Source organism: Dysidea avara, chromosome 12, assembly GCF_963678975.1.
Source record: "Dysidea avara chromosome 12, odDysAvar1.4, whole genome shotgun sequence".
Lineage (NCBI taxonomy): Eukaryota > Metazoa > Porifera > Demospongiae > Dictyoceratida > Dysideidae > Dysidea > Dysidea avara.
Window position 1 is genome coordinate 18,625,729 of NC_089283.1, and position 66,764 is coordinate 18,692,492.

Here is a 66,764-nt window from a genome sequence, read left to right on the forward strand (position 1 = left end):
AACGCTATTTTGCTACGAATTATTTCTAATATCGCTCAAATACTTGAGGTAGATACGTTGTTTACAGCAAAGAAATGCGTTTACAAATGCAAGCAATATTAATTTTGCCGGTTAACTTTGCCAGAAACAAAAGATATAAGTCGCTAAATATATTCACTTACACGTACAAAGCATCCCGATTGTGAACAGCTCGCTCTTCCTGCTCAAAATTAACTTCGAACTTTCAACCACGTGTATTCGAATATTTTACCGTGAAGATTATGATTACTCTATTTAGCGAGCACTCTTATTGAAACGGACGGCGCCGTACATTGAAGCCATTTGTGGAGTTATTAACACTACCTGTAGTGAATCCAGGACGATGGCGACATTAAAGAACGATGAAAGGTAAGACCCTAGCGCAAGGATTGTATTTCTATCGGTGTAGGAAAGGTTTAATCTATAGGCAAAGCGAGCCGTTTTCATGCAAGAAGTAGGACTGTAGCTGTTGCCATCTTCCCGCTAGGCCTGGCTGAAGGCATCAGTTAGGGAATCAGTCACTTGAAAATTCGATCAGATAGAATTTTTTTTAAAATTCGTGGAAACTCATAGGATGCATTTCGTGTCGTTTTGAAGGTGAAATCGTGCTTCACTTTTGTAATACAATACTGCTGAATCGCCGAGATGGTTTTGCAAGTCTGCTTTTGGTGCGTAATTTTTTGGCGGGAAATCGTGAACCTTGACGATCCCTACCATTAAGTACTACCGTACTTAATAAATAGAAGATGATGATGATCCGAAGCATGAGTACATCATTGAGATCAACACAGTTCTGGTGGTGGATGCTAATACATTTACAGGTGATCATTAGATAGTCCTAATTTTCAGAGTATACAGTGGAACCTCTCTATTATGGACATTTTGGGACCCAGAATTTTTATCCACTTTTTGCTGTGATATAGAAGTTTTCCTCTTTCATAGGTAAAATATGTATTAACCAGACCTGTTGGGACCAAACTTTTTGTCCTTATTATGGAGGTTTTTTCTATTGTGTCCTTAATTCAGGGAGTTTAAGAGAGGTTCCACTTTATCAGCGATCGATGTGACAGCTATTTTATGAAATGTAACGAGTTACAAAAATTTGATTGCTTTCAAACAACTTGCATGCTATAGTTTCTTTGAAAACAAACTATAAAGTTTTAGACTGGAAATTGTAATTGCTAAGGGATCTTCAGCATTTTTGCAAGAGTACTGTACATATGACAGTATAGCTACTTATAGAGTAGGGGTAAATTTGCCTGTACACATAATAAATGTTAGTCCTAACATAAATGTTGGTCCTAATAATATAGTACTACAATATAACAGTATAGTGGTTGGTTGGAATGTTAAAGATGGTGAAAGCTAAGTCACATGAATGAGAAGCTGGCTGTGCAGACAAGCGGAATACTTTACACAGCAAGGCTATAGGAGTGGTGTGAGGAACCCATAGCACTTATGGGTTCCTGAAATAATTCTGTCAATAATATGGTCTAACAAATTAGAGAAAGAAACAGGCAGGTACAGTGAAGAAAATCAAAAAATTCAGACCAATTTTTCATATACATTTACAGTATAGCATCAATAATTTCTGTAAAATGTGCTTTTATAGTATGTTCACGTTGAGCTGAATCCTAAAAAACATTTAATAATTCATGGATGCAATTACACACGATCTTGAAATTTGGCTCATTTGTAGTACTCCTTGACCTGCTAAAAATATTTCAAAATCTTTTTGTTCAAATGTTTGACATAATATTTATGGCCAATCAAAATTTTCACAATACATTTCCTATGGGGAAGCCATATAAGTACAGTGGCCATTACAGCCCTTTCCCGAACTTGTAATGGAGCCAAACCATACGTGTCTGTTGTTGACACCTTTGCTGTTACCAATAATCATCTGGTTGGCTGAAATGTTAACTCTGTTAAGAAAAAATCCACTTTTAATTTTTAGCTGTTTTTCAGGATTCAGCTCAACATGAACATACTATAGGTAGGGTAAGTAATAAGAGTACTCTCTGTACACATTGTGAAATTGTGTCCTTATTTGTTTAAAATGTAGCATACATAGGTAGACATTGATTGCTTCTTCTAGAATGAATTACTAAGAGAGTAAGAGTTTTTTTGTATACAGTGGAACCTCAGTTATCTGAACCCCTTGGGACTAGAAAGTCTAAAATGTCTGTATCTCTGAAACTGTGTATAAATAAAATAGCATAATCAAAAATTTTTCAGTATTTTCAACTACTCTAATAGAACAGTCATATGCATCAGGATACATAGTACATATTTATTTGATAATATGCTTTAATGCTCATCCATATACTGAAATGTGTTTAACCTAAAAGGCTATGCATGTCTTTGGGTAGTTCAAGTGTTTAGGACAGAATTCCAAACTTGTAAGTATACAAAACTGACTATTGTGCATGCATGTTGGTTGCATCCAGTTTACCATGGTATGTGTATAATTTTGATGCTTGAATTTACAGCTGCTAACTTTACTTTACACTTGACACACAACCATCTGATCAGCAAGTATCAGTAACACAAACTGTGACAATGAAGAAATGTCAAAGATAATGTTGAGAAGAGCACCTTCTGGATCTTTGTGCTATAACTCTTAATAACTCTTAACTCTTATATTTGTGCTTTATCATAAGTATAGTTTCTGTCAGCGATGAAAAAATTCCAGCCAGCCATGATTTCTTACACTAATGTAATGTAACTAAAGTAAGAGCTAGTGTGGATATTGAAACTTCATGAGGGAAGTTACAGTATATCTGACTACAATTTGATATAAAGAGCAAATTAATCAATTAAACTGTTATAGCATGTTGTTTGCTGGCGTATAATTTATGTGGAAAGGTAAATTCAGCCACATACATACAGTACTTTTTACAAGTAAATGAATTTGAGTTCTTAACTCTAACAGAGTAACAGAGCATATAAATACAGAGGCAGATCCAGGGTTTGGCAAAGGGGGGTGCACTTGGGTAGTAGGTGGTTTATGGAGTGGGTACAGCCTTCAGAGACTAAAGCCATTTCATATGTTTCAGGACTAAGATATTTGTTGTAGAGCAGTTTTATGTACAAATATCTAAATCATACTGCTTTCTAAGTGGACTACATTGATCAAGACTTGTATATGGATAAGTGACAGTCATGAGAATAGTTTAGTTAGCTATGTATAGCGAGAATGGCATACAAATTAAGGAACATGTGCATTTCATTTGTAAAATATTCTTAGCAGGCTAAGTGTGGGATATATATAGTGCTGCAGATGTTAGTTTTCACACTCAATAACTGTTCATAGTGTTATGTGTGGTGACTGTCAGAGTATTTGACTGGCCGCATCTCGATCTTATATATTGGGAAGAAGCTGTCCCCCCTCCCCCCAAAATGTTTGCTGTTAAATGATAACATTTTGATACAATGGCCATGCATTAACCATTCATCCACCCTGTATGGCCAGCATGTTGATTACACATCACTACATGTGTCTACTGAATGACTAGTGCGTATATATATATGTACCACTTTCACACCTCAGATCAAAAGGAAAGCCAGTGCATATATATCACATATTGCACTGGCTCAAAATGTTAACAAGATATATGCACTGCTATGTGCCTATATCTCGTTAAGGCAGTGCTATATCTCGTTACACACTGCCTTAACGAGATATACCACTGCCACCAGTGCGTATATCTTGTTAACTTGAGACATTGCATACCTAATAGGTGTGCACACTATATTCAGAAATCATCAGATTTCTTTGATGTTTTACTGTTATCCTCTTCTCTTATATAGGGAATCAAGCAAGCTGTGATTGTGGGATTGAATTCTGCCAAAAAACCTGTGATTGTGGGATTCAATTTTAATACATTAACGTTAGTTTGTTTTTTACTTTTGTAAATGTAGCAATTAAAGTAACATAATTAACACTAGTCTCTATATTAGCAATAATAAAATCAAACTATTGTTTGATGTACTAAAATTGAATCCCACAATCACAGTTTGTTTGGCAAAATTCCCTATATAAGAGAAGGGTATAGCAATTAAAGATTTTGCCAATTAGGTGAGTCTACATGCTAAAGTAGAACATATTAGTTATACCATGGGCACTCATGCTTTGCCTGTATATACGCACTCGCCCTCGGGCCTGCAGTCCTCGGGCTTGTGTGTATATATCAGGCAAATCACTCTTGAACTATTACATATATATGTATATGTTTCAAAGTGCAAAATAAATCATGTTTTAAAAAGGTGTGCACAATAAGGCAAAAAGGGATATGCTGAGTAGAAAGTAAAAAAAAATGTCAACGCAGCATCATGCACATAACCATTTTGAATCTCTAAACAATACCAGTATAGACTTAGGGAAGCCTCACACAGCAGTGTCATAAAGTGCTCTATTTTTAGAAGGAAAATAACAATTTATTCTGATCTTAAACTGTTGCATTATCAGGTGACACAAATTCAGATTCACAAAACATACACAAAATTAATATCAGTAGTAAAAAAAATGCTGCTGAGAAAATTGTTGGTCAATGCAGTCATTATTATTCACCAAGCACACAGTATATATACGTAAGAGACCCTAACATTATAGTAGATTTGTGGATCTCTAATGATGGTAGTGCATGGTGGTAATCTAACTGTATTAAAGTTTACAGATAAATTTTATAGCTACATATCATGTTAAGTCCAAACAGTATCAGTCAGTTGTGAGACACACCATTTTCCTTTACTTTGCAACTATATAATTTTGTTGGTGGTAGATTATATTTCTTATTGGAACCAAGAAACTAAAGGAGATGAATTCATTGCAAAAGATTTCATGATGTCTTATACGCTTCTTATTCCATAATATAGTTGCATGTAGCTTCTATCTAAATGTGGAAGTTATCATTGTTTATATATAAAACTTTAACTCTACATGCAGCTATGTATTATGATCAGATTGACTCATTTGTAATACCTGTAGTTATAGTAGTCACATTCTGCATGTCATGTGCCATGCCTGAGCAGATATTTTGCAATTACAGAAACTCCACTGCATACATTACAATTTTAAATTCGGCTCTACCAACCTCTTTCAGTTAATGATGTAAATGCATAAGTCTTTGCACTGAATTGAATTCAAAGAATGTGAGTGTGAGAAAAACCCATTTAACTATTTTATTAGGTTATAGCTATATGACTATGACGAAAGTAGCCTATGTAGTTGTTTCATAATTCTCAAAAATTGTAGTTAATCACATGGCTACACTGAAACCTCAGAAGAAGGGTGGCAGTATGTGAGCAGCTAGTTTGAGATCTGAAGTCTTGAGTACCACATCAGCCATACATATTCATGGTCCATAACTGAGTATTTTGTTGTAGCTGCTAGTACCCAAAGCCATATACCATGCAAGTCATACCGTCATGTACATAGCTATGCATGTATATACATATTAAAAGTAGCTGGCATTTTAGTGACAAAATTTAACAACTGAATAAAATTACGCACATGCATGTACAAGAGGTACATGGTGATGTATCCAATTTGGATAACTTATATGACTGTCCATCCATAAAGTCATTATCTGGTAATCAGTCACGCACCTTTAACAAACTAGATAATAGTGTATGAAATTACATCAAACCCCATTATAATATTTATACACTGTTAAAATGAAGAGTAACCACAACTCTCAAGGAGTTCCCAGTGTAGGGAGGATTTAACACCCCTGGAGAGTAACCATTACTCTAAAGGAGTAACTGGGGAGTAACACATGCTCTGAAGGTGGTGTCACTTACTCTTCAGAGTAATGGTTATTCTCTTCAGAGTGTTGGTTACTCTCCATGGGGTGTTAAATCCTCCCTACACTGGGAACTCTTCAGAGTGGTGGTTACTCTTTATTTTTAACAGCGTAGTTTTTAAATACTCTTGTAGTCTTACTCATATGCAAAACACTACTATAGGGTTCTATGTATTCTGAACAACAATTGTACTAGATAAGTGCAGTTTATATAACAACTAGTTATCAACCTATAAAACACAAATGTTATAAAATTTAAAGTGTGGTACTGGTGTTTAGGTCACTACGAATATAGTTAGTTTATTAAGTCTAAGTTGTAACTCAGTCTAAGTTGTAACTCAGTAACTGTACATCATGTTACTGAAGTATGCATGGGTTGGGTCATGACATCACAATCCAAGAAATTACTTAATTATACCATAGACGTCTGTATAGCCACATAAAAGTGGCTGCACATGAGTCTAATCCAGACCGAGTCCAAACTTACGAGTAAGCCCGTTGACTGTTCACAGGTCACGTGGAACGAGAGTTCGATCGCGCCAGGTGGTCACCCAGTTACTGAAAGCGAGGCTGAAAGTCACCGAGTCTATACAGGTATGCAACCTTGTCATGTTAAGACTAGTAAGAACCTACAGTAGCTGGTATTTAGCAAGGATCATGGAGTGTTGCTTGTTCAAGGCCGGTTCTGGAAGGATGGGGGGAGGGCATGCGTACCCTTTGCAGCTTTGCATAACTATACAAGAAGCCATATAATTACGCGCGAGTCTGTTTCGTGTAGTGGAACTTACCAAAACTTCTAGTGGACTGTATTATTAATTGCTTCGTCATACAATGACGATTCTGCATTAATTAATGTTACAGTGTGTGTGTGTGTGCCGGTACGATTGTGTTCTAATTAATGTTAATTGATTGCAGTATTGTTCTTAGGTCATCTAGATCACAGTCTTTGTCAAAAGTGTCTGGTAATGAATTCCAGAGTGTTTTAGATCTGTAGAAGAATGAAAATTTGAGATAATCTGTAGTAGCATATTAAAACACCAGTCTGTATAATTTATATGACAGCCTACCAGCGCCAAATTTCCTGGAGCACTTAGCTACATACATTAAATATAATTAATTATGGGTGCCTTATTGTCTATATGTGGTGCAATTGAGGCCATGCACACTATCATTGGCACAGGTTGCCAGTGGACCTTTAGCATACCTGTAGCTACCAATCCATTGTAACCATGCATGCATCATTGTAATTCTGTATGCTGTAAAGTAAAAAATAAATAAATTGGCAACTCCAGTAACAGTACTGTCAGCTAACGTCTGATCAATAAGCTTAGTTTGTGCATTTATCCTCAAATACTGCACATTATTAATAAACTCAGTAAAGGAAACAGGTGGTTCAGCCAAACGTAGCTATACTTTCAGATAATATATCCAACTGAAATTTGGCTAAATATGCTTCTAGATTACATCTACTAGGCAATAATTTTAATTTTTTTCCTGAGGGGAGGCATATCCCCAGACACACCTAGCCAATAGCATGCTACGCATGCTGTTCACTCCAATAACTGTACCCAGAAACCATATGAGTGGTCCACTCAAACTCAATTTGGCCAGAGCCGGCCCTGGTTGTTTCGCTTACTTTTTATCTGCTTTGGTGCTAGTCTCATACCCAGATCACTTATTTACTTTTGTGGGGGGTTTCCCCACCCCCACACAAAAGGAAAAGGTGGTCATGACTGACATGATGCTATTGGGGCTTGGTTGGGTACAACTGAGGCTAAAGCTTGCTGCTAAAAGAAATGGAATGGGCAATGTTTTTAAGATAAATTAAGGAAGTTCTAAAGTCTTTGGAACTAGCTACATAGTACTATATAGCTAGACTATACTTTATCACTAATATTCACTATAGTTATCTACCACCTCAGAATTTTTTAATCTTTCTTCACTTGTTGACTACAATTTCAGTGCTGCAGATTGGTGCCAGCGTTCTTTGGTGGGCCCAGGCTCTACTAGACCCGCTGCATGCATGATTATGAACTGACGTTTTATTGGTTACAATTATTGGGTTAGTTTTTGTGAATAATGGACTGAAAGGGTTAATTACAAACAAGAGCAAGCTAGAATAATTGTTTGAAAACAAATTAGTACTCAGGGTGTCGATATAGCTACTTTCATGTTCCTTTATTCTTATAGGCAAATACGTAGCTATATTATAAGATAAGGAATTTGGTAGTCAGTTTTGTTGGTAAATCAAGAAATTGCAGAAAATCTGTGAACAAATGAAGCTATCCAACCTTTTTTTGCACAGCTTAAAATTCTCCCAAAAATTATATCTCTTAAAGAGACTAAAACCAGTTGATATGTCTTCATAGAACAGCCTAAAATATGAGTAGTCAGAGCACTTCAATGTATACATAATAAACGCTTCCATCAGTTGGATTTAAACTCCTTAATCATTTTCCAGTTGACAACTGCATGCAAATAGCCCTTATATAACTGATTAAAAAGCAATCATTTGATACTGTCCATGTACAGATAAAATCTTGGTAGCAATTATTACTATGCCATTAGGGACCTGATTTGATGAAACAATTTAGCAAGGAAAAATTTGGCAAAAATTGTTGTGAGCAAAACTATATTGGTATTGAATGTGAGAGTTTGGTGAATATTGGTGTTGTAGCCAAATTTGACAACTTGAAACTTTTTTCCTGCTGTACAGAATAGCCAAAGAATTTAAGATGGTATTATGTAGGTTGTTGGTGTCTGTAATCATAAACTAATATTCTCTCTACTTGTTTGTGACATTTGCTTGTAGTTGTTTTAATGTTGAGAGTTTGAGACAATCTTTTCTTAACTGTACAATGAGAGAATTGGGCCTGTTGTGTGACTTGTCACCTCATACAAGTATGGAAAACTAGTCATCGATAGGAACTTTACTTCGTTCTTAAAGAATAATACTAGAAGCAGAAATACACTTGTGCTATGCTATGGTAAACAACTGGATACATGATCAGCATGATATGACTTGTATTCTTTGAAGTGATGCCATTATTAAAGGCAAATGATGAAATTTCAGACTCTAAATCAGCATCTATAATGAGAGTTTGATCATCAAACGCAAGAAATTAAAATATTGTGCATGAATTTACAGAAGATGAAACTTATGATCATCATTGACTCATATTATATAAATCAGGTACATGTGCCATTGACTGTTCCAAGGATGAGTGCAGCATGTGTACATAGCTCCCTGTGATTATGAAATGTTTTTTTGTTAATTATTGACCCACAAAAGGCTGTACAGCAGTGGATCAGAATATTAGCATTGGAACTATATGTATGTTGAAAGCTGAAAAAATTCCAACCAGGTAGTGACTTGACCCCACTAAGACAAGTTACAGTCTGTGTAGAGCAGTGTATAATAAACCACATAGCCTGCATAGGATCCTCTGTATTCAATCTATCTATAGTTGTGTATTGCAATTATGTGCATGCCTGTGACATTGTTGAGATATGGAATGTTTTATTCTCCTTAGTCAAGTATATATATTATATAGATCAATTTTGTGTCTGTTTGTGTTGTATTGTAGAGGTGGAGATTGCTACATATAGGTGGAAGAATGATTTTGCCAACTATACTGTTTTGGATGATGATTTCCACAACTAGTGGACAGGGTGAGTGATTCATTGTAAAAAATGTTGTTTAAGTATCACTACAATAATACACTGAAAAGGTGATCCAAATTTATGCATTAACAGAGCACTTCCAGATTTATCTTTTATAATTGCACTTATGTTGTTTTGTTGAGGCTATTGTATATGAACATCACTTAAGAATTTCCCTATACCATCAGGCTTAATGTGGGTGTATGCCCCAGTCAGTTGCATGAAGACCAGCTTTGCACATGTCCAATGGCTCTGGTTTCCTGAAATTTGCTTCAGAAAATCATCTGTATATATATATACATATCCATCCACATCCAAGTGTGTGAAAAGTTTGTACCTTAAAATTGACTTTGTGCCATGATTAATTTTATAGTAAATGCCTGAGAAGTTACGTTATTTGCCTCACAGTGCTTTTGTTGTGCCTATACTTGAAGGAATTCTTCTGTAAACATTTAATAGAACTTTCTTACGTGCTACATAAGTGTTTAAGAGCAAAGATGGTTGCTTTTCCCTTGTACATTATTGTAGTCTATGCAACACATGTGGTGTCTAACAGTAGTGCAAGGTAAAGCAGCTATATACTATATTGGTCATGTACTTTCAGTGCTGGAAATAACAACCATAGGCCATTTTCCAACTATTTTATCAACAAATTCATTTGTTTGAGGAAAAGATTTATAGCCAATTTCAATGAAAAAGCCATAACTTCAATCTTCCAAAAATAGTTGACCAATATCTGATCTCATTTCTAGCACTAGTACTATGCTATGAATGTCACTTGTACTGACTTATTCCCACATGTGGTCACATGTGAAATGAGTTGGTTATTTCTTAGGGATGTGTATTTTGTTGGTTGCTCTTTATTACAGAGTGTTCTTTATCTACTTTAAAACTTTATTGCCCTGATCATATGAATGGTAATGCCACTTGGAATAACCCTAACAATTGTATTTACAAATGTGAAGCAACTTGGAGCTGTACTAATGGTGAAAGTTTCTTTGATGAGGTACACATTTTATCGTTCTACGTAAATATTTCTAAAATTCAAGTTTAAAAGTTTTGGTGAATTTTTTTTCTGCATGCTATACAGTAATTATGTCCTTCGCTATGAGGCAGCCTTATTAATACACCTTGGGGCGTATATTACAAACTGAGGCATAGCCAGAAACCTTAGTAGGCAAGGTACAACTCTTGAGTGACTTTCTACTAGAATATCTGACTGCTCTATGTAATTTTTGCAATACTACACGTTTAGTGTCCTAGGTTTCATACAACCTCAAACATTGTTGGCACGAGCCAGATTCCTATATTTACTCTCTTTCTTATGTATAAAAGAGTTTGTTTACTCTTACCCAGTGATGAAGAAGGTGGCAGTTTACATAGCTTCACTATACTAACCCACTGAGTTTTGAAAATTCTTTTTTCACCAAGTAAGCATAAAGCGTTTCAGCCTAATTTAGTGTACCTACCCATAGCTGGCTGCTAAATGCAAAAATTGAATCAGTTTTCTTAGCTAAAAAGATTAACACTGTTCTTATTCCACTTGTATTATATCACCTGCTGATATGAAAGCATTCAATAGTTTACATATTAAAGCATTGTCAATAAGTTTTGTTCAGTGCAATCATGAGAAAATATTTTTTGTACACAAAAAATTTACCATGAAGTTCCTGTGTAAATATAAAGAGAATTACCATAGCACAAGATCTTCCTTTCCTGCATATTTACTTTTCTTTTATGTTGTTCACATGCAGCATCGTAGTTGTAGCTATACCTGGGAAAATCTTGCCGTTCAGTGGAAAAGCTACATGTGCAGTTTGACTGTGACCTACAAGTATGATGGTGGTGATGGAAAAGCCATCAGAAATTGTTCAGCATATGCAAGTAAGAATATTTATACTGGTATTATGATAAACAAGTATTAACCGCAATGATTTATTAATGAAACATACTGTTAATGTGGACACTTAATAATGAGGACACCTAAATCACCTGGACACCTAGGAAAGGTACATAAAATGACTTTGAAATCAGGGCACCTTGATAAGGTGTCACAGATTTCACTGACTGCATTAAAATTTGGGTTTGCAAAAAAATTATTTTCCAACACGTCCAAAGAGTACACTTCGTGTAGTACACGTGTATATACGTATTGTTTCAATGGCAGATTCAAAATGAGGCATTTGTGGCAAATGTTACCCATCCCTCATGCACTCCCACTCAAATTTTAAGTTACAGCTCTCCAAAGTAAATGTGTATGGTTACTCAAGTCCATGCCAGCTGGTCAGATATGGAGAGAGCACAAGGGCACCCTACCCATGGCCCTTTCTTAAAGAATTTTATAGGCAACCAATTGAGATGCTCTAATACTTGCTGTAATAATACACTTATGGTGTCTGCATGAAGTACTATGCTTAAAATTCAGCATTGGTATTGATCCTTTTATGCACCGCATCTATTGTAAAAACTAATAACGACATTCAAACATATCATATAAACTGAGCACATGTTAGTACTATACAAATCACTATAACAGAACAGGGAACAACTTGCATCCCCTTCTCTTGCCAGCTCCTGGATCAGTCCGGCCACCCATGTATTTGATAGGCAGTGTAACACCATAATAATTATGTGACCAGACCTGCAAAAAACTGGGCATGTAGGCACAACAGGTTATTTCGTAGGACCAGGATAGAATTTCCGCATTCTGCAACGTGCGGTACAACGTCAATTGATTGTTTGAAAATAGTGTGACCATATAACGGCACTAAACATTATGAGTCATAAAAATTGACAAATTTTATGTGCCCACATGTCCTATATTTACAAACCGGGTCATATATTATGTATTATTTGGTGTGCAGTTGACATTCAACCAGTTGACATGATGTTAGTGAGTGATCCACTGGAGATCCACTGCTTAGTTTACACTGCAAATATATCAAATTCTGATGATGTAACTATTAGCTGGACTGGACCTAATGGTACTATCACAAATGATAACAGACTAACTATCACTCCAACTGTCTCCAATGGTACCAACCATATTAGTACTTTACAATTTTCATATCTCAGTGAATATGATGAGGGGTTGTATGAGTGTAGTACAACAGTATTAAGTTATGGTGAGAATAAATCAACTTCAGTTGAATTAACCAACTTTACAAGTGAGTTTGATTGTATACATTTGATTTTATATATATGCACAACATATTATAAATAAGTGTTTACACATAATATTTTGCTTTATTTTTCATGCCAAAAGCTTTTGTGATTAAAATTTTTGTATGATTTACACTGTATGAAATTTATTATATGTAATTGCATGATCTATTTGTCTACTTTTTGCAGCAATAGTAGTGGCAGTGGTAAGAAAGATTGTCAGCTACATTCTTTGATCTCCACCGCCCTGCACATGTAAAAATCCAGTTGAAGATCATTTTAAAAGAATAGCTAGCAATTACTATAGGCTCCTCTTATCCAACTTTCAACATGATCATAACATCGGTTACTGTACATGCAGACCGTAGCACTAAATATTCAATTATCCTTAATGAACTTACCATTAAGTGAATGGTACTGTTTTGCTTTAATGAATAATCTTCTTGCAAGATCTTGGAAAACTCTTGCAAGGTTTTGCAGTATTCTTGCAAAATCCTGCAGCCATACAAATTTTACAAAGATTGATACATTTCATGATAGTACATTGAGAATCAATACCACATTCCTCCCTCCCCCAACTTAATGATGTTATGCTGCTTGCACTCTAGCACACTGTACACGTATATACCATTGTCATGTTAATCAATTTTATTTTTTCTCTAGTTCCCACTCCTAATGTAATTGTGACTGCTCTCAACAATCAACAAGTGGGTGATCCACTATTATTAGAATGTAATGTAACTACAGTGAGAGGTATCACTAGTAGTGTGGACATTGTATGGGTTACCAATGATGAAGTAGTGAGAAGAGTTAATGATATATCAGGGGAAACTGTAGACAACTCAGTAGTATACAGTGATACATATGATCACGAAGAATTATTACTAAGTGAACAAGATGATGGAATCATGTACCATTGTTATGTGGAGATAAAAGCACCCACAGTAGTCTCAGCTAATGACACTGTTGTGCTTAGTAAGTTTTTTTGTGATAATAACTCTGTCAGAGTATAATAGTAGTCCCTGTAAATCAAGTGTCCTTAACATTACCTGCCCAAAACTTAATGCTCACAAAATATTTTCATAATCTTGCCACACTTCCTAAATGTAATATTGCTTATTCCTTGAAAACTTGTATAATTTCAATTAAAAGATGAAATAATTATGATACATTTATGTAGTTCAAATTTTTGGAATTGCAATGGACACCTCCATATAGGTTTTTAAACCACAAAACAATTATGCACCTTATATAGACAACACAAATACTTTACATCTAGTACTAGTTAAGTGCTTTGATAAACTATGCACCCAGTTTGTCCAATATTGAAGAGTGACAACTAAGTCTCTCAGTGACTGGTATATTTTGTCTTAGAGTACTGTAGACCCCAAAGTTCCAAACCCAATTGAAAATGCGTGGTATTTCAAGATGTGTTTCTATTACAACAGCAAGAAGGAAAAATTAGCTTTACACACGTAGAACAGCATGAGAATTGTCTCTGAAATCAATCCAGTTGCTAAGGAAAATACAGGCAATCAGTGTGCTAACCAACCATAGGAAAGCCATATCTTGCTACCACAAATCAACACCTTTGTGTTGTCAGCAAATGTATAATTATTGAGTTGACTGGTTTAGTTAATTCCACTATTTGATTTATAAGAAAAAGCATGACAGAGAAAGTAAGCACTTCTCTACAACAGTGTTCATAGTATACTGTGGTGCCCATGCAGTGTTTTAAATACTTCACTGTTCTTATACATGAAGAGATTTATACACTGCAAGCAGATATCCAAGAAATTCACAAGTTAATAAATGCAGTGATCGAGCTTTCAGGACTTATTGCAACATAATCTTGCAAAATTGCACAAAAATTTGCAAGAATGTTCAAAGAATGACTTTTCCTTCTACCTACATGTAATTATGCATTATCTTGCAAAATTTGAAATTTTTTCCAAGATACTGCACCTAGGGTAAGAGGCTAGTAGCTGTACTGCTTAAACAGCATTCATCCTTCACATTTCATTATAACAGGAACATCAATACAAAAAGCTTTCATTGTGCTTGGCTCCATATTAAGAGTAACGAGTCAATTTTATTAAACAAATATCTCACTCTATACTCACAAGTATTGCTAATTGTGAGGATATACTAAAAAGTATATTATATTGGTTGACCAATTACTATTATAAAGCATTAGCCAATACCATATACTTTGGTTATTGGGTGCATGTGCATATACATGTAATTTTGAAGATTTTGCTATGCTTGTTAAAAGCATGCACTATCAAATAACTGCAACAAGTTCTTGCTACTGTAGGAGAGCATTATTCATTTCCATCATGTTTTTCAAGTGATTTGGATACCAGTAGTCTGACAAACAGTTTGCTTCAGTCTAGGAAACATTAATCCCAAGACATCAGGTGCAGTTATCATCATTACAGGCCAAGTTAGCACCTGCTAGACACGTGTCTGGTGAGGCATCAAGTGTACTATGACATGGCTGGTTTTTTTTCTAATGGTCTTTTGCTACATTATTATGTAGCTTGAGCTTGCAGCAGTGATTTCAACTATATGGGCTAAACAAACAGATGAGTACGCCATGCATGGTTAACAGACAACATGTGCTTAATAACCACATGTGTCTTATAACCGGAGTCTACATTATCTCAACTATCCCAATAAACAGTGAACAAAATATCTCTACTTTTTAAATATTTGTATCTGTACATAATTCAATTGTCTATTCTAGATGTGATGGCAGTTACACCATCAGTGAGTGCACCAGAGTTTTCTGATGGAACGTCTTACAATACAGGTTTGGATAATAAACCCACACAACAATAGCCAAGCTATGAAACAATGGTTTGGCCTTCATAAGCTTGGGTAAAAAAGTTGTGAAATCAAAGGTGAATATAAAATTTTAATAATGGCTGTAGCCGTTGTTATACTTTAGTTTCATTATTATCATTGCAGCCATTTCTTGGCCGAAACTTTGATTTCACTTTTTTCATCCAAGCTTATGAATGCCATGTCATATTTTCACAGATTGGTTATTATTGTGTGGATTTCACTTCTTTTCATACTTATAAGGCCCCAAAACCAGCCAATGGCTGACTTTGAGGTTTTTTTTCTCACATTAATTTTGTTCTTACATGCAGACACAAAATAAGTGGAATTTACAGTATCTCCACTATCCCAATAAACAATGCTCAAAATATCTCTACCTTTAAATATTTTGTATCTGTATATAATTCAATTATCTATTCTAGATGTGGTGACAGTTACACCATCGGTGAGTGTACCAAAGTTTTCTGATAAAACATCTTACAATACAGGTTTGTACAGTATATCCACACAAAAACAGTCAAACCCAAATGAATTGTTCAGCCTTCATAAGCTTGGGTGAAAAAAGTTGAAGATGAAAATAATGGCTGTATATAGCATTATTAAATTTATTTTCATTAACATCATCACCTTTTTGATTTCACAACTTCTTTCATCCAAGCTTATGAAGGCCACACCATTTTTTCACAGCTAGGCCTTTTGTGTGGATTTCACTTCTTTTTGTACTAATAAGGTCCCCAAAACCAGCCTATGACTGACTTTAGTGTTTTTTTTTCACTCATATTTCTTCTTACATACAGACACAACGATAATTACCGAAGACAGACTTGTAAATGTATTTTACTACATGTTAATATGTATTATTGTAATACTCTAATAGAGTCCACATTTTTGAATGTTCCAGATTTCCATTGGTAGATCTATGAAATCATAAACATTTGCCAATAATTTAAACTAGGATTTTGATTTATAAAGTAGAAATTCAGTGAGGTGAACAGCAAAGATAGCAGTGTGGATGTTAGGTATGGAGGTTCCTGGTTCATAAGTTTCTTTTCAACATTTTTCTGCACCTGTGGTGAACTACTCTATTAGAGTATTTCAATCCCATGATTTTACACTTGTTTGGTTTTGCTTTATACCTCTGTAGCTGTAAATATATTTTTTTCAAACTATCAAAAGGCACAGCTACGGTGATCAGCCTATATACACACTGACTTTTAATCCCATGCTTGGTTTTCTCTGTAGCCGTGACAAAAGTTCAAACTTTTTAACAAGAATAAACGTTCATAACTCCATGGATATTTATCAGAATCATAGCAAACTCAGAATATTAATTCTCTTTTCATTTGCACTGAAAATCATAGAAATTGGTTATCGAAGCCCCCCGTAGACTCCCTACAGCTTAAGAAAAAAGCAAAGATAAAAATTGTAATTTTGGACTTCCATATCTCACAAATGGTTTAATCAAATTTTCTGTGCAACCTACCCTACCTGGCGGACAGCTATATATAATGCAAAAAATGTCGTGCTTTGGAGAAGGGGCTATGCGTGCGTGAAAATGCTGTTTTCTTTCTTCCTGTCAATATACCCATGGTGTGGCGTGCCAGCTTTATTGGCTTGATAGAATTGCAATAAATGCCACATTTAATAAGTATCAGATATGTGACCTTTACTAATAAGTAGCATAGTTGAGATTGGACTAAATAAAATGTTTGTAACAGCTCTAGCCTGTATTTAATCCATACATAATTATGTTACTTTTTGTTATAGTGATTATTATTTCATCTGTTGCTGCTATGGTTACACTCACATTTGTAGTCATCATCCTTGGATACTTTGTTTACAAGAGAAGGTGCATAACGTATATTTGCATGTAATTTGATTGCCTATTGATTGATTTTGCATCACAGTTTGTATGTGTTGTGTGAGGCAGCATAGCCAAGTGGTTAGAGCTCCAGCCTGGTAATCAAAGAGTTCCAGGTTCGATTCCCAGTTTCCCAGTTACTGTTGTTGCTTCTTTGAGCAAGAAAATTTACTTACACTGCTCCAGTATACCCAGCCATTTAAATCTGTCCATATCTCACACAGCAGGTGAAGGGACTTGGGTGCCCATACCTTCAGCTATAAGACATCGTATAACCTTCTGCAGATTACCCCAGGAGGATTTTCCTGTGCTGAATCACAGCACCTGAGTACCACAAAGGTGTCCCAGTACTGTGAGCACTGGTTCACTGGGCAGACATGGCCATGCTAGTATAGTAGCTGAAGGCATTGTTCTTTGTATGTGTGTGTGTGTGCATGTGTGTGTGCGCGTGTGTGCGCGCGCGCGTGTGTGTGCGTGTGCGTGTGCGTGTGTGTGTGTGTGCATGTGCATGAGCACATGCGTATGTGGATGGTGATTTGCGTTTTGATGTGTGAGTGTTTGTGTGTAGTGATGAGGCAGTATAGCAAAGCAGTTAGAGCACCAGCCTTGCACAATGTTCCAGGTCCGATTGATGCTCTGTGACACCCAGTTGCTGTTGTTGTGGTACTCTTTAGCAATAATATGCTTTACTTGCATTGTTCCAGTCTACCCAACTGTATAATAGGGACCTGCTGGCCTGGTGTTGACTGGGGAAGCAAATTCTCAGTTGTCCTTGTCTCACTGGGGTCATAAATGTTTCAGTGAGCCCAAGCTGGTTCCAAAGGCTTGTAAGATAGCTGAAATTCCACTGTACATGATTTTATGGTATAATACCCACACAACAAACACTTTCCTCCAAGTTGTTTGTGTAGTACACATACAAATTGTGATATATTTGTGTATAAGTAATAGCTGTGTATATTGCATCATTTAAATTTGCTCTTTCATTAGAAGTAAGATTATTGGTAAATGGAATTCACCTAAAACTGAATACATGGTAAGCACAGTGCATGTAATATTAAGGGCAGAGTAAGCCTGTGGGAATTATGCACAAAATTTTCATCATTATTCTACTCCAAATTTCTTACCATTATTCCCAAGATGTACTTATTTGTCTCAAATATTCTTTAAATTTTTCTTCAGTAAAAATTGCTCATATACATTATTATTTAGTCAGGATTGCAGTTTTAGTAGTCAAGATGCTTATGGTGACTCCGTTGATTGAATGTTCTATTAAGGTAAACAACTGCTTTGTTAGAGTATCTGTATCTCAAATGCATTTTTGAGCTAATTATGCTCTAAAGCTTGCTTAAAATGTCAGAATAATTTTCTATTCTTTCGCCCCATTGTTTTTTTCAATCATTATTATTCAAGCATACTCCCCACATCCCTAGGTCACAGTACAGTGAATCTTCAATCTTCTTTATTATCTTGTTCTGATTTTGGCTTGCAAATATTGTAATGACTAACTAAACAACCATGAATAAAGTACCATCAGAACAGATATCAATTTCCTAAGCATAGTCCACAAACTAGACAGTTAGTCCATTGCTTGCTTGGTGCTTAAAATTCACCTTGGAATATCATCCTGTAAGAGTGTTGCAAGTTTAACTACTGTAATATCCCAGACATTGCAGAGGATGCTGATTGTTGACAGTCTGAGTTTGCAGGCTGTACATATGTGCATGCATAATTGATCTGAATACATGTTGAAAATAGTTTACCAGTATAAAATTTTGATCACTTTCTGATATTTGCAATTTGCAGTAAACTCTTCATAATGCACTTACCTGCTCATGTGACCAGAAATATTTAAAATCGTGTGACTGCTCTATTAGGATGACAAGTTAACACAAACTATTTAAATATTGTGATTATTGTCAGCCATTTTGCAGATAGGTTAGAATATTGGAGTCAGGACCATGCATGTGAGCACTGAAACAAAAGCAAAATATCAACTTTATAGTGGTGGCTGATAGTATTGAATTATTCTGTCAAGATTCATTAAGCTGTCTGTTGAGCCACAGTAGGGGCACCTAAGCCTCCCAAACACTTTCCCCTTGCTAATTTAAATCGCCACGTTCTGCTAAAATCCTTTGATTCTTTATAAAAGGTTCAGTATGATTTTTAGGTGTTATTTGCTGTAGCCGCGTGCACACATTTAGCTGATTTGATGAAAATTATTATATGTTTCTTAAACACATTGAGTGGTTCTTGTGTAGACACCAGCCATTGATGATGATATGGATTATTCAATAATTGGTAGAGAGGCACCAAGCACTTGTGAACATCTTGATAATGAGAAGGGAGCACACTGGATTGATGATATCCAAATGCCTACAATTGATGAAGATTGCGCTTCAATACATTCTGGTGGTAGAACAAATGACGACATATTGAAGCTCGTATATGGAAAAATTGGACACAATAACGATGAAATGATAAATGGAAAATACCCATATCTTTCAGAAAGTGTTGTTTTTCATTCAAGTCATCAGTCTATGAGCACAAATAATTCTACTATAAATGATAATTTTCAAGCAACGCTTGGTGATCAAGACAACACCCTAATCACCAAGAAGAAGCATAATGTTGAACATGAAGATATGAGCTACAAGCAAACCACTTCTGGATCAGACAAAGGCTACTATGTTGACTACAACACTGCGAGAACTGCTTCATTGTCATACCAAGATCATCAAAATCAAACAATGACAGTTCTGCCCGACTCTACAGATGGTCTCTTATTTGAAGTGGCTAAACAATCAGAAGATAATGATCATATACCATATGTTGTAGCAAGTGAAGATATCATCATCTACTCTACTTCATGTTTCAGTGATAATGCCACATCACCTGATGGAGATCATACTACTTGTAGTATTGCAATACATCCCATTGATAAAACTGCTACAAACGTTCCCAAAGTGACTCCTATATCTCATCACAGTGACTAGTCAGCACATATTAGATTTTAGAGAGTGTGTATGTTAATCACAACATATATATGTAGCACTGCAACACAAAAAGAATCATAGTACGTAACACATAATTTAAGCAAATTTCTTTATTGTTATGCATGTAAACAGTACAATCCCCAGATAATTGTATTTAAACTTACATATTTTGTAATTACATGTGCATGTATACCAGTACTATACATCATTATTTGTGATGTAATTATTGAATAGAATTTCTATGAAAATCCTGAATCCATGTAGCTCCTCAGACACTTGTTTATACTCTGCAAGTTGTTGGTGAATCAAGTTACAGTGAATCCAAAGTCCATATTTCTGAAGCTGCGTATAATTTAAAATTTTCAGTATTGCCAACTACCCTAATAGAACAGTCACTACTCTAATAGAGCAGTCATTTTAGTACATATATAGTTCAGTTAACTGAAAGCCCAGTGGGGTCCAAGTAACTGAGGTTCCACTGTATATACCATCTATATTCATAGACAAGTTTCTGACTCACTGCTCCATAGGCTTTCTGTAGCCTCCTTGCTGTTCAGTAACTGAAGTCTAAAGCTGTAGTACTCACAGTGCACCAGTATTGATATCCTCTTAGCTGAATAAATTCTTACAACAAGTGTGTCAATAATATAAACTTTTCAAACATTAATTTATAGTTTTAACAGTTGACATAATTATGCACATGCACATTGTCCAGCAAACATGAGTGAGTCAAACTGTATGCAAAGCCAAGGTTGAAGAGAGAAAAATCAACATTAAAACTAGATGATGTTTGTTAAAAGTGACAAGTTGTAGGTGGTGAAAGTCCAACAATTGTGCATACATAAGAAGATATTCACCACATGAGTTATTTAAATTTTAAGGAACTTTCAACAAATTAAAGTTTGAGGTATTGATTACTTCACCAGTCAGACAGCATGACAGAATTTCCATGCAAAAACCAATTGGTTGCACAATATATACCAGCCACAGTTGTCAAATTCTCAACTACATGGCTTGCTTATCTCATGACTTGCATATGCATATCCCATAGCATTCAAAGAGTTGCATGAAACTATATACGTAGTACAAAATGACATGTGAATTGTGGGCACATTATTTAATTCTAGTAAACAGTAGCCATGCTTTGTCGACGTCTCTGGTCATTTGGTAATTGTGTATGTGTGAGTTGTATCTGCATATGGGCAGTGTTGGGAGTAACGCGTTACATAAGTAACGCGTTACGTAATATTATTACTTTTGTTGTAACAAAGTAATATAACGAAATACGCTATGAAAACAGGTAATATAACGCAAGATACTTTACTTACAAACGTAACGCGTTACCTAAGTAATATAATTACTGTAACGAGTCTAATATGACGTAATATTATTACTAAAAGTAACGAAGTTACTAATCTCGTTAGTAATCCTCTAAGTAACCCCTAACCACAATGGAGTAACGAGGCCTATTGAATGAAGCTTATTCACTAGCTTCTTACTTATAACCAAGATTTGTACATTGTCCAACAACGCAATCATGTCACGTGATAAGGTGGTAGTTTCACACGTGACAGCTTAAGGCTGTGGACACAAAGTAATATAATATGTAATATTATTACAGTTACTTTATTTTATGGGTAATATGTAACTGTAACTAAATAGTTCTGTTGCAAGTAATATGTACTATGTAACTAGTTACTTTTACAAAGTAACTTGCCCAACACTGCATATGGGTATGTTGTGCTTATGATCACATATTGATATTTACTCAATTTTCATTTTGAAGGTATCACCATATCAGAAGTTTCTGATAATGAAACACTACATTTAAGAATCTCTATGCTCATAACGTAATGGGTGTTCTTTAAATAATTATGTAATGGCATCATAACTTGCTGATATTAGTCACCAGCAAAGTAGTTACCATCTATATTATTCTATGGCTATCTCCTCTCTTCACAACATGGCAAATAAGGAGTCAAGTTCCACAGAGGCACTGACCACATTTGAAAACTCTTTGAAAGATCATGCCAAATTAAATGCAAGTGTAGTTGTGAGGTTTAAACATTAGATCACCAATGATTTATCTCAAAAGCATCACATAATGGGCTACTTCCTCATGTTATTTACATACAAACCTAGCTGTTAATTGTGTGTGGAGTGCACAGGATTGTGTGTCTGCAATGTCTGTATTATGCATTATACGTGGTGTATAGTAAGGAACTTTGCATCTAAGTTAAAAGAACTGATCAGAAAGTTCAGCTATGTGTTAAAACTTGTTAGAACATACAGCTAGGTAACAAAATCTATTAAGGTTAATGTATAGCATGCATGCTGAGGTCAGCAGCAGTAGTATGACTTCACTTAGGTGATCACATTAAGTCAAGTACACAGTGGTCAGTGGTACACAACAACTTAACATTGCTGCTCTGGTATGGATTTAATACACAATATAGCTAGGTAATGTTTCCAAATGAACATGACAGATTGGATACTTATTAACACATTGGTTTCTCTTGCAGAGACTAAATCAGAAGATCAATGACAGGGTGAAGTTAGTGAACCTACAAGATGCAAATTTGCTTGAAAGCAGATGATAACATTGCAATATGCATTTAAAAATAGGCCATGGATATGTCAATGTCATGAAGAAAGACATAGGAAGGAAAGCTATGTAGTTTTTATCCCCAAAAAGCACTAAGATCCTTGTGGAAAAATAATAATTTCAGTTCTTTAAAAAGTACTTTTATCAAGTCCTTTTGACTTCATCTTTGCTAGTGGACCTAAACTTCTTAACTTCTAAGGTTTCTTCTGAGGTTGGAAAAGTTTTCTAAGGAGGTGTTTAGTTGAGTGTTCTATTAGGATTTTGGAAAAAACAGGGGCGAAATCTATTATGAAATGAACCACTACCGTGGTTCATGATAGTCCAGGTAAACATATACAAAAAAAACATTTATCAACTAATTGTATGAATGATGATGTAAAGACTATGTAATATACTTATTACATAATAATAAAACAATATAACATATACAACTGATACAAGAATGTGATTATCTTGCATTCACATATATAATGATGAAGTGGTGATAAACATGTCTTGCATTACACAATGCTGCTTTTGTGTTGCAAAGCTATGCTGTGATCAACATACTCTCTGAAAGGCATTGACCTGTCAACATACTCTCCTAAAGGCATTGACTGGTCACTGTGATGAACAGTAGTTGTAGTAGGAGTAGTCACTGTAGGAATGTATGAGGTTGTTTGATCAATTGCAATACTACAAGAATTATACCCTCCATCAGGAGGTGGGATAGAACTATCACTGAAACATGATCTAGAGTAGACACCGGTATCTTCACTTGCTGCTACATATGGGATGTCATCATTGTCTTCCAATTGTTTGGTCAATACAAATACAGTCTTATCTGTAGAATCCAGTGAATCAGTCTCCGTTTGATTTTGATGACCTTGGCGTGGCAATGAAATAGTTCTATAGTCAATGTAGGAACCTCCAAATGATGTTGAAGGAGTTTGGTCATCGTTCAGATGTTCTATGTCAACATTATGTTTGACCTTAGTGGTGCTGTCTTCACAGTAATAATCACCAAGGGCTGCTTGAATATCATCCCCACTCATTGTCAAACTATTTACGCTAGAACTCTTATCACTTGAATAAAAAACAGCACTTTCCGAAACATATGGATCTTTACTACTTGAAATTTCATTGACATTCTTTTGTCCATCTTTTGCAGAATTTTCAGTATTGCCATATATGAATTTCAACATGTCATCTTTCGTCGTTTGACCAGAACGTATTGAAGCACATTCTTCATCAATTGTAGGCATTTGGATGTCTTTAATCCAGTGTAACACCTTTTCATTATCAAGAGATTCCACTGTGCTTGGTGGTGGTCTGATCATTGGATAGTCAGTATCAAAGTCAATAGGTGGTGTCTATATAAGAACAACAACGTGTAATTACACTTTCTTCAAAATTCAAATCCTATAATAGTTACACCCATAATCTCACTACAACTTCTTTACGCCTGTTTTCCAGTATACAATGAGTACAAAAGAATTGATTTGCATGTAACAGACCCTAGCGTACAGTATATGGGATACACACATCTATAGACATAATATTATTGTATATAAACCAGTATTGTCTAGGCCAGGTCAATTATTGCTTTAAACCAGCTTTGCCCACCCACCTGGTAAACCATAAATTGTTACTGTGTCTGGGAAAACCAGTCTTATTGCCCATTACAGTAGGTTTTATTTTTCACCAATAACACAAAACTATCAAATTATATCATCAAGACTTGAGAGTGGTCTGCTCTTGCAGGCTGCTTTTCCCAAGCACAGTGGCAAGTCGTATGAGCAATCTGAGTCCCTGATGGAGCTCCGGCCGTCCTAGGGATAGCTGTATGTGGCTGTACAGCAGTGTGGTATTGAACAAAGACATGTGCTGTAAATTTCCTTTCATTTTAGCTTGTTTTGAGACTTGAATGGCCCATTAATTGGCCTAATTCATCCCTTTTTCAACAGCCCCTTGCCCTCCTCAGCCCCCGCCTCCCACCCCCCATTTGGAGCTCGCCTGATACTGGTTTTAAAACTGGTAGGAAACTTAGCTGTTGGCTACTTGTACAGTAGATGCTCTGGAAGGTAAGGAAATGGTATAAACATGTGAAAATTTGGTGCACGTAACTTCATCCATTGGTGAGCTACGACACACTGAATACTTAAAACCAGCATTTCTTGGTACTTTTAAATAGTGTGATACAACCAGTTTTCCCAGACTGGTATCCTGTTGACAAGTATTAACATCACAACATTACTTCAAAGGGGTAAGTAGAATTCTGGGCAAATAGGAAGGAACAGGAATTACCAACAGAAAATGTCTGATAAAGGTCATCATATACAGGTTGGATTTTACAGCACAATGTTTCTTTGTAGCATTGTTGTAAAAATGATCGAAACACTCTAATAGAGCAGTCACCTGCATTAAAATTACTAAATGTCATTGCTAACAGTCTTATATAAGTAAGAACTTAAAGTTTGCATTTTTACCAACCAGAAACCAGACTCTATGACAACTTAGATTGTTTACTTGAGTATGTGTTATGGTAACACCTTAGGTGTCATATTATAGGTGTGGTTGGTATAATAAGACACCTAAGGTGTGATAGTCACGATAAAACACCTATTAAGGTATTAACATGACACTTTCGTTTTAACAGTGGAAATAGTCTCCGTCTGCACAAATTCATGTTTTCTATATGATAGTTGTCAAATTGAAATTTAAAAGAAGACTGGCAGTTAACTGTTTAACAATGCTACACTTATAACACTATGCTTGACATTACAAGTACATGCTTACCAAATATCCAGAGTTAGGTGGATTCCATTTAACACCCATACTTCTAATGAAATAAAACAATAATAGAATAGCACAATTATTACCACCCTTATGTCTCTCACACACATATGCACGCATGCACATACGAACATGCACACACACATGCACGCACACACGCACACACACATAATACACATGCCCATATTGATCATACACAATACACTCACACAGACAAACATACACACACAGAGACACGCCACACATACATATATATGTAAGCACACACACAACATACACAACACAAACATAATGCGTACGTGCAATGCAATATACAGAAAATCAAGTGTTACCTTCTCCTATTTAAAATAAAGCATCCAACAATAGCAACTGCAAGTGTAAGTGTAACCACAACAGCAACGGATGAAATAATAATTGCTAAATGAGAAGAAGTACACAAGGACTAGAGCTGTTTGATTTACTCAAATATACCATATTTACTAGTTAATTGCTGTGACTCACATAATAGTCACCCCCGGATAGTGAAACCTTGAATTATTATTGTAAGAGCCATCCTCTGATAAGAGCCAGTGTTTTGAACCAAGGAATAGCATTTTGAGAGGAACCAAGGGGGAACCTCTGAGGTTATTATATATCCCGATTACTTTCAGATTTGAACTACAATGGTCAACCTATCCATGTACTGATTTATAACTTTGCAGTTTATCCTGTAAATGTGACAACAACTCGGTCCTCTTTACACAAATAGTCATTAGTATCTCACAATTGTACTCAAGATTGGCACATGGGTTACTAAAGGTAAAGCGCATTGACACAGTAAATATCATCTCACTAATATAAGGTAACACAAAGTTGTGAAATGCATGAAAAATGGAGCCTTTTGAGTGTGGTGCACCAGCTACAACACACTATCGTGATTATTATATTTCCAGGTAATAAAACAATACCAACTCACATACCTGTATTAGATGATGTCCCAGAGGATGATCCTGGTGCACCTGAGGGTGATGAAGGTTCCGGTGTACGTGAGGGTGATGAAGGTTCCGGTGTACGTGAGGGTGATGAAGGTTCCGGTGTACGTGAGGGTAGTGAACGACCTGGTGTACTTGAGGATAGTGAAGATCCTGGTGTATTTGAGGGTAGTAAAGATCCTGGCGTATTAGAGGGTAGTGGAACTGCAATCACATCTAGAAACAGTATTGCATTTAAATTTACTGATATTGCACTTAATAGCAGTAAATGTGGTCACTGTTTACAAGATACTGGCTAAAACATTCTTTAGTTTGGTAAAATATTGTGTGCAGAATACATCATTATCGATAATCACACTACTCACAACAAATTCTTCAAGTTGATGTTGGGCTATAACTTGCCACTGACACTATAAACGGAGCTGCTCTATATGCTGCTTTCAGGTACTGCTCTGGAGAATTTTTTGTAACTGGTCTATTTTCTATAATTTGCAAGTTTTCTCTGCATATCCACAATACAATGGTTACCATTACGACATTGTATATCACATGTTACGTATGTGAATATTTTCAGCAGTGCATAGAGTCTATTGCTAGAAAAAATGAGCTACATAACTTAGGAATCAGGGGTGGATATAGGATTTATAAAAGGGGGGGCTAACTCAAGGTACTAATCTCTTGGGTAGAGCTGGAACTAGGAGGGTCTGGGAGCATGCCCCCCCCCCAGGAAAATTTTGATAAATAGATGCTAAAATACTGCAATTTGGAGACATTTCCACATAAAACTCATACCTGTAGATATTTTATATACTGCCTTTAGATTATAAGTATGGCTCTCTGAAGCATTTTGCTAATGGAAAAGTTTGGGTAGGTACAGACAACCAAGTACATGATGCACCCTTCTCATAATTGCACAACACTGAATAGGTGCATGCATGTTAGAATAAGAATGTTGAAAGTGGAAAATTTTGAAATTTGAACGATACAAGATTGAATCTGAGAGCATTTCAATGGAAACTGTGTACCTGAATTAAGTATTGCCATGCATATTAACTACACAAGTAGATGAATGAAGCCCTTTAAACAGACCAATGCACTTCATTGTATGTATAGGTGCAGGCAGATTTGAAAAATTCCATAACAGAACCAACTACATGTTTCCAGTGAATGTTCTATTAGAGTAGTTAGCTGACTGCTCTATTAGAGTATCTCGATCTTGTACACCTCCAATGCTGATCCGGGTCCTTGTTGCATAAACTTTAGCATAAATCCACTGATAATACCTTGGAAAGATGTTTATAAGGTGGTTTTATGAGTATTTGTATTATTAGTGATCATATAATTATGCTAAGACAAAATTTCATTATAATACTCAGCATATTGATCAAGTAAAGCCTAAATATTAAGGGGGGCTTCAGCTCCCAAAGACCCCCCCCCCCCCCCCCTGGATCCGCCCTTGGGAATGGCCAATTTAAACTGGAAATCATCATTGTCTCTGTTGTGCACTACTGTTAAAAATTTGTGATTAAGCATGCAAAAATTGACATGTGGGCACATAACTTCTCATAACAATTACCATGTAATGAATTTTCAGCAAATTGTCAGCTATATAATGTTATGTGAGTTGCGAGCTGTACATATTCCACTGGATGTGGCTTTATTTGGATTTTGTGTACCTAGTTGCATTATGGAATGACAAATGTATACCATGTAGCTACACTGTAAATAGGTTTCATTAAAGCACTTTTAAAAATCAAGTGCTGGCCTGCGGTCAGCTATGGGTATTCACCTGGTTTCCTGAAAATGTTTTTTAAAAATGTGAATGTAGTTTTATAAAAATGTGAATGTAGTTTTATAAGTAGCAGAAACTGCATTTTGCACCCTGTACTTTATTATAGTATTAGCGATAGTTGTTCACCATCAAAAGAATTCTTGGGCATGCTACCAATCAACATTGATTGATCACTAATAATAAAGCATGCATGTGGTCTATCAAGGCAGTTGTCGTAATGTTCAGCCCAACAAGTCCACTTCATGCATTTCATCTGACAACTAAGGTTATATTGTGTTACAACAATCAAGTAACTTACTAAGTACAAATAGGTCAGTAGCATTGACTAGTGTGGAGTTATTGATCTCAACAATACATTGATATGTAGTCCCACTATCTTTTTCCCTCAGTGATATTTCACTATCATTGTATATAGTTCTGTACACTACTGAGTTGTCTACAGTTTCCCCTGAAACATTATCAACTCTTCTCACTACTTCATCATTGGTAGTCCACACAATGTCCACACTACTAGTGATACCTCTCACTGTAATTACATTACATTCTAATAATAGTGGATCGCCCACTTGTTGATTGTTGAGAGCAGTCACAATTACATTAGGAGTGGGAACTAGAGAATAAATAACATACATAACCTGATCAATACATATACACATACATTAGTTGTGATATAATATGCGGCATAAGAAGCTGGTGCAATGATTAACTACTATGTAGCTGTAACTAAAATAAAACATTTTGTGTAACCATGTCATGTTCCCCCTATCAGAAAACATGAGTCTTTTTAACCCTTAAACGCGCACACAAATTTACAAAATATTGCACTGAAATCGCAAGGGCCATTTAGTGGCCCTCCATATTTGGCACAGAGGTGCGCGCGCTAGGATTACGTGATCGTGAAACGGTTTAGTGCAACAGAAAGCCACGTTTCTGGGCTTTAATTCGAGCTCAAGAACTTTGTGCTGTGATTAAAGATAAGCGAGATATGGATGAAAATACTGTTGTTGATCAACTTTTCTATAGCGACACCGACGATGACTGGAACAACTCGGACGAAGAGGACTCTTTTGTCCATGGAGAAGACTCTTTTGTCCTTGATAGGCTTACCAGGGAACAAGACGGTAAAATGGCGGACAGATGAATCGGTCCTATCACTTCGCCTGCCATTATAGATGATTATGGCGATGTGGAAGAAAATGATCATGAGGAAGAGTTCAGCAACGACGAAGAAGACATCGAGGAAGAAACAAACGATGATTATGAAGGTATAATGCTTTTCACATGTTTTATAACTTGAGTCCTGCTTCTTCTAATAGCTGATGTGAGATATTGTGAAGGTCAGGATGAGTCAAGCCATCCTGGACCATCTGGGCTACATAGTGGAGTGAGTGATGGTGGGATGGGTAGCCTGGAAACTGAATACCCCTGTAGTGGTTCTCCTGTGGCTTACCATGGTTCTCCTGTTAGTTCTTCCCTACGCTCTCGTTCTTCTCCACATGCCCCATTTTCACCTAGTGATAGAGGCAGGGACTACTCACCATCTCCATCTGATCCTTTGTCTGGTAGAAATAGAGGTAGAGGAAGGGGTAGGGGAACTGTGTCTCCAATGGATCTTGTGCCTAGTCGAGGTAGGAGGAAAGGTACTGGTAGGGGTAGAGGTACCGGTAGTGGTAGGGATTTGGCTATCGATAATGCTTATACTCTAGAGTGCTGTTTCACACTTGTGAATGATTGTAGGACCATCAAAAGCTTTAGGGAGCAACTGGCTACTAAACTTTTATGTCAACATAGCTCACGCCAGTATGGAGGACGTCAATCACAGGCTCTTCTACCTCAATCGCCTGCGAGGCTTGAGGAACACCATTTCATAGAGAACCTTGGGACTGACGGTTACTGTGCAGTGTGTTCTGACCGGAAGACACATAGAAAACGTACTAAGTATGGCTGCGTAAATTGTGGAATGGTTCATTTGTGCCTTGAAAATTGTTTTAAGATATACCACACCAAGGAAAACTATAAATAAATAAGGGGTGTATGCTATTTACTGTGTCTTAGCCTTTTTACAGGTTCAGCCGATGTATATAGTTTAGATGTGTTGACAGTATTATCTGTTTAGTTATGTACAGAGCTGTTTGTAATTCAGGTTTTTCCACGATTGTGGTTTTTTTCTCTGAAATCACTTGGATCGGTGGTTTCTAAATGAGGCAAACCCTTTACTGAGTAAAGATCCCAGCTCTTTAGTGTATATATTTCATGTACATTTTATGTTTGAAAAGTTTTTCAAATTCTAATGCTAATAATAATACTTTATGTTTGATGAACAGTGCATGATAAAATGGATTGCTGTTGGTATTTGATTGACCAGTCACCAGAATACGTCTTAGCAGCACGTTGAAACGCCACAGTGATCGTGTTGGAGTTCTTTGTTACATGCCTACAGGGTAAAAATTATGAGAATACGACAATTTTTTTTCAATTCACAACTACCTGAGAGTTGTAGCTATGTCAATGGAATTTCACCACCTTGTATCAAGGGTACCACCCTTTCTAAACACCAAGTGTTGAGGCGAATGGACAGAGGAGCTGCCTACCATGATGATTATTTCCAAATGATGCGCGTATTGCTGTGGATAAATGGAGAAGTATTATTGATAAAAACATAATAATAATATTGGATAAACCCCAGGTTATCCACCATCTGTGTACCAAGTTACAAGCTGATACATCACGGATTTTCACAGATACAGTCGTGTAAAGACGTGTGGTTACTTCGCACAATTGTGTGAATGCCACAAGTTTTTTCTAAAATTCATAAATACCTGAGAGTTGCAGCTACGTCAATGGAATTTCACCACCTTGTATCAAGGGTACAACTCTTTCTCGACACCTAAATAGAGAAGCATTAATGATAAACAATTGATAGTCACGATGGGTAAACCCCAGGGTATCCACCATCTGTGTACCAAGTTTCAAGTTGATACGTCGAGGATTCTCAGAGATACAGCCTTGTAAAGACGCGCAATTATTTTCACGAAAGTAAGCATAAACTTTCGTGCGTTTTCGGTGTAATAAATAATAGGGCCATTATAATGGCCTTTGCGCATTTAAGGGTTAAGGTAATCTAAAAATAAATTTGAGTGACATCACCCACAAGATGTATGTTTCAAACATATTTAACCATTCATCACTGTGTGACTAAATTAAGTGCAGTATAGTAACAAACAAATTATGTTATGCAAAAAAGAAGCTGTTTAACTTCTATTTGTTACAGAACTATATGTGACCATCTCAGCAAGAACCCAATTCGTTTGCACAAGCATGCATTTTGAGAAAAACTAAATTTAAAAAAAATATGCATGCTACAAAGAAATAAATTTTTATCGGTCAGAAAAGGAATTAAGACCCAAATCAATTAAAACCATACACTATCTTATTTACCTGCTCATGGAGAGTTCGAAAATCTTTCTGTAGCCCCAACAGTATGCGTGTCACATGCATTTGTTTATGATGCAGTAAACAAGATTGTCATCATTTCTTCTACTAAACTGCCTTCATACCCATAAACGTAAGTGACTACAGGGCTAATACTATCTAATCCAAAACAGCCAAGCTGTAAAAAAAGTGTGCGGCCCTCAGAAAGGCTATGGTGAAAAAAGATGTGAAATCCAAGGTGGCGGCCAAGAAATGGCTGTGATGGTAGGTTAGTGGTAAAAATTTTAATAATGACAATTCAGGTGAATTTTTGTGCCGCTTCACAAAAATTCACCTGAATTGTCGTTATTAAAATTTTTACCACTAACCTACCATCACAGCCATTTCTTGGCCGCCACCTTGGATTTCACATCTTTTTTCACCATAGCCTTTCTGAGGGCCGCACACTTTTTTTACAGCTTGGCTGTTTTGGATTAGATTTCATTTCTTTTTGTATTTGTATACCCCAAAGCCGGCCTATGGCCAGCTTTGGGACTTTTTTAACCTATGTTTTTTTCTTTACTACAGGAAGAAGAAAAGATGAAGTAGATGTACTTTAAATATTTTATCAGTAAATGTACAAATTATATATACTGTATAATACATATGTGACCGGATTTGCGAAAAGGGGTCCAATTTGCCAACTTTGACAATTGATAACTTCAGATTGGAAAGAGCTATTGCCTTGATATTTGGGCAGTGGTGAGCACCACTATAGCTGAATACATGGTGAAATGTTCAGGTTAATAATTATGTTACTTGAACACTGAGTTATGGTCTCCAACATTTACGGAATTGGATGTGTGTGGAAGACCCCTTTTCGCAAATCCGGTCACATATATTGATTACAGAAATCTCCATGGTGGTTTCTTTGTAACTGAACACTCTACAAGGTGACTTCTTCTAATTGCTCTCTCTACAGGGTGAATTGTTTGTAGCTGAACGATCTACAAGGTAACTTCTTCTAGCTGATCTCTCTACAGGTGATGTGTTTGTAGCTGAATTTTGTATAGGTGATTTGTTTGCAGCTGAGCTCTTTACAGAATGGTTTCTTTGTAGCTGAACTCTCTAAAAGGTAACTTCTTCTAACTGATCTTTCTACAGGGCAATTTGTTTCTGGCAGAATTTTCTACAGGGTGATTTCTTTGCAGCTGAACTCTCTACATGGTGGTTTCTTTGTAGCTGAACTCTCTACAAGGTAATTTCTTCTAGCTGATCTCTCTACAGGGAGATTTGTTTGTAGCTGAACTATCTACAAGGTAACTTCTTATAGCTGATCTCTACAGGGTGATTTGTTCGTAGTTGAATTCTGTACAGGTGATTTGTTTGCAGCTGAGCTCTTTACAAAATGGTTTCTTTGTAGCTGAACTTTCTCCAAGGTAAGTTCTTCTAACTGATCTTTCTACAGGGTGATTTGTTTGTAGCTGAACTATCTACAAGGTAATTTCTTCTAGCTGATCTCTCTACAGGGCGATTTGTTTGTAGCTGAATTCTGTACAAGTGATTTGTTTGCAGCTGAGCTCTTTACAGAATAGTTTCTTTGTAGCTGAACTCTCTACAGGGTGATTTGTTTGTAGCTGAAATCCCTACAAGGTAACTTCTTCTAGCTGATCTCTCTACAGGGTGATTTGTTTGTAGCTGAACTCTCTACAGGTGATTTGTTTGTAGCTGAACTCTACAAGGTGATACTTCTAGGTGATTTCTCTACAGGATTCCTTGTTTCTAACTGAACTCTCAACAGGGTGATCTGTTCATAGCTGAACTTTCTACTGGGTGATTTGTTTGCAGCTGAACTCTCTAAATGGTGGTTTCTTTGTAGCTGAACTCTCTACAATGTGACTTCTTCTAGCTGAACTCTCTACAAGGTGACTTGTTTCTAGCTGATCTCTCTACAGGGTGACTTGTTTCTAGCTGAACTCTCTACAGGTGATTTGTTTGTAGCTGAACTCTCTACATGGTGGTTTCGTTGTAGCTGAACTCTCTACAAGGTAACTTCTTCTAGCTGATCTTTTTCACTGCATATTTGTTTGTAGCTGAGTTCTCTACAGGGTGATTTGTTTGCAGCTGAACTCTCTACATGGGAGTTTCATTGTAGCTGAACTCTCTACAATGTGACTTCTTCTAGCTGAACTCTCTACAGGGTGACTTGTTTCTAGCTGAACTCTCTACAGGTGATTTGTTTGCAGCTGAACTCTCTACATGGTGGTTTCTTTGTAGCTGAACTCTCTACAAGGTAACTTCTTCTAGCCGATCTTTCTACAAGGTGATTGAGTTTTTTGCAGCTGAACTCTTTACATGGTGGTTGCTTTGTAGCTGAACTCTCTAAAAGGTGACTTCTTCTAGCTGAACTCTCTACAGGATGATTTGTTTGCAGCTGGATTCTCTACGTGGTAGTTTCTTTGTAGCTGAACTCTCTACAATGTGACTTCTTCTAGCTGAACTCTCTACAGGGTGACTTGTTTCTAGCTGATCTCTCTACAGGGTGACTTGTTTCTAGCTGAATTCTCTACAGGTGATTTGTTTGCAGCTGAACTCTCTACATGGTGGTTTCTTTGTAGCTGAACTCTCTACAAGGTAACTTCTTCTAGCTGATCTTTCTACAGGGTGATTTGTTTGTAGCTGAATTCTCTACAGGGTGATTTATTTGCAGCTTAACTCTCTACAAGGTGACTTCTTCTAGCTGAACTCTCTACAGAGTGATTGATTTTTTTTGCAGCTGAACTCTCTACATGGTGGTTTCTTTGTAACTTAACTCTCTACAGGGTGATTTGTTTGTAGCTGAACTCTCTACAGGGTGTTCTGTTCATAGCTGAACTCCCTATAAAGTAACTTCTTCTAGCTAATCTTTCTACAGGGCGATTTGTTTGTAGCTGAGTTCTCTACAGGGTGATTTGTTTGCAGCTGAACTCTACATGGTAGCTTCTTTGTAGCTCTACAATGTTACTTCTTCTAGCTGAACTCTCTACAAGGTGACTTGTTTCTAGCTGATCTCTCTACAGGGTGACTTGTTTCTAGCTGAACTCTCTACAGGTGATTTGTTTGCAGCTGAACTCTCTACATGATTGTTTCTTTGTAGCTGAACTCTCTACAAGGTAATTTCTTCTAGCTGATCTCTCTACAGGCCGATTTGTTTGTAGCTGAACTCTCTACATGATGGTTTCTTTGTAGCTGAACTCTCTACAAGGTGATTTCTTCTATAGCTGATCTTTCTACAGGGTGATTTGTTTGTAGTTAAACTCTCTACACGATAGATTCTTTGTAGCTGAACTCTCTACAAGGTGATTTCTTCTATAGCTGATCTTTCTACAGGGTGATTTGTTTGTACCTGAACTATCTACATGATGGTTTCTTTGTAGCTGAACTCTCTACAAGGTAACTTCTTCTAGCTGATCTCTCTACAGGACAATTTGTTTGTACCTGAACTCTCACATGATTGTTTCTTTGAAGCTGAACTCTCTACAAGGTGATTTCTTCTAGCTGATCTTTCTACAGGGTGATTTGTTTGTAGCAGAACTCTCTACAAGGAAACTTCTTCTAGCTGATCTCTCTACAGGGAGATTTGTTTGTAGCTGAACTCTCTATACATGATTTGTTTGTGGCTGAATTCTCTACATGATGGTTTCTTTGTAGCTGAACTCTCTACAAGGTAACTTCTTCTAGCTGATCTCTTTACAGGGTGAATTGTTTGTAGCAGAACGATCTACAAGGTAACTTCTTCTTACTTATCTCTCTACAGGGTGATTTGTTTGTAGCTGAACTTTTTACAAGGAAACCTCTTTTAACTGAGCTCTGTACAGGGTGAATTGTTTGTAGCTGAACTATCTACAAGGTAACTTCTTCTAGCTGATCTCTCTACAGGATGATTTGTTTGTAGCTGAACTATCTACAAGGTAACTTCTTCTAGCTGATCTCTCTACAGGGTGATTTGTTTGTAGCTGAATTCTGTATAGGTGATTTGTTTGCAGCTGAGCTCTTTACAGAATGGTTTCTTTGTAGCTGAACTCTCTACAAGGTAACTTCTTCTAGCTGATGTATCTACAGGGTCACTAGTTTGTAGCTGAATTCTCTACATGGTGGTTTCTTTGTAACTGAACTATCTACAAGGTGACATCTTCTAGCTGATCTTTCAACAGGGTGATTTGTTTGTATTTGAACTCTCTACAAGAAATCTTCTTCTAACTGATGTTTTAACAGGGTGAATTGTTTGTAGCTGAACTCTCTACAGGGTGATTTGTTTGTAGCTGATCTCTATACAGGTTACTTATTTCTAACTGATCTCTTTAATTCTGTTCAGGGTGACTGCTCTATTAGGATGACTGCTCTATTAGAGTATCTCGATCTCGCACTTGCTACACCAAGTTGGATTTCGTGTTATAACTCCGTGGATTTAAGTCTGATTCTTCTACACCATTGAAGAGCCTTTCTAAGATGATAACTCCATCTGTACAGCGATTTTGAAAGCATTACCCCAAGCGGTTTACCTGGTAGGCGTGGCAAGCATAATAATAATAATAATAATAAAATAAAAATATTAAAAATTAGCTAATCTCGATTGCGTAATTGTTACACACTGTTGATTTTTTCGCTGTATCTTCCTGGTTTTTAGCTCGATTTCTTTCAAACCACAAAAGGTTTGAGGTTCAATAGTTAACCTATTCACCCACCGATTTTCAGCTTCTTCCCATACGCGGTTTACCCTGTAGGCGTGACAACATATTGGTGTTATTTTTCGTGCATAATCGCTCATAACTCTTTGTCTGTTTATGGTATTCCAGCCAAAGTTGGTACCGAGATGCGCCTTTATACCCCCCTTCTGTGTGCCAAATTTCAAGGCAATCGGATAACGCGTTCGAGTTTTATAGCAGTTTTTGTAAGTGTGCGACAAGAAAAAGAAAAATAAGAAGAAGAAGAAGAAGAAGAAGAAAAAAAAAACGAAGAAACTCAGCCAATTTTTGAAGTCGCATATCTCGGGAACGCGCGAAGCGATTTCGCTCAAATTTGGAATGTAGAGTGCTGCAGTTGGGGGGCATGTCCACAGCAAAAATCGTCTTGTTTCATCAAGGAAGCACAGAGCTACGGAGGTGCGAAAATTGCGTTTTCTTTCTTCCTGTCAATATACTCACGGGTGTTACGCGCCGGCTTCTTGGGCCGCACGACACACTACCGTGTGTCTTGATACCTTGGTGGATTTGCTAATCCATGGTGAACATTTTAAGCTAAATTTCAACATTGTAGACTAATGCAAACAGAAGTTATGGCTGCGTCTGTAGTTTATTTTTAGCATAGTTGCTGTACAAATCAATTGTCTTGTTCTTCCTACTGTCTAGCGCTATAATTCCAAAACTACTCACCACAGACGGCTGAAACTTTGGTGATCCATTCCTTAGACAGTGCAGATAATGCTGATAAAATTTAAAAAATCCGAAAGTTGTGTGAACAAGTTGGGTTTTGCTGAGACGGTCACATATGGTCCAGCTATTTAAAAAACGTGGATGGTAATTGTACACATGTGCATAAAGAATAAGCTTAAGTACATACCTGTAATGTTATTTAACTCAACTGACAATGATGTGCTATAATTGTAATTGTATCCAAATACTGTCACATCACATCTGTATGATCCTTCATCATTTTCCCTGAGGTAAGAGAATTGTACAGTACTAGTGGAGGTGGTATCATTGGAGATATCTGAAGTGACTGCAGTTAGTCTACCATCATCAGTAATTACACCATTAGGTCCAGTCCAGATGAAAGTAGAATTTAATTCACTTGAAGCAAAAACAGGGCAAGAGACTTTATAAGGTCTGCCCACAAATATTTGCTGCTCCACTGGCTGGATATCAGCTGAAAATGTAATATAGCATGAACTACAATCAGATTTTCAGGAAACAAATCACATACATACATACAAGCTAGCATTAATTTTGTCGTACAATTAGAAGGACACACATGTAACTCTAGAAATCAAAAATAAAACATCATCAAGTAGATGTTGTTTTGTACTTTAGTACCTTCACTAAGCCTGGACCCATGAGTATACATTTAGACTGGATTATTTTCATGATTTTACTCATTATTTAGGTTAGAAGTATGTATTTTACTGTACACATATTCAGCTCATAGTCTCAATGGGAAGGTCATTCAAATAGTATACTACCATATTACAAACCTGCAAAAGAAACCATTTCAGAGCAAAGCTTACCTGTGCGGAACTTTAATTTAGCCTTTACTTCCCACATACTGGTTGCTTTTACTATTAAATAGCTTTGCTCATGTAGGTGTGTATGGACAAATATCAGTACATATGGTACCGCTCAAATGCAATGTTGCCTCACGAGAGTGCAAGCAATTGAAAAACTTGCCAATAAAAGGGAATGGTACCTATTTTGCTCTCGAGTATTCATCCCAAATGAAACAGGATGAATACTTGCAAGTGAAACAGGTCTGTTATTAGCGAGTTTTTTAATCACTCGCACTCTCACAAGACGACATTGTATTTGAGCGGTATGTACATAGGTAGATAGTCACACACACATGCTTTTACAAAATAATATCAGGAAACCAGACACACACCCACCTGGTTTAAAAAGTTCTTAAGTATATGATCGAGTATCTGGTTTACACTACGACAATACAGACTGGCTCACCTACAAATGTACTAGTAGAACTAACTAATGGAGTTGTATTGATCTCAATTTTACACTGATACATGGTACCATCATCATCTTCACTCAGTATTGACCCATTATTGTAAGTATCACTGTACACTACTGAGTTGTCTACAGTTTCCCCTGATACATTATTGACTCTTTCAACTTCTTTGTCATTGGTAATCCATACAATGTCCACACTACTAGTGATACCTCTCACTGTAGTTACATTACATTCTAATAATAGTGGATCACCCACTTGTTGATAGTTGAGAGCAGTCACAATTACATTAGGAGTGGGAACTAGAGAACACAATATCAACTGATATACACGTCTAGGAACAAACATATGCCTGTGAACAAAGTAAAATAGTTATCAATTAGTCACACATCTAGATTACTTTTTCTCTTTAAATGTAATATAGTCCATCCCTATCAGTAGCAAGCAAGACTACTCAGTTATAACCATATCTGTTAACCAAAAGGAAAGTGACTGCTCTATTAGAATATTTGACCATCGCAAGATATCATGATGTTAAAAAGCCATGGCTTTAGTTAGGGATCTTACGTAGCATGTGTAAATTTTCAAGCAAATGCAAGGTGTTGATTCTGTTTTGTAATTGCAATCCCCTAAAGCAGGAGTGGATCCAGAAGCTGGTAAGGGGAGGGGCACAAACAGGCTAAGTTGTAGGTGGTTGGTGAGAGCAAATTCTCTTGCATTTTTGAATCAGCAAATGATCACCTCTTAGTATATTGTATTAACTCTTATTTTTGCTATTTTGGCCTTTGTAAAGTCTTATAACTTGTTTTAAAGGCTAGAATTTATATAAAACCAGCAATACAAAAATTATTTTTAGGGGTGCTAAGTACGCACGAAGGTGCTGGGTGACATAGATAATATTGATTATGGACTGACAAGGTTTAGTATTTCAATCAAAAGAAGTAGCTATGGCTCCTTCACAAAGGAGCCGGGGGGGGAGGGGATTTGTCCCAAATGCCCCATCCTGGATCCGCCATTGCTAAGCTATTAGTTTGCTGGAAGGTATCCTCTACCGCAAAATTGTTCATTTCTATGTACATGGCCAAGGTATGGGTGCATGAAAATCACATTCTTTTAGTTTCTGTATAGTGGACTTTTATCTGTCACACACACATGCACACATGCACGTATGCATACACACGTGTCTTGATTTTTTCCATATTAACTCACTTGTAAAGTTGGTTAATTCAACTGACGCTGTTTTATTCTTATTATAATCTAATACTGCTGTATTACACTCATACAACCCCTCATCATCTTCACTGAGGTATGAAAATTGTAAAGTACTAAGATGGTTGGTACCATTGGAGACAGTTGGAGTAATATTTAGTCTGTTATCATTTGTGATAGTACCATTAGGTCCAGTCCAGCTAATAGTTACATCGTCAGAATTTGTTATATTTGGAGTGTCAACTAAGCAGTGGATCTCCAGTGGATCACTCACTGACATATCATCAACTGGTTGAATGTAAACTACACACCAGAACAAACACACACTCTGTTAAAAGGTATATTAAGTATGTACATCTGCAATGTGAACATAATGTACTGTACAGTTGGAAAATAATATCAACCACAAAAATTATCATTTTATTTGAGTGCAAATATTCACATCTTGTTTTGTAAACCAACATTAACTGTAATCATACAGTATGGTAGCACCTGTATATTAGGAGATCGTAAAGGTTTTCACTTTCTTGCACACAACAAGCCTCACAATACCATCATAGTGCCTTGGCAGTTTTGGTTAGGTAGAATCAAGCCTAAAAGTGTACTTTAGAGCAGCCAAAAACACTTCCATTAAATGTTGGGGAAAAAAACAATTATTTAACACAATTTGTTTATTGACTGATTAACTAACTGCTTGCCTGAATTCTTCAGACAAGAGTAATTCAAGATGTTGATTTGCAGTAGCTAGTACATGATAGCTTTCCTACGTTTATAACAGAAATTATCTGCATGTCCGTAGTGACTGGATTGATTGTAGCAGCACTTCTAATAATGCTCTTTGTTTTTAACATTGTGTAATGGGCTCAATTAACATAACTGAAAACGAAGCGTAATGCATGACTACTTCACTTTTCATAGTTGGGGCTCGCATTCATTTAGTATGGCACCATTCTTTCCTTTGACCCTGATTCACCATTTTACAAAGAGTAAACATTAAGTACTAGTGGACATAATTCAGTTATGAATATAAAATGAAGTAGTATTTCTACAGGTGTAGGCAATTTTCCATCTTTCTCTACTTTTATAGCTATGATCCCTAATTGAATATAAAATTTCTAATTCTTCCTTCTACTTGTGCATATATGAACAAGATTAAAGAAACATTTTGACCATAATAATTGACTCTTTGTTCTTAAGATACAGATACCCAAACCTCTATATTCAATGCTCATTACAGTATTTGTATATCAGGGGCGGATCCAGGGTTTGGTAAGGAGAAGGTGCACCATATAAAGCAGGAGGTTGGGGGCACAAGCTAAAAGTGATTACATGTCTCATGACTGAAATGTTTGATGTAGAGTAGTTTTAAGCACAAAATTTAATATCTAAATCATAGTAATAAATCATGTTTTCTAGGTGGTTAGCATTGAACAAGAACTGTAGGGACCATGCAGTGACAGTCATGATTTCATGATCAGTTAGATATAAGCCTTAAGTAAATTGTCATAGAATGACATATAAAGGATCAAGTGCATTTAAATTCCTAGCAGGATGTGTCCATAGGTCGGTGCTGCATTCATACTCAGTAATAAATAGAGTTACATGTACATGCGGTGACTGTTCTATTTGACTTTGTGTCTGACTGCTCTAATAGAGTACTTTGATTCTTTTGGAGGAAGGGGAAATGCACGTACCCCCTGTGTCCCCCTCTGGATCTGCCACTGTATATGTAACGAATATTAACACAAACTAATAAACAGGCAAAATAATAAAAGAAACACTGCCTATAAATCTTACTTGAATATGCTAAGCAACTTTCGGTAATGTTTCTCCAAGCTCTGAATGCATACTTGTAGGTCATAGTAAAGTAGCACTTGTAGCTTTCCCACGGAATTGAAAGTGGTCTCCCTCCCCAGGAAGAGGAACACCCATACTAAATGTGAAAATATCACAATTAACTTATATGTAATACAGCTGGTACAGATAGCTATTTTACCATCTGGATAAATACAATCACCTTTTCTTATGGATAATTACATCATCACTTGTATTAAAATAGTATATTTCAACATGATACGAGTGTTTAGCTAACTCTTTAGAACAAACATAGCAATGATAATGTTATGGTAAGGAATGATTATGTGGAAGCTAAGGCCACTTATTGTTAATTCAGATCCCCCACCTGCATTGCTATGTCCCACCGCCTAAATTTGGTCATTATTACGAGTTTTCACCATTATTTAATGCTTAATGATTGTATAGAAAGATACATAGAATAAGGAAGGCCACATGGGTGGAATACCAACCCCAATTAGGAGAAGGGACTTCACGGTGTCAGGAGAAGGGACTTTAATCAATTCTTTCACTTCTTAACAAGCTAAGATAATGATTAATAAAAGATCAAGATACTCTAATAGACCATTCAGCTAATTCTAAAAAAAAACAGTAGTCAGGTGCATGTAAGATTGCAAATAATGATCTCAAACATAAAATTAACAATAAGTGGCCTAAGTATAAAGAAGTTTAGTAGTTGGCCTAGTGGACCTGTCATTAGTATAGTCAGTTTTTACATACAAGTGTAAAGCTATAACACAAAATAGCTGAAAGTAAAAAAATTTAAATGTGCTACTGCAATCAGCATACGTATGTATTAGGGACAATTTCATTACAAAATGGAATTTCACAAAAGAAATATTGTAAAGATAACTACAACATCATAAAACATGTACCCCAGCTGTTGATGCTAAATGAGATTTTTCACCATCAGTACAGTAAAAAGAAGGTGTACAATCTTGGACCGTACAATTTCCAGTGTTACTCCAAGAAGCACGAACATTTGTACGATCAGAACATTGAAGTTTTAAACTGGGTGGAACAGTACTACAATCTGTAAGAGACATATGCAACAATTAAGAAATTTATCAACTCATATACAAGTGTGTGTAACTAACCAAAAAGTGTATATCTAAACCAAAACATCCAAGCTGTGAAAAGTGTGTGCCCCTCTAAAAACACCAGGGTGAAAAAATATGTCAAATCCACCCAAGTGATGGTAGGTTGATGGCAAAACATTTAATAACTTTGTGGCTAAGAATGGTGATACAAGGAAAACTACCCAGCAGATGGACTCTTGTATTTTCATGGCAAACATGATGATGTAACTCTCAATTACTACATTCATAGCTTGATTTAAGCACCTTTCTGTTGTTAACAATTTGTTGGGCTGTAACTCTAAATGTTCTCATCATAATATGAGGCTGAAACATGTACTCAGCTATGTAGATAATAATTGTAACAAAGAATTAAAGAAACATGCTATCGTGTTGGATTTTCCAGACCCAGTTACATTTGTAGGGAACTTCTAATGCTTCACATACAATAGTAATACACACACAATAAAACAACACAGGTACAAATCCTGTAAGTGTTCTGTTCTATGCATATAGACTACAAAGCATTTTAAAATTGATCTCTACTATTAAGTACAATGGAGTCTCTACTGTTAAGTATGGTGGAGCCTCAGTTATCTGAACTATAAGTTATCCAAACTTTCAGTTAACCAGAGTCAAAAACTGATTGCTCTATTAGAGTAGCAAGTGTCTATTAGAAACAATTTAAAACTTCAAAAGTTAAGGACTTTTCAGTTATCTGAACTGCAGTTAGGTGGTCCCCAGAGATTCAGATAATTGAGGTTCCACTGTACTATCATAGTGTACATTCTTACATCTATACTTACCTTGTCCACTAGCAGTGGAAATCATCATCCAAAGTAACATAGTTGATAATATCATTTTTCCTAAACAACACAACATCACAACAACCTCACAAAGACAAACATGTATATACTACATAATATATGTGACCTACATGAAAATGGAATACCCTTTTGTATACATCCGAGAAAGTTCTCTGTCTGCTGAGAGCACTTTGTGATGGTCTAACCAACTTCTGCTGGTTGCCAAGTCTATAATAACTGTTTCAGCAAAGTCAAATTTGTACTCAATTAAAAAAATCAAGCCCATAAGTTTATGCATTGTCGAGTTACAGGTATGCTTGGCTGAAGGCATCAGTTAGTTAGTTTAATAGTGTATTAAAAACTATTAATTTAATAATGAAGTAGGATCCAAGCAATAAAAAGTAGTGAAAAAAGCAATGAATGATAGTATTACAGCATAGCTCGGTGGGAAAACCCCTGCTTTGAATGCTACCAGTGGGTGTGTCACTATTACGTATTTTCATTGTGCCATACAGCTATACCAATAATAAGGGGGTGTATAATTGTGATCGAGTAAATAGATTGTTAAAAGGCGTGGTCTTGGTGCTTAATCATTATCAATCAACGTTAATAGGCGTGGTATTGAACCTATCATGAAGTTACAGGTATCTACCAAGCGTAAGTGTTGAAATAACTTTTCAGCATCTAAATAAGCTGCTCAAGGAAACTATTGATAGGGAAAATTAATGCCTCAATATGATTTCATTGTATGAAGAAGAACGAGACCATCCTGATTGAAGATAAAAGTAAAGGCAAGATGCAGAGGGCACACACTCGTCGCAACCCCAAAAGGCATATCTCACTGGTGAATTTGTTATTGTGGTGTCAAGTGGTGGCCGTGTGCCGCTTCGTTTGGCCTCCAGCCTTGTGACTGTGGTCGGGCAGGCAGACAGATGAAAATTAGTGTTTCGGATCCTGCCGCCTGTAAGTGTTTTCTTGTTAGCTGGACTAATATTAAGCACTCAATGGGGGTGTGTATATTTATTTGTCATATCCTGAGTATAAACGTGAGCTGTATTATACACCCCAGTAGATAACAATCAGCAATGTTGGGCAAGTTACTTTTTAAAAGTAGCTAGTTACATATTACATATTACTTGCAACTGAACTATTTAGTTACAGTTACATATTACACAAAAAATAAAGTAACTATAATAATATTACATATTATATTACTTTGTGTCCACAGCCTTAAGCTGTCACGTGTGAAACTACCACCTTATCACATGACATGATTGCGTTGTTAGACAATGTGCAAATCTTGGTTCTAAGTAAGAAGCTGATGAATAAGTAGGCTTCATTACTTCGTTGTGGCTAGGCGTTACTCAGTGGATTACTAATGAGATTAGTAACTTCGTTACTTGTATTAATAATATTACATTCGTTACAGTAACTATATTACTTAGGTAACGTGTTACATTTGTAAGTAATGTAACTTGAGTTATATTACCTGTCTTTATAGCGTATTTCGTTATATTACTTAGTTACCACAAAAGTAATAATATTACGTAACGCGTTACTTATGTAACGCGTTACTCCCAACATTGACAATCAAAGATAGCAATTTACAGTGAAACAGTACCTGTTAGTGATAGACATTGGTAAAATCATTTATGGATTAAGTGTTTGAAACTGTTTAGTAATCCCACACCCATCACTAGTTACTACTGAGTTACCCATGAAGGACAAAAGAGTTCATCAACAATCCACTCAGCAACCCAAGTAAACAATTGTTGGTTGATTTAGGCACTTGACTTGTTTCCTACTTAGGTAAGGATTTCACAGAATATGTGAAGTTGTGCCATATATGGTAAGTGTATCCACAAACCATGGTGTATCAGTTATATACCATAGCACAGTACTGTTGATATTCACCATACATATACCAGAGCAACAGATATACGTTCACTTTTGAATTTACCAATCACATGCTACAATATCTAGACGCACAATAACAGTGATATAAAGGACATGACCAAATAATACAGGATAACAAATGGTATGTGACTAATAAGCTTCACTTGGTAACTTGATGATATCATAGTATAACTGATGCATTCTTAATTGTATTCATACACATATGCATATAGAATTACATACCTCATAGCACTTCTCATTAAACCTTAAATGAATTCATTTATGATCATTATCTATTGGATAGCTAATCCCAGCAATGAATACACTTTTGGTACACTAATTTAATTGATTATCGAAACCAACATTTTATATATTCTATATACTAATACATTATGCCAACCTGAAAAGGCATGCACCAGTTTCCAACAGGAGTTAAATTTTTGTCTCACTGTTGTAGGAAACAGACATATATGTGTATGTATATTTAGGTAGTATGAGGTGTTTTATGTACAGTATGTAGTTAGGTCATAAGTAATTCCTATTAAGGTTACGGGATACTGTGAACCCCACATGTACACTATCAACCATTTTTCATGATTAGGGGTTTGATTTTTCTTGACAGATTCACCATGACCATGACAGATTCACTGATCCAGTGCCGACAATCACTGTCCAAATCTGCTCTACCAATGGCTCAAACACTATGGAGGTGCTTCCCGACTGTGGGGCTGATATATCAGCAGCTGGCACTAAGGCCTTGTGCAACCTCAACGAACATGTTGACAACCTGCTACCATCCAGCTTTGTTCCTAGAGCTGCCAATGGCACTCAAATGCACCCTATTGAACGACTTCCTGTTACGTTTAACTTTGAAAACAGGACCTACTGTATCAGGCAGACCTGAACATCTTCACGAGCATCATCATGTCATGGAAAGCCTGCAAAGCACTTGGGATTCTGCTACCGTGTTACCCACAACCACCACCCCAGACACAACCCAGCATCAAAGCTTTACCATCACAACTTCCCTAGTAGACCAACAGATTCCAATCACACAAGAGCAAATGATGATAGAATTTCCAACAGTGTTTGATGGAAACATCAAAATAATGGAAGGTGAGCAATCCCACATCCATCTCACCGACAATGCAAAACCATTCCGCGTCAGCACACCACGAACCATCCCCTTTGCGTACCATGAGAAACTGAAAACTGAACTAGAACTCCTACAGAAACAAAACATCATTGCCCCAATCACCGAAGCTACTGAATCGTTTGCACCAATCGTCGTAACCCCAAAGAAAAACTCAGACAGCATCCACATGTGCGTGGATCTCTCCCATTTGAATCGCTATGTGAAACACGAGCTATATCAATCCGCTACACCAGCAGAAGCTGTCGCCGACATCTCCACAACTAAGGCTAAATTCTTCACCATCCTAGATGCCATGAAAGGTTACCATCAATGTCCTCTAGACCCAGAAAGCCAACTGTTAACAACTTTCAACACCCTGCATGGCAGATTCAAATACCTACGCGCCCCTTACTGAATATCATCGATATCCGAACATTACAACTGCCGCAAGGCAGATGCTTTTGCAGGCCTATCAGGATTTTGTCGCATCGTAGATGACATAGTCATATATGACCACGACATTGTACAACATGCCAACCACGTCAGAGCATTCTTACAACGATGCGCAGACATGAACATCACTCTAAACATGGACAAATATAAATTCTGTCAAACTGAAGTCTCTTTTGCTGGATTCCGCCTATCCACTGAAGGATACCAGGTGGATTCATCCATCACAGATGCCATCAACAACTTCCCAACACCAGCTAATCGCTCTGACCTGCACTCTTTCTTTGGTTTGGCAAATCAACTCTCCACACGCAACAACTCTATGGCATTGTTGCTTACACCTCTGCGCCCATTGCTTAGCACCAAAAATTATTTTTTCTGGACACCACACTATGACAATGCCTTCATGAAGGCCAAGGGTTCCCTCACTACTGCACCAACATTGTCTTTCTTCGATCTGAACAAGCCCACACGGCTGTGTACTGACGCGAGAAGACAAGGCCTGGGATTTATCCTCCAACAGAGGTTGAAAGATGGCACCTGGACCCTCGTCCAGGCAGGATCTCGTTTCCTCTCAGATGCCGAATCACGATACGCCACAATAGAGCTAGAAATGCTAGCTGTATGCTGGGCCACCCTAAAATGCAAGATCTTCCTATCAGGACTACAGCATTTTACAGTGATCACAGACCACAATCCCCTGCTCCCAATCCTCAATTCGTATCGCCTGGATGAAGTTGAAAATCCTAGATTACAACGACTTAAAACCAGGTTCATGGCCTACAATTTCACTGCTGAGTGGTGCAAGGGCAGCAAGAACAATGCCCCAGATGCCCTCTCACGTAGTCCAGCATCTGACCCACTATCAACAGAAGTGTTCGCAGAAGTCAATGCCTTTAATAATCAGGAGATATCCATTGCAGAGCTACGAGCGCACACCAGTGACAACACAGTGAACACACCCTTAAACCATCTTTGCAGAGCAGCAGAACAGGATGAAGAGTACCAGATGTTCAAAGGGTTTATCCTCAATGGATTTCCTATCGATCGCCATCAACTACCAGAACCTTGTAGGAAGTTCTGGAATGTCAGGCAGCATCTCACCTTGGATGACAACCTCATTGTCAACGGATGCATCTACTGATCCCCACACAAATGCGGAAAGAAGTGCTATCACAACTACATGAATCACATCAAGGGTCAGTAAGAACCAAACAACCAGCTTACTGTGTACTGGCCAGGGATAGATAATGCAATAGACAATGTTATCCTTAACTGTCAAAAATGTTAAGACCACTTACCCTCAAATGCAAAAGAACCGATAATCCAGAAACCAAGACCATCACGGCCATTCCAAGAAATTACAGTTGATCTTTGTGCATACGTGGGACGAAACTACCTGATCTTAGTTGATTGTTACACCGATTGGCCAGCCATTATCTCCATGGATGGGGGCACAACTTCTGGTCAAGTTATCACAGCCATCAGGCAATCCTTCTGCTGCACAGTGATTCCAGAGACAGTGTGGTCAGATGGCGGTCCCCAATTCAAATCCAAGAAATTTAATGACTTTGCAAGACAGTGGGGCTTTACACACAAGCTTTCATCCCATATTACCCACAAAGCAACAGGAAAACAGAAGCCAATGAAAAAACTCATCTCCACATCATGGAATGGCCGACAGATAGATCATGACCACCTATGTCAAGCCCTCCTACAATACCGGAATACTCCATCCTGTAAGGACAGCCTCTCACCAGCACAAAAGCTATATGGGCACCCTGTCCAAGACACACTCCCAGCCCACAGATGCTCCTTCGCACCGGAATGGCAGCACAAATTTCAAGAAGCTGATGTGCAAAGGGAACACTACCTCCAAACGGCTGGAAATATTACAACACTCACACCCACGTACTCCCAGATATCCATGTCGGATCTAGTGTGGCTATCCAGCATCCACAAACAAGGCTCTGGGAGACATACGGGACCGTCATTGCAGTAAGCCCACACCGCAAGTACTACATCAAAACCCAAAGTGGCAGAGTGTTTATTCACAACCGGCACTTTATAAAAAGACGTGCTCCCTTGTCCATCCCTGTTAACCTCAATCAACCAGTACTTCCTGTTGAACTGCCACCACAGCAATCACTAGAAGAACCACAACACTCACCAGAGGAACTCCCACAACAATCACCAGATGAACCCCGCCGCTCTACACGTGTCAAACACCCCACCAGAAGGCTAATTGAGAACCCTGCTTGGAAATGACATAAATAGTACACCCATGCAGGGGAGGGGGAAATGTAGGAAACAGACATATATGTGTATGTATATTTAGGTGTTTTATGTATGTAGTTAGGTCATAAGTAATTCCTATTAATGCCTTGTACAGATCGCGTGATTGGGATTCTAATTAGTGTTACTATACCACACAACTGTTACAAGAGAAAGACTGCAAACAGTATGTTAATCATATAAATATCACATCAGTCCCTCCCCCTCTTAAAATTTATAACTACCCTGTGCATTGTGCACTTTAAGAAAATAAACACCTGGGATTGAATAGACACTGGGCTCATTTAAATACTGTATTTGGAAATATATAGTACATATATATCATATGGTGATGTATCTGAGGTTATAGAAACCTGTGGCAAGATTACTAAATAGTTAGTGACCTGTGGCCTCGCCCAGAGGAGGGTGGAAGCGATGCTCGAAAATATTACGTTAATTGCATACCTCTGTTTAGAATTTCACGTGAGCCTCAATAGTCGCAATACAAAACTAGCGAACGGTGGGGATCACTGGGGATCATTAGATATTTAGATTGTACTTCGTGTTAGCATTATGATGATGTACTTTGTTTTGTAAAATCACTTAGTTTTCAGGGCAAAACTGATGAAACACTTCCGCGCGTAGTACGCTTGCACTAAACCAGGTATGTATATTCTTCAACAAGACAATGATGCCACACTTCGTTACACCATCCACACGATTTAGTTAATCCAGAAAACGAGCATTTAGCATAATTCATTTTAATGGCGCTTAAACCGCTTCCACCCTCCTCTGGGCCTCGCCAGTGGTACATTCATCAAATGAAAATTGGCAAAACCAAAAACAAAATGTCCTTATTGTTAGCTCACATTCTGGAGAAGACAAGCATTATTTGCATTCAGATATAGGCGTTGCAGTCAATACACCAATGTCACAGTGTGGTACTGACACAATAAATAAAGTTCAATGCTAGCACCCACAATTTGAAGACAGCAGTAGTACTGACATGATCAATTCGACTTAAGGATAAATCCCAATGCTAGAATGCAGTTTGCCACTTTATCTTTTTTTGCCTTGGAAAATTTTCTAAATCACTTAGAACAGGCCGATATTGATTTCTATATATTGATTTCTATGCTGATAATGTGAGATAAGATAATGTGAGCTTGGCTACCCAAAATTAATTACCTCAGCCTGCAGCCTTGGTAATTAAGTTTGTGGGCAGCCTCGCCTACATTGTCCTTGGGTCTCTAGAGAGTGTAGAAACCTTGTTAGCCCGTTCTAACTAATACATAGCTAGAAATAATATTCAAAATATTTTATAGACGATTCTGTACAGGTAAACAAAACTCCTCACAATTACGACAACTCCTTCAGTGCCCTTGTTTTAAAACACTTCTAAACTGAAACTTAACACCTCATTATAAAAATAGTCCTCATAAGTAAAATTTGATCACAAGTGTACATGCCACATGTAGTTCTAACAAACAAATTCAGAATGCAGGCACAAACCCACCTGGTGACCTGGACTTGAAATGTCAGTGGAATGTGCATCTGGTTTAATGGTTTTAAGACAATATACATCAACATGATGATGGTAAGCCTCTATGAAACCTTTTAATCAGATTTGAAGACTCTGCAACAAGGAAATAATTACATGGCTTGCTGAGGATTTCAAAATGGTTGTATTGAAATAGATCATGTAATGGAAGCTTGTTGTCAATAAAGCTTACATAATATCATTTCTTCTATCCTTACACAAATCCAACGGTTATCAAATTTAAAAGTACATGCAATAATGCACACTTGAGCCACAAAATCAACTCCTATAGACTCTAAAATTATTAGACTTACGTACTATACATAGCAATTCACATGAATCTAAATCTCTACTGTGCTGAAAATAGACACTGCATGACAGTAAAAAAATTTTGTGTACAGGTTGTTTGTATACGAATAAAAAATGAAATCTGTTCAATTGTACGAGTGGCAACTCTTTTTATTAGGCACACATTGAAAATTAGCGAACTAGTAGGAATCATTGCAATATAAAGTGCTTAAACATGAGATCAATGTAATTTAATTCCTAACTTCTTTTGTAACACAATTCATCATTAGCGAACTTCTGTAACACTGCATCAAATGAAAGAACAGTGCCAGACCAATGATGATATAATTGTATAGCAAAGTGTGCCCTCATATGTACTAATGGCTGATAAACAATGTCGTCCACTTATTGGGAAGTGTTATTGTGGAGTAACACCCATTTATTAGTAGGTCTATTGGCATGCACGAACCCTCATGTCCATTGCTGTATGCAGGCCTATGTGGAGCTACTCTCACTAATCAATTGTTATCGTAGTCTAATCTTGTGGCAGGTCACCTTCTTTTGTAAGTCACTCACAGTTAGTAAGGATATGTGATACTGTTTGTAGTCATACATGGAGAAACAGTATGGGGTGTAGGCATGCACAAAGCCACACCCACTTACACCGGTAAACATGTTTTGCTGTCTGTGGAACCATGCTCACTGACTGATCATTAATTATAAAACTTAGCTACCCGTTTACCGCTCAACTTACCATGATTGTGGAGCACCCCAAATGTAGCTCTCATTATCTGGGTCAAATTCTGATCTGACCAAGATTGCTGTCCAGGTCGGTGGGTCATCGGGTCAGCAATAATGACCAAGTTTCGATGCTGCATGATACATATCGGCAAAAAGTGAACCTCTAAATATGTAATACACAACCTGTCTAGCTAAACAATTAGCTATGTCTCAACTCTTAAATGAGCACTTATAAACCATCTGTGCTTGATAGTTGATAGCTCATATTCCTGCCACTTCTGAAATTTCAGTCACTGTTGACATAATTAATGTGAGAATTATCTCAGTAATTATTAATTTAGCCAATTCAATAAAATCCAACATCGTTTATGATAATTTCAAAATCTTTTTTCACTGCGTTTAGTGTTAACCGATTAAACAGGGTAATTACCAAAGTTTTACTCTGTTTGTTGAGTAGCTTTAGAATTATAGTGCTAAACAGTAGGAAAAATAAACTACACACATTTTAATTTGAAGCCATAACTATTGTGCATATTAGTTTACAGGGCTGAATTTTAGCTCAATCCACTCACCAAATTCACAAAGGTATAATCCTTATAATCACTCACGCACACATGCAAGTACGAAGGCGTTTCAATAAAGAAACGACAGTGATATTACCTCCTACTGTAACATAAACAGATACATACAATACACATGCCATTTGGGCTAGTGAAAGATATCCCAAAGTGACTCTCAGGGTGGTATTTTCATGTTAAAGCTGTGCACGTTTGAGACGTTAGCTGGTGTAAGTCACCAATTAGTAACTAAACAGACTATGGAGTATATAGAGGCCCAGTAACACAGTAAACTGTTACATATAACCCTTTAAAACATTTCTTACAAATGTTTTCAATCTATATACAAGTTTCATAAAACATAATTTATTGGAAACCAGTATGTAGTATGCTTTAGCATCTAACCTGAATATCTCAGCCTCAACTTTGTAAAAACTTCCAAGAACTGCACATCCCATAAAAGTCCCACAAAGAACCAATGAAGCAGATATGTATGAACAGTCTGCCAATAATTGGTCAACCACTGAAGTACATGGTACCAATAATAGGTACCTTGTGCTGAACGATAGGCTTTGTGGCTTCACTTATGATACTATGCTCACTCACACAAGATACGTAATTAAATTCGGTACACTAATAGTCAGACTTCAAAACATAGGCTTGAGGGTTACTAAATTTCGCAGAATCCTGTGTTTCAAAGTATTGAGACTTCAACTCTGTTGTTGTACCTTGACAGCTGCTTGTTAACAAGAATTTAGCCTCATTACACCTTCCTCTATTGCAGGATGTTACTATGCATTTAAATGCCCATGTATTGCCAATATAATTGCTGTATTTTCAGTCACATCAGAGTGTAGTCTCTATATGATATAAGCATGTATAGCAGCACTATGGGATTTTAGAAATCACATTTTTAGCTGATCAAATATCAAACTTGTTGAAATCTAATACCGTAAGCGTATTAAATTTCGTGGGTAAAAGTTTTGTGGTTTGCCAAAAAGACAGGTTTGCAAATGTATTAAATTTCATGGATATAATTTTCGTGGTTTAATCTCGATGAACCAGTTTGTTTTCTCGAGGAGCCGCGGGGAACAAAATTCGTGCTTTAAGGTCGTGTTTAAGATCTATGGTTTAATGCTTAACAGCTTTGGCTACTCCATTTACGCTGGCATACTTATCTAGGACTAAGCAAACCATTTTGTGGGGTTGACTCACCACAAAAGAATCTTGCCTGCTGGAATCAGAGGAAATGAGTCTTACATACTTGAACAAGGCCATCAGTATCTATTGACGTGGTGAACAGGTGGACATGTCGTCTAGGTAGCGCATTACATAAAATTATGCGCATTAATAGTATAAGGAAAGTGCAGAAGTGTATTGGTAGCAATGGTTAATAGGTCTGCTCGAGCTGAGACGTGAGTTTCTAAATGGATCAATTTTCGTGGATCAGCTTTATGTGGATTAATTTTCGTGGATCAGCTGCAAACCACGAAATCCACAAAAATTTATAAACCACGAAAATTTCTACACTTTCGGTAGATCTATTACATTGTTTATATGTCACTACAGTAAAATTGTTGTAACAAAATGATGCTGATAATTGGTGACTTACATACACTAACACCAAGAGTCCAAAATAAAGATAGTCCTCTATTATGGACTCTTGCTAACACTAATAATTCTGATAGTTCGTACATCCTGTCATTCACAAATTCACAAATATGCATTATGACTCATCGAAAAGTCTTAATACACCATCAACAAGATCTTCAAAATGTTACATATACATTAGACATGTGTTATGTACAAAATGTACCAGTACAGGCATAATGCAAAGACTCCACTCTATACCAATAAACAGACTAAGTGGTAGCTGTTGTTTCAGGATACTGTATTAAACAACTATGATTGCTTGGCATGTTGATTCACCAACCTTAAGCTTAGCCAAGCCTTCCATCATTACAGCAACGTCTATACAAGTTTAGAAGACCAGGGCAATGAAATTACTTCAAGAAATTAACAGCTATAATTCAGCATGAACCAAACTCACAGCGTCCATTGCCGGCCAAAGTGTGCATCCAATCCACTCATGTAATGTTGGAAACATCACTTAACAGCATTGTTGAAGCCAAGCCTGAAAAATCTCAAAAAATTATTTAAAATGCTCTCACTACAGAACAGCGAGGAGAGGTACCACATTGTTAGCCTGTCGCACTTGAGTAGGACTGATCACCCAGAGTTGGAGGAAACATGTATATGTGATTTTTTCATTGCCATGCAACTGGCCCTATATACACTAGCTTTCGGGATATGGCCACTTCAAAGGTTAATGAGCTGGTCCAGGCTTCATCCGCAGATCCGCCTTTGTGTAACATGTGTAAACAGATGCATGACTTTTCTTTGGAAACGAGTTCAGAATTAATTACCTGAAAAGCCAACGGCGAGACAAAGATCGACAATGTATGAAAACGAACCGGAGCTGTATTATGCACAACTGTTTTTGAGAGTTTGGCTAGTTACGTTATCACTACAGCACGTACGGAAAACATTGTATAACGCCCCCTTTTGTTTTCACCAAAAACACATTCTGAAGATCTGCAATACAAAAGCATACCTGTATAGTGCATGTCTAACACTGATCACTGACTCTAAGTCAACTGGCTCACAGAAAAGGCAGTCACTTTTTGCCCCGAGCGGTCTGACTCAGGTTACTTCAGTCGCGATTGGTTTTCAATATAACGCAATTATGTAGCTAATTAGCCTGTTATAATCGTAATCGTACGTCAGTAATTAAATCACTTCCTCTATTCAGTATTAATTTTATATGATGGACCTCATGACCACATTTTTGTCGGATGGGCAAAGTAAAGCGATGTTTTGGCTTCGTTATGATCTCACTAATGATTCTTGGTAACGGAAGGCCCAGGAGCCAAGGGAACCCCAGTGAGGCCACTGGCACTAGCTAGCTCAGTACAGTACCGGCGGCCTACCCTCTATGCGTAAAGTATGTTTTCATTGTATTGTATTTCGTATGGAATCCCAGTGGCGGATCTACTGGATGGGTTTCTGGGGTTTCTGTCGAAACCCCCTTTTGAATTTAGCTCAGTGGAAGCCTAAATACATAAACATTGTTGTACTGACAATTTGTCATATCATAGATAATAGACACCCCTACCATATACGGGGTGTCTATTATCTATGGTCATATCAAACAACTATACCACTGTATTTCAGTAGCATGCATGCAGCTGCACTTAACTAACACCATTTATAGCTATTAAACCCTCAGCAACATTTCACTTTTTATCTCCCACTGCATTAAAAACGATCGAGATACTCTAATAGAGCAATCAAAGCTACAGCTTATAGTCACCATCTTTGCCTATAGCTAGCTATAGTATTTGCAGTTTAAGGCCACATAAACTTAATTATTAGTTTCTCATCCTCCTGTACTCAAAATGTCAGTACGGGAGGGTGGATTTTTATTTTATTTTTTACTAACTAGATAGCTGAATCAGCTAGCTAAAATAACTCAAAATACACTTTTCTTAGACTGCTCTAGCTAGGTACCAACTATAAAAGGTGCTAATTGGCCTCCCTTAGCCACCAGTGGTGCCTTGATGAGGTAAGAAAAACAGCGATGCGGGTGGGGATGAGAAACTAATAATTAAGTTTATATGGCCTAAAACATTGGATTTATTGTAATTGCTAACTAAAAGTAGCCTAGAATCCGATCTCAGAGCTTCTGTAATCTCAAAATGTTCTGGAGAAATGTCATCAGATGCCTTATTCAGCTATGCCAACTTTCAGAAACCCCCTTTTAAAAATCCTAGATCCGCCACTGAATCCCCATAATTTGGGAGATATCCAACTACTAGAGTACCTACAAAAGCGGCAGCTCGATGGATCTGTGGGAGTCGCTGGAGTCCATCTACCAGCTCTTGGACCATTTCTTCGAATGATTGTTGCTCCCAACTTCACCTTCCTTCTCTCCAGTCAAGACGAAATTTCCTTTTGGTCAGTTTCCTCTATGACATATATCACCAGCAAACATCTATTACATTTAATAGTCACTGTTCATTTAATTCCATAGCATCTACCAGAAGTCACCATCTTTCACTAGTCCCTCCACAGTCCACCATTAATTCTAGGAGATATTCCTTTTTTGTCAACACAACTTTCTTCTGGAACACTGTACCATTACATATCCTTGAAGACAGTAATCGAAAGTCTTTCTGGCATCACCTTTATAATTATTTATGTGTCAAGTAACTTCTTAATCACTGTTTTGCATTTTGTTGTGTACTGTTTAGTTTGTAGTGTACTGTAGGTATATGTATGTATGTTTGTTTTTGTAGGCGGACACCTTGTACAGGCTTTGCCTTTTGTGTATGCCTTCCTTTTTGGTAAATTGATAATAATAATAATAATTTTTTTTAATGTACAACCTCTATTATTGATAAGAAAATAATTGATATAGTCGGCTAGCTATAAAATAGCCAACTGTTTAATAGCCACAGTTCTTTTTAAAAGTTTCTAAATTACTAGAAGTGTATGACAACCTCCTCTGATATAGCTAGACTGTTCCATAAAATGTTGGTTGAAGGGAAAAACGAATCATGGTAAGCATTTAGCTATTTTGGTTGATAATATGTGTCTGGTTTAAATGAGTGGTGATTAGTATTAGCTTGAATACAGAGTTGTTCAGTATCTTCTACATCATTACAACTTTAGCTTTCACTGTTAAAGCGTACGTTGGCCATTGCTGGGCCATCCTAGTTGTTCTATCATTCTTGATACTGATTAGTATGTTAAAAACCATTCAATACAAATCTTGCAGCTCTTCTTTGAACCATTTCTAGTTTCAAAATATTTATTGAGTTTGGTAGATGGAGGTGAGGCATATTCAACCATCGACTTATAACACGCTTCTTTGACTGATATTGGGAATGAACTCACATTTCGTTGGAGGAAACCTACGATTGAATTGGCTTTGTTTGAAATGTTAGAAACGTGTTGATACCAAGAGAGGTGCTGGTCTATAGTTACACCTAGATAAGTACGTAACATGAGGAACACACTGGATGTCTGTGTTCTGGATGGTATACTGAAAGATTCTTATTAGATATTCATATTTTGGGAGATTCATCAGCACCCACATACATTTTCACTACCAAACGCATTCCCTGTTATTACAGAACTATTTGTCACTGATTAATGAAACATTAAGCCAGCATGGCAGGTCATTTTTTTAAGATTACCAGTCAGTTATAGGTACTTACAGAAGGGTGAACACAGAATCTGGGGAAACATTATAAGTCATGTGATTCATATGTACAGTAGGTTGCAAAATAAAGTTTACGTTTCGTAATTGTAATTATGGTGTGATTACTAAGTAATTACCATGTTTGTACTGTAATTACGTTTTGACCGTAATCCGTAATTGTGCAAAAAAGTAGTTTTTCACCAGCCATATATACAATATATTCATAGTTACCAATAGAGCATAATTCATAATTACGCTTTGTAATTACGCTACTACAGCGTCATTAAACGTTAACTTTTTTTGCAGCCTACCGCTGTACCTAGGCCATGAGTTGTATAGACTACTGTAGAAGTAAGAACTACCATAGGAAAGTTTGAAGGAAGGATATTTAAACTTTGGCAAATCAGTTTGCTGCTATAGGATTTTGCCAAGAAAAAAATTGGCGAGTTTTTCGAGAAATTGTTTTCTTATATGCAGATTAATTTTGTCAAACCAACTCGACAAACGGTTTGGCTAATTTGAAATACTACTTGCTCACCAATTTAAGTTTTGCCGTGCAGTATGAAATTCATATTTTTGAATTTATAGTTTACAGTGTGGTCTCTTGGCTAGGTAGCTAGTTTGCATCTGAAGGATTTCATGACTGGAGAAATATTGGTAAATGCCTACATGAGTGTGAAGTCTCAAAAAAAAAAAAACATTTTATTGCCCCATCCAAAAACAATAGATACACCTTTTAAAGCATACAAACAGGAGGATAATTATCATAAAGCATTGTGACTGCACTTTATAAAACTGTGCATCATGAAACCAATTATAGAGTTGAAAATATTAGAAAATATTCTAATACAAGTCACATAATTTTCACCTGCAACATTCATTTTTTATATGACCATTGCATGTGTTGTTAAACTACTAAGATTAACTCCCTAACCACTGACTCACTGTTGCATCCATCTGAAAGTATTGTCATTCTGGTGGTTATATAACCTACTGTAATATTATGAGTGGAAACTGCTTTACTCTATAGCTGAGACAATAGTCTATGCATCAACAATACATTCTACTAGCAAAGAACAATAATTTAACATTAAATATCTGAGGGTTAACAATAATTCAGTTCTAGGCAAAAGCTTGCTTTCAGAACCACATCCACATGCATGTAAATATAAGCAGCCACATAATAAAATCATGTTTCATTGTAACTACTATAATGATGTTTGCAGTTATATAGTCTTGGCTGGCTTCTACTGAATCCACATATACAATCTGATCTTCAACTAATTCTGGTAAGCAGTATACCCTGTAAGTAAGCAATAATAAATTGGTTTTATTTTAAGTAATCATTAACAACACTGCAGCTGTTGTAACAGGGTGATGAAATACCCTAATTGAGCAACCATTCTTCATTTGGGGATACATGCACTTCCACTATAGTATGCTATTACTGTAAGCAAGTGACAAGTATTTAAGGAAGACTCTTCTCTACCTACATAGTTTTTTGTGCTGTAATTATTAACAAGTAATAATTCTTGTAAAGATCAGGCTTTACATACGAGCTCCTCACCTGTACACTTAATACTAATACATTACTATGAGAGCTTGTAGCTCACGCAATTGCTGATATGATGTCCAGATTAGCCTCTGGCTACAGATTACAGTAAGATACATAACATTACACACATTGCTATGAAATAAGTAACAACAAAACAATGCCATACACCAACAACAAAATACTCTAATTGAACAGTCATGATGTTTGAGGTGAGAGTTCTGTATAACCAAATATCTACTGCAAGTGCAAAATGCAAAAATAAGAAAAGTTATTTGTGCTGACGTACCTACAAATGGTGATAGACTGACTAACAATCAGCTTGCTTAGACAACACAAAATATATTACATGCAAATATTTCTCACAATTAAATATACACAGTACTAGTATTATGTCAGCTCATACAACATCATCCAAATTATTTTGATCCTATATCCTAACACCATCCCAATGATGAAGTGAGGATGCTACCTTGAGGGTTACTAAAAGAATTATGTCATATGTTTTGAAGTCAAACTACAATTCATTGTTGTACCTTGACAGTTGCTTTTAGGTGAGAAATATATTAGTAGAAACAAGCTAATTACACCACCCTCAACAACTATACTTATCCATTTTAACACCCATCAGTGGTTACAGGCATGTACGTAATCACTGTGTTTTTTATCACTTCAGAAAGTAGCTTCTATAGAGATATCATATGTGTGGTATTATAGGATTAAGAGACCAGGTTTTCACCCAATCGTATATCAAACATGTTGGTGAAGTCCTGTTACCCACCACTATAATATTTGTTACAGTTACTTTTTCAGACCTTGTGTGCATGCCAAGGCTTTGATGTTGGTGTATTCTAACTCCTCCAAAAAAAAATGGCTAGCAGTGTTAAACTTCTGCTAATAGAGCAATTGCATAACTTTGAATACGTATTTCTGGCCACAGGGTGCATGCAGAGTAAGTGTGGTGTACTGTTCTGGAAGACTTTTCTGCAGGCTGCAGATATCAAAAAGAATTAAGGTACATGCATATGCACCAGATTAGTGATCAATGTGCTCATTCTGGTAAACATTGAAGTAACTATTAGAAACCAAAGTGTAAATACACTGGGGGTAGGGAGGCACCAAGCACATATGAACATCTTGATAAGGAGAAATTGCTACACAGTGGTAATATCTGAATACCTATAATATGCAATGTGTTTCTGGTGGAAGAACACATAGGTGGCGGAAGAGGGGGTGCTGTGGAGCACCCCCAACTGTTTTACTGGGGATGCTGAGCACCCCCAACTTAAAGCTGTATTGCACAATAGTCATCACGTGAACTCCTGCAAGGTTTCCAGAAACTGGTCAATCACGATTGAGATACTCTAATAGAGCAGTCACCCCAATAGAGCAGTCACCCTAATACAATAATCAAGCATGTATTACCATTTTATTGACAGCTAAATCCACCAAAATGCCCCCAAATTCAATCTCCTGATACCTAATTTTTAAAATTTTCCTTGGGGGAGGGGGGGGGGGGGTGGCATGCCCCCAGACCCCCTAGAATTGCTTCGCACACTTACTACTACCAACATAAACTTTGGGCACCCCCAACTCTAGCACCCCTCCACCTCCTATGGAACAGATGATGAACTACTTAACCTCGTATATGGTATAATTGGAAATTCCAGTTAAAAAAAATAGAGAAAAAACATGATAACAATGAAATCACAACTGGCACAACACTGTGGTCAAGACAACACCCAAGATGACACTAAGAAGAAACATAATGTTGAACGTGCTACAATCAACCCACTTCTGGATAAAACAAAGGCTGCTATGCTGACTACAATATTGTGTCACTGTCACACCAAGATCATCAATATCATGCAAACAGCGACTGTTCCATCCGACAAGCTTGTATTTGAATTAGCTACATAGATAGAAGATAATGATGATATACCATATTTTACAACAAGTGAAGATATCAGTGTCAACTCTACTTCATGTTTCAGTTGTATATAATCCTGTCCCCAGTTCTGATGGAGATTTTATACTACTTGTAGTAGTGCAATACAATCCATTGATGAAATTGCTTCATATGTTCCCGTAGTGACTACTACTTCAATTATACTTGTTGTAGGCTAATGCTGTGATCACGTGCACAGCATAGCACTGGCAACATTCTCCTCTTACATACTTATTTACATGTGTACAGTGTATATATCTTTATCATTATGTAAATTGGTATATGGAATCTTTTCACCCATCACATATTGATCAGAATAATTACACATGTGCTGTAACATACCGTATATGACCGTATTAAAGCCGGGCTCAAATACACGCAGGGGCTCAAATATATGCCGGGTACAGCTGAGAGACTGTCATAATAAACGCCGGAGCTCATTTAAACGCCGGGGTGCTAATGATATCATGCAGTGCACTGAAAGGGGTTCTAAACTCGTGTCAGCTGCTAACTATACAGTGATGTCTCGTCACCAGTCTTATGATGTCTTGTCTTGTTCGACTATGCCTTCTCTTCTGGTGATGGCCATAGAGTAAAGTATCAATTATCGGACAATATGATGTTCGGACAGCTGCCATTCACTTCCTGGGAATCCTGCAGCTTTGGTTATTACACCAAAAGGTAGGCTACACAAAGCAATAATTATCTTCCAATAATCAGCTTTGCATGATTAAAAGCTTAAGAGTTACAGCCAATAGTATGCTTAGTCCGATAAAATCTATGCTCGGATAAAACTATCAGTTGTCGGACTTTGATTTTTACTACCAGTAAACAATGTCCAATTTATTTCAAATTTGTATGCAATATACCTGTACTCATTAGCTATTAATGGCCAAAAAATGATTTCGCTTTCTTTAGCATAAAGGGAGTACGAGCCTCCCAATTTTTAGCGGTATTGTCGGACGCCCTCCGCTTTAATTTAGCCATGCCCACCAACAGAGTTCATACTTTTTGCAACAAATGCACCAGTGCTAAACCACAGAAGAAGGTAAATAAATATCTTTCAAGAGTAGAGGTGTGTTTTAAAGTTGATATTCAGGATATTTCTATTGGAACGCAGTATTTTTGGCTCCTAAATGAAGGAGATGCACGCTAGGTGGAAAAATGAAATTACGAGGCACAACTTTCTGACCAACCACATTTGTTAGTCTTGGTGCCTCAATCGCGAATACCACCTAGAAATGAAAAGATGTTCCATTTTCTACCTTCTATGGATGCACAAAGCAACATTTTCGTCCTTTTTGTTTCACCCATATAAGGTAGAGAAAGAAAAGCCTTTCAATTTCCGTGACAGTATTTGTGATAGGACACCAAGACTAGCATATGTAGGTGGTCAGAAGGTGGTTTTGCATAACTTCATTTTTCCACCTTGCGCGAATCTCCTTCATTTAGGAGCTAAAAATACTGCGTTCCAATGGAAATATCCTGAATATCAACTTTAAAGCACACCTCTACTCTTGAGAGATATTTATTTACCTTCTTCTGTGGTTTAGCACTGGTGCATTTGTTGCAAAAGCATACAAACTCTGTTGGTGGGCATGGCTAAATTAAAGTAGAGATTTCCAACTAAATTAAATAATTAACATTCCATGCATTCATTGGTATGACAAATATTGTGCTATTTTTCAGGGTCATTTTAGTGCAAACCCCACCCCAATTGGTTGTTCCTATCAAAAGATATAAGCAAAAGAAGTTGACAGTGTGATGATTTTTGTGTACAGTATTTTCAATGCTTTTTACGTATATCGCATGGCACCAAACACAATATTCAAAGTTTCATAAATCTAGATAGGAAACTAATAATGACATGAAATTTTCACCACATAACTATTTTGTGGAGAACAGCATATGAGCTAGGTAAAACCTCTCAAGAGTGACCACTTCTTTGTAGACTGACCACTCAGAATATTACAGAATAAAGCAAGTGATTCACAAATAAAACTGTGTGTGTTGTGTAATACTAAGGTACCCAATGCATTTTCAAGGATAACTAACTAGAAAAATCAGTAATATTATATAACATGGTAAGTAATGGCATCACAAATCACAATTAACAAATACTTCGGAAACATGACAATCAGATAACAAAATGTAAGAGCAATATTACTATTAAAATAGATTTGTTTGGACACTGTTCAGCTTTATTTATCACATTGTAAGCACTAAGGATAATAATTATTATATAACACAATGACATCACTATATACTACAAAGAGAAATTATAAATAGTTTTTGACCAAAATTACAATCACTGAAGCTGCCATAAAAAGGATCAAAGAGCAGTAAATACACCAGAATATAACATCAGGTAAGTGTAGAGCCATGTAAGGCTGGTATCACATGCCAGTCTCCACTTTTGAAAAGATTATGTACAACCTTGAACCTTATATTGCAATTCCGCGCAAGACAACAAACTGCTCACCTTCAAACTATACTTGCATCGATGCAGAGGGATGCCTTGAAGTCCAGGGTGATTGTAATGCTGAATTCTGAACGGTGCTAGATGGCGATTTACCTTTAAAAGGGCCATATTTTCGTCGTAATCCAACATCAATCATCCTCCAATCCAAAAACACATGGAATAATTGAAATCAGCATATACGGTTTGCCCAGGAACACTTTCTTCGTCCTCATCTGCCACAGATTCACGCGGAAACATTCGGAAACTTTGGCTATCACCGGTGCCGTATTCTTCCAATTAGAATTACGTACGCAATTATTTGTATGGGATTGCTATGAGGATTTTTATTTCTCAAACTTTGATTTGACATATTTCAATAAATACCGCATGGATTTTAATCCAGTAAAGTGCATTACGAAGTACGAAGCACTGACTACCATTAACTGGAACGGCAGCTTGTGAAGCATTTATTGAAGGTGTGTAATTTAAGTAGCAAAAATATGTGTGAAAAATTGGTTGGTTGGAAATCGCTAATTAAAGCGGAGGGCGTCCGACAATACCGCTAAAAATTGGGAGGCTCGTACTCCCTCTATGCTAAAGATAGCGAAATCATTTTTTGGCCATTACTAGCTAATGAGTACAGGTATATTGCATACAAATTTGAAATAAATTGGATATTATTTACTGGTAGTGAAAATCAAAGTCCGACAACTGATAGTTTTATCCGAGCATAGATTTTATCGGACTAAGCATACTATTGGCTGTAATATAACTCTTAAGCTTTTAATCACACAAAGCTGATTGTTGGAGGATAATTATTGCTTATTGTAGCCTACCTTTCGGTGCAATAACCTAAGCTGCAGGATTTCCAGGAAGTGAGTGGCAGCTGTCCGAACATCATATTGTCCGATAATTGATACTTTACTCTAGCGTATTTATCGTGGTCATTGTCCGACTTCCAATGTTTCACCCAGCAGAGGAGTCCAAATGGGTTTATGTACGTGATGGGCTATGGATTTCGTATTTCGTAGGTACTTGTACTGGCACCTGTAATTCTCAACGAGTGGCTAGTAAGAAATAAACGCCCGGGTCCAAATTAACGCCGGTCTCGTTTAAACGCCGGGTCAAAAATGATTTATAGGAAATAAACTCCCGGGCTTCTATACGGTCATATACGGTCATATACGGTATGTGCTGCATAATTGGCATTGACATGGATGAGTGACCATTAAGTCCCCCCAAGATTGAGGAATGCAAAACGTAAGTTAAAACTTGTAAAAGGAGGGGGAATGTCAATTTCTGTGTACAATATTGCAAGTGTCTGAAGCACACCGTTTACTATGATAATTATACAAACCATGTTCTATAAAGTGCATTGCTCACCAAATAACGCAAGGTCACTGCACTAGTTCTATTAAATCATGAGAAGAGCTTTTTTTATAAACAATGTATCAGTCTTCCTGTTTTTTGTTTTTCACCTTTATTGTTGATGAAAACCATTGTGTTAATTGCTGACAGATATTCGGTCCATATATAGGTATTTGGTACAGATGCAGATGTGTCATAACAGCTTATCACTCTGATAGCAGACCATTTTCACAGTTTGGTCCTTGTAGCTTTCTACAGTTGTTCGGTTTTACCATTATGAATTAAAATACTGAGCTATACGTTACAGTTGCTATGGTGAGCTATACACTATAGAATGCAATTGATAAAAAGATAAACTTAGCTATATACTGTAACTTAAAACTAAAAATATTCATTGATATTTTAACAGGATATACATCTAATGTTTCAATGTAAATGAAAGATATTTAAACTTTATCTTCTACTGTTTTCAAAAGAGAAACATATTAGCTAGCTATAGCAGCTTTGCTGACTACTAGTAATATCAGCAAGCCATATCATTAGGTCTTCAAAGAACTCCCATGAAATCATGAGCATGGTGATTCTCAAGTGCATGCAGTTTCAGTTACAAATTCAGTATCAGAAACTTTTGATACCAATGAAATGCAAACCATATAATTGAGTAACTGTTTAGCTATCTATATACATCCATATGATATGCATACAACTGGTCTACACAATAGCCTTATATGGGTACTGTTTAACTACACTCTAGAATTCAGTGAAGAACGTGTTGATTGTAACATGATGCCTAATAGTTACACTCCTAGTATACCATATATGCTCTGTATCTATGGTGAAAAGGATGTAGTTATGGCTATTTCCTCTCTTCACTAATATGACAATTAAGGTCAGTGTTCAGAAGACAGACAAAGTCTAGTTCCACACCATGATGCAATTCTTTGAATTACCATGCTAAACACATCGTCTCTGTTGTGGGAGGCATATGTACCATGACCTTAGACAGTGCTGTTATTACAGTATTCATGTGACTTGTATGGATACACAGAATCTATGTGTAAACTGAATAAATATACCATCAGGGACTAGTACTTGTGAGATGATATAGAAAGTCAGATACAGGGAGTCAAATTTTCACGTAGCAAAATTCTACTAATTCCAGAAAAAGTTCCGTGACCAGCGGTTTATCTCTTACTGAAGCATCATGCAATGATATATGGATATGATATTTAGCATGGAGTACAAAAATGCAAAGAATACAGGAGTCCTATAGTATATTTCATGTATGTGTGTGTGTGTGCGTGTTTGGTGTGCCAGGTTATGATATCACAGCCAATTCACCAGCCCGGTTGTGCAAAGGCTCCGTGTTCAACACTTGATGATATTCAGTTGCTGTTTCTAGTGTTACACTTGGTAGCCAGTACATCCATGGTATATAGTTGTAGGCTTTGCTTTTGTGTGTGCGTGCATGCATGTCAGTGTGCAATATGTGGTTATTGTGTGCCTGTGTAGGAACAGTAACAAATTCTGCATCTCAATCAAAAGTAATGCCAAAGAATTACATGTGGCTTAAATTCAAACTTCTATACTCTTATAGCCTGATGTGTACCGTATTACATACATATGCCAACACTATATAGCTAGCTAACTTGGCCATTTTCATTTGCAGAGTAACTGAGGCTGGCTTATGGAACTGGGTTGTGATTATTACTGCTTTCCCCAGC

The 66,764-nt window shown here is 36.9% G+C and overlaps 3 protein-coding genes across 4 annotated transcripts; 2 read left to right on the plus strand and 1 right to left on the minus strand.

The window, feature by feature from the left end:
* The first annotated feature begins 9,451 nt into the window (after nucleotides 1-9,451).
* Nucleotides 9,452-20,601, plus strand: LOC136241885 (uncharacterized). The gene is made up of 10 exons (XM_066033269.1): nucleotides 9,452-9,497; nucleotides 10,358-10,494; nucleotides 11,243-11,372; nucleotides 12,353-12,655; nucleotides 13,314-13,625; nucleotides 15,400-15,465; nucleotides 15,920-15,985; nucleotides 17,265-17,346; nucleotides 18,349-18,394; nucleotides 19,620-20,601. Exons 1-10 carry the CDS (start codon nucleotides 9,470-9,472, stop codon nucleotides 20,352-20,354), a joined length of 1,905 nt encoding a protein of 634 aa, XP_065889341.1. The 5' UTR covers nucleotides 9,452-9,469; the 3' UTR covers nucleotides 20,355-20,601.
* A 2,729-nt stretch (nucleotides 20,602-23,330) lies between these two features.
* On the minus strand, nucleotides 23,331-55,179 carry LOC136241882 (uncharacterized). 2 transcript variants are annotated; one of them, XM_066033265.1, is made up of 12 exons: nucleotides 55,060-55,179; nucleotides 43,565-43,624; nucleotides 42,558-42,715; nucleotides 41,626-41,761; nucleotides 39,829-40,131; nucleotides 38,616-38,921; nucleotides 37,507-37,812; nucleotides 28,796-29,107; nucleotides 26,694-26,921; nucleotides 26,067-26,151; nucleotides 25,738-25,780; nucleotides 23,331-24,311 (listed from the first exon to the last, which is right to left on the minus strand). In XM_066033265.1, the coding sequence occupies exons 1-12, from the start codon at nucleotides 55,070-55,072 to the stop codon at nucleotides 23,460-23,462; spliced, it is 2,802 nt and encodes a 933-aa protein (XP_065889337.1). In that variant the 5' UTR covers nucleotides 55,073-55,179; the 3' UTR covers nucleotides 23,331-23,459. The 2 variants fall into 2 exon arrangements, with proteins under 2 accessions (XP_065889337.1, XP_065889338.1); XM_066033266.1 differs by lacking the exons at nucleotides 41,626-41,761; nucleotides 43,565-43,624; nucleotides 55,060-55,179 and having other exon boundaries at nucleotides 42,558-42,667.
* Nucleotides 29,388-30,807, plus strand: LOC136241887 (uncharacterized). Its single transcript, XM_066033271.1, has 3 exons — nucleotides 29,388-29,618; nucleotides 29,670-29,762; nucleotides 29,814-30,807. Exons 1-3 carry the CDS (start codon nucleotides 29,483-29,485, stop codon nucleotides 30,518-30,520), a joined length of 936 nt encoding a protein of 311 aa, XP_065889343.1. The 5' UTR covers nucleotides 29,388-29,482; the 3' UTR covers nucleotides 30,521-30,807.
* Nucleotides 55,180-66,764: the final 11,585 nt, after the last annotated feature.

Excerpts from the sequence above, each read along its gene's own strand:
- LOC136241885 (XM_066033269.1), top strand. The coding sequence starts at position 9,470 with ATGATGATTTCCACAACTAGTGGACAGG. Across the intron at positions 12,656-13,313 it reads TGAATTAACCAACTTTACAA|TTCCCACTCCTAATGTAATT; the intron begins GTGAGTTTGATT and ends TTTTTTCTCTAG. Across the intron at positions 13,626-15,399 it reads TAATGACACTGTTGTGCTTA|ATGTGATGGCAGTTACACCA; the intron begins GTAAGTTTTTTT and ends TGTCTATTCTAG.
- LOC136241887 (XM_066033271.1), top strand. The coding sequence starts at position 29,483 with ATGGATGAAAATACTGTTGTTGATCAACTTTTCTATAGCGACACCGAC. Across the intron at positions 29,619-29,669 it reads GCTTACCAGGGAACAAGACG|ATGATTATGGCGATGTGGAA; the intron begins GTAAAATGGCGG and ends CTGCCATTATAG. Across the intron at positions 29,763-29,813 it reads AACAAACGATGATTATGAAG|CTGATGTGAGATATTGTGAA; the intron begins GTATAATGCTTT and ends TTCTTCTAATAG.
- LOC136241882 (XM_066033265.1), bottom strand. Across the intron at positions 40,132-41,625 it reads AAGTTGCTTAGCATATTCAA|TTTACATTCAACCAGTTGAT; the intron begins GTAAGATTTATA and ends TCTGGTGTGTAG. Across the intron at positions 29,108-37,506 it reads TGAGTTAAATAACATTACAG|TTCCCACTCCTAATGTAATT; the intron begins GTATGTACTTAA and ends TTTATTCTCTAG.